Here is a 72,089-nt window from a genome sequence, read left to right as displayed (position 1 = left end):
TCCAAAGATATTTTTGTTTCTGATCATATGAAGCTATCAGGAAGTTTTCAAGACCGACTTGGGGAGCAAAACAAGGCACCAGAACCATGTACACCTTTTTTTTTTAGACTTTGGCCTGTCAGTATTCAAATACATCCTCTATCAGTGAACACTTACTCCACTTTCAGCCTAGGAATGTTTTCATACTCAGAAATAAGGATGGGAGACAAATCCAACATCTTCGAAGAAATATATGTATACATCAAAAAACTGATACAAAGCAAGCCATGTAAACACTTAAAAATTAATGTTGCCACCTTTTCATATTCACACTACAGTGTGCTTTGCACTGTCTTGAGATCTCTCTCAGGAATTTTATAATTTCTTTTTCAAACTAGACTGATGCTCCTTCCTTTCTCCACTCCTCTGAGAAGCTGATTAGTATTTTAAATTTCACAGGAATTTCTGAAAGAAAAAATTCCAAAGTTCACTTCTCGTGTAATTTAATTTGGAACACTGAATTGAAATGTGCACAAAAGTAGGGAAGATATCTTATCTAAGGAGTTCAACAACCATCAGTTCTTGCCCTCTCAGCTAACTAATTTCAACACTCAAGTAGTTAAGCAAAGTGTTACAGTGTTATGATGACTATTTTGTAACCAATAGGATAAATCAGAAGTCTTAGAATAGGAAGTGCATACTCACTAATTTTATTCGAGAGATATTAGAATACACACCAGTTGAATCCTTAATTAGTGCTTCGACTGTAACAAAAATTTCAATTTATTCCTCAAGTTAAAAAGTCACAGCTACCAAGGACAGGGGAAAGAAGTCATTTACAAAGATGCAAGTAAAAGATAAGGAAATTTAAAGGAAATCTGTGAAAGGGAGGTTGAGGTGGGAAAAAACATGTTTTAGAACATCTAGAGACAACCCCCAAAGCTGGCACTGTGACTTTGCAATGGATGTTTATCAGACAGACTTTCATAATACAAACATCACACACTGAGTTTAATGTGTGCTGGAAAACTAATACGTCTCACAGAATCATAATATAATAAAGGACTAGCCTATTGAATCATGTGTTATTTATTGTTCTCTGAGAAAGGAGCAGGGATTTTTTTGTATTACTTCCATAATGTGTTTTTCCAATAACTCTATAATGTTCTGTACTGAGAATTCTTTACTTTGAAGTTGTTCTAACTCCACATTTTTACCAAAACTTTAGCAGAAGCCTGTCTTGCTTCTAGAGTCTACTCTAACTCTAGATGAAGGCAATGAAACCTCATAGCAGCTACAACAGGAATGTGACAAATGTCACACGCAAGCCCTGATCCTGTGTTTCAGAACTTATATTCTACAGTCCAGATTTAGGGCCAGTGATATTTATCAAAGCACAGCAGATTTGCTAAAAGTCTACAGATTTACCAGCATGTTGTAAGTTTGTAGTTCAAATCTGAATCATTATTAAAAAAAAAAAAAAAAAAGGTTGCTTATCTCTAATATTCTTCTTATTTAGTTTCCTGTCATATTATTTTTGCTTCAGTATTAACAACAGAAATACCATGTTACATAGAACATGAGCCTGAATCCTCTTAATTCCCTTGCCAAAACTGGGCTAAGTAATCAATTTATTTCTAACATTTAAAAGCCCTCTTAAATTCTAGTTCAAGCACAGCTGCTTTTTTTGTACTGAAAAATACAGACTCAAACATTCACAAAAGAACATAATTTATCTTAATGATGCCATACTTGATGCATTACTCTACAGCACACAGGGGGCAGCAGTCCTGCTGCTGGCTGATATATAACTTCAGAGTTACACAGAATGCAGACCTGGGAAGCTGGAGAACAACAGACAGATAACAGGACAGGAAATACTTCTCAGGTCAGTGTCAATAAACTGACACTGGCTTGTCGTCTGAATCACATCTCTCCAGGTAGATCTGTAGTAAAGACCACATAAAGCTTTCTTTTTTTTTTTTTTTTTTACTGAGCACACAAAAGGGAAAACTAAAGAAATGTCAGCTAGATGGATTACGAGAATATCTGTCTTTTAATTTTTTTTTTTTTTTTTTTTTTTTTTTTTTTGCTAAAGGTAGAAATGCTATTTAAGAAAAAAAAGTGAAACTACAGCACATGGAAGAGGGAAGAGAAGAATAAGAGACACCCAGCTGGCATAAATGAACATAAATGAAATTAAGTTGCCTGAACAGCAGGAAACACAATTTGCGCCAGAAACTGTCAGATTGATCTCATCTGTCTCTCAAACAAGGCTATCAATCACTGTCTCATCCCTGTCCTCAGCATGGTTTTTCTTACCTCCAGCTGGCTGTACTTCAGCAGTGGAGTCATGTTAGTTGAAATTCACTGTCTCTCTCTGCTCATCTTTTGTTCTTCAGAATTTCAGCTATTTCTGCCAACCCTGGAAAGGTTATTATTCTGCCTATATAACTGAGCAATATGCAGGTCCTGGGCAGGAATGGAGGCTGCATTGCCTGACGAACACACTCTTTGACTGATCCTCCTCAAATCTGAATTTTATTTCTACCTCTGCAGTGGACATTGAGAATCTATCCTTTATGTTTAGCTTTCCTCCAACTGCAAGATCTCTACTTCTATGCTGAAGCCTTCTTTATTGATAATGAATTTCTCTCTCACGATTTATATATTTTACATATATTCATACATGTAATACTTAGGGTAGTCAAAGGAGCAATATTCCATGCCATGTATTTTAGGTTTCTGTAATCTGGGAAGAGGCAAAGGATACTCCTTCAGAAAAAGAATGAAGAGTTTCATTACTGTGCGTATGCATACAATATGCACTTGTATGGCTGTTCTCTGTTCAGAATCTTAAATTATTAGGGTATAATACAGGAGGCAGCATCAGGTATCACTGACATCCTTCTGGTCTGTAAAGGAAGGCAAACTAGGAGCCCAGGGTTACGGCAAGGCAGGCAGGGCAGTGATCTCACTGACAAGGGCACAGCAGCAAAGCACCCAGACAAGAAAGGAGCAGAGCAGTATCCATGGTCAGCTATCTGGCTTGACATTGCCAGGCAAATTCACAGTGATGATGCAAGTCTGAAGTCCATCCAGGGTGCTGCAGGTCAGTGCTCTGGCACAGATCAACACGATACATAGATAGGAAGCAAAGGCATGGATGCAATGTAGCTCAGGCAAGAACCACACCTGAGTGGCTCAGGGTAAATGCAGCTCTCCTGAATGAAAGGGGGCCAGCACCCTCCGCAGGGCTTCTCTTACAGCCTGTATGGAAGAGCATCAGGGCCAGAGAGCTGCTCTGTTACAGCTGACCTTGGGCTGTTGCAGTGGCAAAGTCCACAGTACACCCCCCAAGTTGCCTTAAAAGTCGTCTCTCCTCACAACACTAGAAAGTTGTAAGGAGAAAGTTGTGCTAAAAAGTTCTCCCTTTGTCTAGATTCTGCTGGTCACTGGCCCTCTCCCCCCTCCCATCCCTTTTCCCATTGGTCCCTGTTACATCATTCAACCTCTGCCCCCTAGCCCTCAGACTATTGGTTTTGGATTCTCCACCTGCCTTTGGGAGTTTTCGGGATAAAATGGGCACGGGCTTTCGTTTTGGTTGTTCTTTCTTGCCTCTGTTCCCTTGGGGGTGTTGCCACTAAACGCCTCGGAATCGCATGCAGAGAACCCCTCTCGCCTCTCTGTCTCCGGTTCGTGCACAGACCAGGTGTGTGAGCGGCTGTTCGTGACCATCTGCGAAGGTGAGATCGCGTGCACACGTGGGTGCTGGCAGAGCGCTGCCTAAGCGTGTCCATGAGGGACTCTCTAGGGACAAATGCGGCATCGATCCACCAAAGCCCTCTCCCATGTTGAGCCCTCACTGCCAGGTCTACAGGTTGGATATCATAATTCACTCAGGGCTTGGACATTCAGCGGGTAAGAAATGTAGTTAAAGCCCACTTAAATTTGTTTCTGGAATATATTTCATTGCATAAGTATGTGATAAACTGTATTGAACAGTGTACACTAAAATATCTGCAACAACTTGCATAGAAAGATTTAGATAAGCATTACTCAGATTACTACTAAAAAGAATGGCAGACTGACTTCTCTTTTTCTGTTTGAAATACTCTTAAACCTGCTAAATGTTCACAGAGTTCTTTGTGACAAAAGTGGCAAACACCAAGACCTTCAAGATATTTCTTCATCAGATACGCTTTACAGAAAAAAGATTTATTGATTTATACCCAGTTATGACTCAAGCCCAGAAGTCATTAGTAAATCAACTCAGGAAGATTACCTTTGACTTTAATAGTAATTCCATGCATGAATAGTCTAAATGATCAGTCTGGCAAGATACTATGTTTGCTTACCATTTAGAAATTACTATATGACTAACAGCTATAATCTAAGAACTAGCTCCAAAAGCTTTCTGCCAGTGTGCCTAATACTTTAGTCGCTCTGATTAGACCATATGAATTTCTGGATTCTAAATTGTGATGCTTTTTGCTGTGACTTAGACCTTTCAAAGATAATCCCCTTAAATTCAGAGCATGGATGATATTAGCACATCATTATTCAACCTGGTAGATTTTCTTAGAAATGCACTTCATCAGTGATCCAGGACAGCAGGACAATGACAACAGCAATGCTGCAAAAAAGACATATTTCTTACAGAAAGCACCTTCACCGCGCTTTGTTCGGTAAAAACATATGAGCTGAGGTAGGAATATTGTGAAATTCTCTGCTTTTTATGCATAGTAACTACTTCCAAATAAATCTTATCATTACTACATGGTGTCAGTAACCCCTTTTGGAAAGTTGGAACTACCCACTAGAGCTTTCTTTCAGGTCTCAGATATCAGAACAATGACACCACAGCAATGTACATCAAGGAAAATAATACAACTAAGCATAACTTTCAGACTGATAGAAATTAATGAATAAAGAAACACTCAATATTATTGATATGATGTCTCAAACCAAGAGCCTGGAAGCTGTTCTTCTCTGATGTCAGTGGCTTATGATGATTATTGACTTATCTTTTTGATTTAAGTAAGACTATACCACTAATGCATTTTTCAGAACCTTTTTAATATTTGATCAAGGATAAGGTAGATAATACATCAAACCACTTGGAATAGCACAGTAAGATGCAAATGCTGGACAGAAACTCAGTGAAAATTTTGACTGCTGTTAAAAAAGAGATTACAATAGTAATGATCCATAGATTTCCACTACTATATAGGAAAAGTAGACTACATGTATATCTGTTTTATGAGACTCTAATTAAGGTGTCATCAATTATGAATAGAGAGAAGATGTCAGAAATACACCCTATTTTCTCCCCATCGACTCTGTGCATTGCTAGGGTTGCAAAGAAAGTGGACAGGATCTAACACAAAATCCTCCTTGTGGGGGAAGAAAGTAGCTTTCACCGGTTTGAACAACTGTGAAACAATGTACCAACAATAATTTAACCTACACTGTTTTTTAGATTAATTGTATCACATAGGTGTAAACGGTCCTTTTTAGGGTCATGTGAAATAGCAGAATTAAATTCATTCTTGGTATATGCATTTCTCGTGCCAAGTGATTTCACAAATGCTGCCATTTCAAGTCTGAGTTTTCCAGACTTTGCCTATTAAAATTGCTTTCTCATATACTGAAGACATGCAAGAAATCTTCATCCATGATTGAAAAGAAGCCTTAAGAACTTTTATTCAGGCACAGTAGCCTAACTTAACCACTGAATGCGTATTTGTTCAGATGCAAATCACTGAGTTTTACAGTGCAAGTAAACCACATAATTTTTAAAAGTATCAACCAATCTTCTTATACAGCAAAGTATCTTGAAATATGTTCATGACTCCTGCAAAATACAACTAATATTTTTCTATACTTCATGTTTTATCCACGATCACGGTAAGACAGTAAAATGTTAATGTTACAATTCCTCTTCTGATATTTTCTCACCTAAAAATGGATGCAGTTTCTCACTTCCCCATTAAAGACCACTTTTTTTTTCTGTTGTTATTGTTTGCGTGATAAAAAGATGCAGGGCTATTACAGGACCGCACCAGGAATCTCACTGACAACTCCATTTGCAGCATTATAAAAACCAAATACAAAGAATAAAACATTTGAATGAAAAAATGTCTGAGAACATCACCTATGGTCAAAATCTTCATGTTTATGCAATGTAAAACTTCCCTGAGTTGTCCATATTACAGTGATTGAAATTATTTCATTATTGTATTTCTTAAGAGGAATGTAATGTTAAAGCAAGCATATAAAATATTAATCCCTGACAAAACAGCAATATTGTGACTCACTCTTAAAGAGTATTTAAGTCTCTCAAATTTCCTCTATCATTAATATATCAGAACATGTGGCTTGTATTTAAGCCAAGATAACAGATGGTATGTCTGAACTTAATTAGTCAAGAAAAAGGCTTTACAACAATGTGTTTTCACACTATGATCCCTCTTGTCCATAAAGTTGATGAAGCCTAATCTCAAAAATAACAAAGTCAGTGTGAGTCCTTCCACTGTATTATTCACAGATCATTCTCAGTTAAAAGTGCATTATTTGTCCTTTGTGCTTCTTACTCGGCCATGTCCTTAGACGTGCATCTAAAGGTAAGCACAAGCAGTTTCACAGAACATACCTAAATACCAGCATGCACAGTCCCACAAAATCATTAGCATGTCCTTTTTGAACTGGAGTCTGGGGGGATCCATGGGTCTCAAGCTTATAATCTGCATTTTGGCAAAACAGTTTAATGAGATAGCTCTCTGATGATGGTATACTGCAAATACAATTTACATGCAAAGTAGCATGCATATTTAAAATATGCTCTCATAAGCTTTGGAAGTTCTCAGAAAATGCAGCTGTATACCATACATTACTTTTACATGAACCTCAGTTTGATCCACATCATCCAGTTCTTTATCAAAATAAAACACCTTCAAAATCAACTTTCTAGAATGTCATACATGTTAAACAGACAAGATCACCACAATTTTATACAGAATTATGCCAAAAGTCAACAGACTATCCAATAGAAATTTACCGTATCCAAAAAAAAAGTTATTGAAGACAGTAAAAAATAAATTAATTTGGTGTATCACTCTCTTTTTTTTGTTTGGTTTTTGAATAGGATTTTTTGATTTTAGCATTTACTAGTTGCTTACCCATACTGGTACTTATTGTAGTGCATAGAATTTAACAGCACTGATAGAAGGGAGTATATCATGGGCATTTATTTATCTGAGTAAATACAGCAAAATTACGTCAAAAAAGTGTTGTAAATTGAAAATGTCACCATAGCTTAACTCAGTCCTTACAATTGATGTTAATGAACTGACTTTTCCTTTCACACATTTATCTCTATGGGTTAATATTCAGCTGATTAACTTCTTTAAAATCTTAGTTTTGCCAAGGCACGATTTTAAAGAACTGCTAGTATGATTGTCCTAGTTCATTTTATCACAAATTCAAATCCAGCATAATTATTAGGATCTTGAATTTTGACCCTGGTGGCAAATTCCAGTGAAATCCAGCAGAAAGTTGTGCTACATTTTTAAACTCTCCAATGTTGTGTAGTTCAGTTTCCCTCTGCTGTAATTAAACAAGGCTGAACAATTTAAAAAAAAAAAAAAAAATAGACATAACACATTTTCCAAGCTGCTAATGAGCCAAAACTTGTACACTATTCATGAAGTACTAAAGCAATAATTCTCAGCAAAGTTTTGCAGGTCTGGGCTAAATGCAGAACTGTGGGTTATTCTCTTGTACTTCTCAATGAGCAAGAATTTACTTATTCAATATAAAAAAGGTCAGCTGTTTGAAAAGCTATTCATAAAGTAACAGATAATACTAATCTATTTTTCTAGGAAAATTTTTAGCACTCTCTCTACTCATTCCTGGGTTTTTGTCCGACTTTGCCTAGATTGACATGGTTTCTTTTTAGAACCTTAACATGTGTCTAAATCATGTGATGGCTTGGTTTTTTGGGGGTTTTTTTCTCTCTCATTTGTTTTTAAAGAAATAATAATGGAGATGAGGGATTGCTTACGGTAAGATTTTTCCAGGAGTGTGTGCCTTGGTATGCATTAAAGTAGGTAAAAGGCCCAGCTTATACTAGGAATAGGAGTCAAATTAGGTTACGTTTTTCAGGAGAGTTTCTAATTGTTACCTTAATTTCCAGGAATGATGCAGCTATTATTTTCTTCTAAAGATAGGAGGCTTTACATGTTCTACATTGATACAGAGTATTTTACATTGACTCTGGTACAGGACTGTGGGACTTCACGAAACTGATGGAGCCCTCCTTAACTAAAAACCCAAACTATGCTAAACCATTACACACTTATTACTAATCGGATATTTTATAATACCTATCCAAGTGGAATGAAAACATACAGGCTTGAGCTGTCCCTGGAGGTATTGTCCTTATTTTGAAACACTATAAAAAAATTCAGAATTCACCTTTTGAAATGGAAGTTCTCCAAAATCCTTGCATTTATTATTCATCTTTTAAGGTAGAATTCTAGAAGCTGTTCAATCTTTCTAGGGCATGTTTCTGAGTACTTTACTTCATCTCAACAGCCTTTATTTATAACCTGAACTCTCACCTGTTAACAGAGGTTCTTTTCATTAAATTTTCTGTTCCCAGAGAGTTACAACCCTGCCCTAGATTAAAGAAAATAAAAAGAGGAGACAAGAAATGCCGCAATATATTTTTTTATGTTCTGGACATTCACATTTGCTGCTTCTTTTTCATGTCTTTATAATCTTCTCATCTATCTTTCAGGTTTTCTTGCTCAAGCCTGAAAGTGGATTTACCACATGAACCTGGGAGTCTTGTAGGACTTTTATTCATCAGCATTGACTACCGTGGTGCATCTAGTCAGACAAACATTGCATTCTGCATATCATTTCCTTTAGAGAGACATGCCATTGCTGCTCTCATTGCTTTTTCTGCTCTTTCCAAGTACCACCAATTTTGCTGTGCAGTCCAGTCAGCCTGATTTTTTATTATTTTTTAAATCCCCAGACATTAGGTGCCTAACATGACATTTCCTAAAGTGATGACACTTTTTGTCTTACTAGTGTGCGAAGCGATTATAAAGGCATTCATTCATTTTCCCTAAAGACAACTGGTCTTGTTATAAATATCTTTACTATTAATAAGAAAAAATAAAGTTAACAGCCCATCATGCTTCTTTCTGCATATAGATAAACCAAGTCTCTATGGTTTCATGTTTATATTCAGTAATTTATTTGCAACAGAGTAGTCCTCCAACAGTGGACTATTAAACAGCTCCCCACAGATGCCTAGTAGCCTTGTTAGGTACTCCATCCAAACAGTTGTGCAACCTTTGACAGAATTCAAAGCTACGGAATTTCTTGGAATTATGCTTCATAATCACCAGGTTACTAAAACCAGGTGTTTCACTTGGTTCTCATCAGAACATCTTGTGGAATATGGCTGATACGTCTTTGGTGTTCATCACCTTCAGTCATAGGGATAGTTGCTTAAGGGGATTGTTTTTTTTCAAGTTTAGAGGAGTTTTGCTACTTGTGACTTTCAATAGTTCCTACCTGCAGTACTAAATAACTTTTACAAAGCATTTTAGAAAGTTTAATCTGCGTAAAAGTAAAAAGAAATAAGTACTCCTCATGAAGTTTTTTAATCTTCAAGTAGAAAGTTTCCAAGTCAATGGCAAGTTACTTTGAAGCCTCAGAAAGGACTTTTCTCCCTTCTTCATTCGCATCTGCATATAACTGAATACCCATGGTTCTCTTCTTATTTTAAAAACTTGCTTAGAACTATCACTTAGTACCTACTAAGCCTCCTTGTTACAGATAGAAAGGCTTGAAAGGAGCGAAAGGGGGTACTCTCTTCAAGCCACCCTCTGAAGTGCCAGTGTGACAGATAAGTGCTACCAAAGCCCTAGACACCATGGCAGTGCTGCTCCTTGCTACCAGCCTGGCTGCAGAGCTGTTTCCTAGAACTGGTCTCTCTTGTCTTAAGCCAAAGCCTGGTGCAGTCTGTCACTGTCACCAGGTAAGCAAAGGTAAAGGTTTCATTATAAAGGTGACAGCTTGCTTAGCTGAGTTATTGTCAAAGTTGTAATATTTTACTGAAGACATGAGGGTTTTATTGCTCTCTTCTCAAACAACAGTCTACAAAAACCCCATGATATAAGAGAAAAAAACCTCCAGTATCTACAGCACCATGTCAGAACTTTACAAAAAATCAACATCTTTGCATCTTTAGAAAACAGAGATGTTCCCCTCTTCCTAGAGATTCGGTAGCTGCAGAAGATCACAACTGAGGCATTTTAACATAAATTAATTTCCTACTGTACAAATATTAACTGGAGCTCTATAAATTAAAGCATTCACAGCCTTGTGAGAATAGGTAGGGAAATACCTTCATAAAACCCTTCTCCATTTCATTAATCCCCTTGTAAGCCATCAGTTAAGCCTGCACTAAACAATCCCAGTAAACCACTTAATCCTGGGAAACCTGCCCACTTTTGAATAAAAAACACAGCTTAAGAAAGACTAGCATCATTATAATTCTTAAAGTATAATATAAATATTTAAAAGATAATTCTCCTTAATTAATTTCAAAGATTTCTCTCACTTCTAAACCAATCCTTTTTCCTCTCCATCACACTAGCATTTTCTTTTTATGATGTCTTGGTTTTAAGGACTGAGCTCTTGCATTTTTTAAAGTATCTTTTATATTAGTGGGGTTTTTTTTAGTTTTTAATTGAATTGAGAGTTCACAAAAATTGTTAGAATCTCAAAATTTGAACTTTCTGGTCAATTGTGACAGCCACCCACACCAGGTATTATTTACCCTGTTTATTGTTCTTCTTTCATTCAGAATAAGGCATGAAGAAACCTTTGCAGTTTGAAAATACATGGAAGAAACAATACTGAAAGAACTATGAGTTTCACAACTATCACTATATATGTTTTAAGAAATCTAAACTCCTCATATTTAATAAGGGCACTGGTTTAACATCACATGATGTCATTTAAACCTCAAAAAATAATTGAAACCCCTCACTTTCTATAAATAATTAATAATTAATAAAAAAAATGTAAATGATAGAGCCAGATATTTTCCTTATCTTTTTTTTTTTCAGTATTAGCATAGAATTACTTTTAATTCTCATTGCTTCAATCATGAGGAAGGAAAACATTCCCTTAATCAGGGTAATGTGACAGAAAAATGTGAATTCAGAAAGATTATGTATAATTGAAAATTGGTTTATGTTTCAAAAAATTCAGTTTGCAACTTCCTCCATATTGTCTTTGTCTATGCAATATTTTAAAGAAAACAAGGATGCGCTAGATTTTATAATTGAGTAATTTAGTTGTCTTTTAATGACAACAAAATAGTTTCATGTTTTGTATAACATTACTATTGTTATCATTCCAGTTGGTGGCTGGTCACAAATGGTATTCCCCAGGGCTCAGTGTTGAGTCCAGTCCTGTTTAATGTCTTTATCAAAGGTCTAGATGAAGGGATTGAGTTTACCCTCACTAAATTCACGGACAACGCCAAGCTGGGTGAGAGTGTTGAACTGTTGGAGGATGGAAAGGCTCTGCAGAGGGATCTGGAGAGGCTGAGACCAGTGGTATGAGGTTCAACAAGGCCAAGTGCTGGGTCCTGCACTTGGGTCAAAACAACCCCGTGAGGAGTTACAGACTGGGAAGCTGCCCAGCAGGAAAGGACCTGGGGGTGCTCATCAAAAGCTGGCTGAAGATGAGCCAGCGTGTGCCCCGGTGGCCAAGAAGGCCAATGGCATCCTGTCCTGTATCAGCAATAGTGTGGCCAGCAAGGGCAGTGATTGTCTCTCTGTACTTGGCACTGGTGAGGCCACACTTCAAACCCTGTGTCCAGTTTTTGACCCCTGACTCCCAGAAAGACATTAAGGTTCTGGAGTGTGTCCAGAATAGAGGGTAACAGAGCTGGTAAAAGGTTTAGAGAGTAAGTCCTATGAGGAGCTGGGGTTGTTTAGCCTGGAGAAAAAGAAGCTCAGAGGTGACATTATCACTTTCTACAACCATCCAAAAGGAGATTGTAGCAAGGTGGGGTTTGGCCTTTTCTCACAGGCAACTATAGACAAGAAAAGAGGAAACGTCCTCAAGCTGTGCTATGGGAAGTTCAGGTTTGACATCAGTAGGGGTTTTTCACAGAAAGAGTTATTCCAGAGAAGTGTTGGAGTCACCATCCCTGGAAATGTTCAAGAAACAGCTGGACACAGCACTTAGTGCTACGGTCTAGTTGGCAAGGTGTTGATCAGTCAAAGGTTGAACTCAGTGAACTCCAAACTAAATGATTCTGTGATTCTGTTATTTGTTCCTTTATAAAGAGTTCAGTAAGGTGTCTTCATTCCTGTGTTTCCTCACTCTGTCAGGATGACGTTGTCCTACACACAGGATTATCTTAATGTGTACTATTTTTCCCATGTTCACATTTTCTTGTGCATGGAGTTGGTTGTGCACATCATTGCATAGCTACTTTCTGAAGAGATAAAGACCAGTATGACTAACTTTCTTCATTTTTCAAGACTTAACCAAAAATGCAATGAAGAAGGTTGTCCTTTCAGGTGGATATTGTGTAAATTTTTTTTGTTGTACTCTTTTGCTTCTAGTGAAAAGATTTCTGAGCCAAAGCCTACTGATACATATAAAAGTACAAATTTAAATTTAGCTAGAAATCTTTCTTTGAACTTGTATTTTTTTATCCACTAAAATTCAAGAGAGTAAACTATAGTAAACAAACGTGGAAAGGAAATTCTGCAAGGTTAAAAATGAAGCATGGAATTGTTTGATGATGTCAAAATTAACATTTTTCATCATTATTTGTGCATCTTTGTCCTTTTTTCTGAGTCTCAGTTCAGTATCATCTATGAAGTATTTGTTTTTATAACAAATCCAGATTTGGCTCATCCACACCAGCTTTATTAGCATCCATCTCCTATGTCCAGCCATCACAGAGTGCCTGTGTACCTCCTTTTCACTACCAATCTGAGGTATCTCCTCTTCAGTCACTTCATTCATCATTTATGATCCTCTTCTCTCTTAGTCAAGTACCACGGAAGCAAAGACCAAGAAAAATTAAAATCCTCATGTTTCTGATTTCAGCACCATTGTGGCTACTTCCGAAAGAATTTATTGAGGCAAGCATCTATGCAAATTTTCATTGAGGCATTTTCTATACAAATTTTTAGGGACAAGTCATAACCAGGCTTATCTCTGTACAGAGTATCTACAGGACCTACATGGAGTACACAAGCCATGACTGTGCATATATAAAGTGATGTTTCTGGAGGTAGAAACTTTAGTACAAGTTTTGTAGAATAGCAGAATTCACCCCTCGCTCCTAAATAAGACAGCTTTCTGATTTTCATGATCATGCCACAAAGTTTTATGCATTTCTTTAAAACTAAACAGAATATTCTTGATCTTCTTTCAGATGAAAAACAATGTGATTTCCTTAAACTAATTAGAAGAAACCTTTTGATCATTTTGCTAAAACTTTCCAAAAAACAAGCCTGAGGAAGAAAATTAGCCTTCAAATTCCACCCAAACAATTACATTTTGTCAGTCTTGTAAAAAGCTTATAAACAACTGAAATACTTTTCTAATAAATCAGCCTTGTTTTGTCTTGGTTATAGGCAATCATTATAATTTTAATTAGATATATGTATGATTTATATATCGTATGTGCTGTATGTGTATGGTTTTTAAAATCCAGCTAAGTGACCCTCTCATATATAAAGAACACCAGTGTTTTCCTTTGATCTTTCATTGTAGTTGATTTCCTTCAAATGCTGTATCATCTTAATAATTTTAGTCTTACCATTTATATAAAGCTTTAAATATTCAAAACAACTACAGAAAATTGGTGGGGCTTTTTTTAGGATATACTAAGAGCCAAGTCTGCCATCATCTATTCTTTGATAAGGACATTAGGAAGGAAAGAATGTAAAAAGTTACCTATAGTATAACCACTGAAGCTGTGAAGCAGATTTTACAGTTTCTGGGTACGTTAACCAGCTCTGAAAACAAAACAGCTGTTTCTAGGTTTCTAGACCCTTTAGAAGGATACACTGCTTGAAAATTATCAAGGTATATGTTATTAACTGTAAGGAGTAGGGGGAAGAAACTTCTGCTATTTAATTATTTGCAAATCTTATTGCTACATGAATAAATGTGCATTAATGCACTTTAATATTCTAATGTGTGAAAATATCTGGATAAAATAAAGATTCTATGATCATATCAAAGAGAAGGCAATTTCTTGAGAAATTAGAAATCTAAATTTAAATGCAAAGACCACATATTAAAATGGCACAGGCAAAAAATATGAAATAGCTTTTTATACTATAACAGATTTACACTTCTGGTGGGTTGACCCTGGCTGGATGCCAGGTGCCCAGTAAAGCTGCTCCATCACACATCTCCTCAATGGGATGGGGAAGGGAAAATGTAAGAGGAGGCTCCTGGGTTGAGATAAGGACATGGGATATCACTTACTGATTACCATCACAGGCAAAACAGACTCATTTTGAGGAAATTAGGTTAATTTATCACCAATCAAAGCAGAGTAGGGTAATGAGACATAAAGTCAAATCCTTAAAAATCTTCCTCCATCTCTCTCTTCTTCCCTAACTCGACATTACTCCCAAAGTATTTTCTCTGACGCAGTGGTGCAGTGGGATGGGAAATGGGCATTGTCAGTTCATCACACGTAGTCTCTGCCGTGCCTTCCTTCTCATGGAGAGGACTTCTCACATTCCTCCCCTGCACCAGCATGGACTCCCTTTCACGTTAGACAGTCTTCCATGAACTTCTCCAATGGAGTCCTTCCCATGGGTTCTTCAGGAACTGTTCTAGTGTGGGTCCCTTCCACAAGGTGCAGTCCTTCAGGAACAGACTGCTCCAGTGTGGGTTCCCCATGAGGTTACAAGTGCTGCCTGAAAATCTGCTCCAGTGTGGACTTCCTTCTCTGTGGAGATAGAGGTCTTTCCAAGACGCTGCTACAGAGCAGGTTTCTCATTGTGACAAAGCCTCATTTAGGGAAATCTACCTGCTCCAGTGTGGGATCCTCCATGAGCTGCAGTCAGACAGCCTGCCTCACCTGTCTTCACCAGAGGATGCAGGGGAATATCAGCTCTTGCTCCTGGAGCACCTCCTCCTTCTGCACTGACCTGGGTGTGTGCAGAGTTGTTCATCCCACAAGTTCTCACTCCTGTCTCCCAGCTGCTGTTGTATAGGACTTTTCCCCACTTCTTAAATTTTATCCCCACTTCTTAATATTTTATCCCAGAGGTGCTACCACTGCCACTGATGGGCTCGGCCTTGGCCAATGCTGGATCTGTCTTGGATCCATCCAGCATTTTCTCTGTCAGGCACGGGGGAAGTTTCTGACAGCTTCTCACAGAAGTCACCCCTGTAGCCCCCTCCTCCACTACCAAAACCTTGCCATGCAAACCTAATCCAAGTATATAATCTTTACTGTCTATGGAAAAGTATATAAAAACACACTTTAGCAAAATACACTCGTTTAATGTGAATCTGCCATCATTTATCTATTTCACATTTTTGAAAAGGATCTAGGTAATTGGACAGGAAAATGTTCCTGCTCTCTCATCAGAGCTTTTAGTGCCTTCAATAAATAGTCACTCTCTTGGAAAAAATATTGATTTGTGTTGTAAAGCTCGTTGTAGATCTTTTGCAAGAGTTCATGTCAAGTCATTTTCTATGTTTATTATTTACTTCTAATAGCATTGACAAACCCATTAGGTGCTGACAGTTCTACAGTTTTTCAGATGAGAAATCTTGGCCCTTTCTCATCATGGAAAAAGGTTACAACACCCCTTTAATGAGATTCATTTGATTTCTAATTAGCAACAAATGCAAAACTCAAGTACATTTGACAAAAAAGAAATAAAGTCATTAACTCGGTCATCAGTATGTTAAAATGAAAGCTAGACAACGACTTGAAAGATCAAAAAAAGACAGAATGCAAGATAGACTGAAGTTTTTGGAAGAAGTCCACTAAAAAGAAACAATTTCAGTACAACATTCAGGAAGGAAATAAGAAAAAATAATAGTTCTTTCTAGTTATTGATCTTTAGGAACTGATATTATTTTGCAACAAAATGCATACCAATTTTACAAGGCATCCCAACTTACCCAGTTAAAATTTTAATACTGCTTTTGGCAACAATTTGTGAATTAAAGTGATGAATTATAGAGAAAAAAACAGAGGATATGACCTCAGATAAAAAACATGAGTTATTTTTTCTTGTTTTTTCCACTCATGCTTGAGGCTTAGTTCTGAGGCTTTGGTTTTATGTCCTCTCTTTTGCTTTTTTTTTAAGCAGCAAATATTTTTGTTATTTTGAATATTGATAGATTTTGAAACTTTCCATGAGGAAAATAGTGAATCCCATAAAAATGTCTGAACAGCTTTACTTATGGAATTAGTCCCACTGAAGGCGACAGCAAAATCCACCCAAGTACAATGGTTTGATGCACAGCTACAGTCGCAATGCTAAATATGAACTACAAGCAAGGTAAACAGAGATTTTTAGATATGCAATTACCCTTTGAAAATAAACCTTGGGAAAAAAAAAGAGGCAGAATTATATTTACAAGGCATATTGATGATCATGTTTCTTTTTGGGGAAGAGGAAGAAAAATAAAAGATCAAATATGTGATGGTTTTTGATTTAACCATCCCTCTGGGTCAAGGCTTGCTCATTTTATCAGGAAGACAGATTTTCAAGATTCTCTTTGGTAAATCCCCATGCTGATACCTGTTAGGTATGATTTAAAGTCCTGCATCACAGACAGCAACAGTATGAACAGCTTACTAATAGAAAAGTAATTCTTAATCCACAATAAAAATATAGTGAACACATGCACTACAGGCAAAGATTGTTTGTTTTTCTAGTAATATCAACAACCAATAGGAATAGATAGTTTTTAATATTTTCAATAGGTTTAAATTAGATATTGAAAACACAACCTGCTAATAGAGTTTTGTATATAAAACTACACTGAAAGGCATGTTTTGTTGTCCTGCTACCTGTATACCTTACTGGTAGTTAGCATACATTGACTATTTGAGTTAATTTAAATTTTTATCTCAGTCACTTATTTTAAGATATGAGCATAAAAGTTCTTTTACCTGCTGTACTGTACTAAAATTCTCTCATAAATACACAGAATTTATGGATTTATGTTCTCTTATTATCCTTGCATGTTCATACACTAAAGAGTACCAAAGCAATAATGTAGCTCAATAAGGTCCAAAGCTCACACACAGAACTTCATCAACCCTTAGTGAACCATAAAGGCCCAAGAATGACAATGCAAATCAGTCTTCCACATATACAAAACACAGTGAGACAGGAATATTACAGGAATAGTTTTGCCTGGATACAGAAATAGTTTCAGATAATGAAAGTGTCACTAATGCAATATTGCAGGGGACTCTTCTATACGCTTCATCAGGTGGAATTGAGAAGAACTTAATGATCCATTGTTGTTCTCAGTACATTTCAAAATGCAGATTGACTTACTATATTTCTTTTAAGGCAGCCAGGAAAAAAAAAATCACAATACGTTTGCTGTCTCATGAGATGCTTATTTTTATATTCAACTGGAGGCAAAGCACACAGTCATTCACACAAGCAAATGTCTCTTAATCCTACAAAAGGCATAATATCTTTATGCATTATGCTTCATAATTCTTATTTTATTATCATCTTGATATTCACAAAAAAAAACAGGAATACTTCAAGAAAATTGCATGGAATTTAGAAAATAAATGTTTGGTTATCTTTATCAGGAAAAATTTATTCCAGAAAAACTGTACAGTTGTTTTATTGCAGACAATATATGGGACATAAGTGTTTCTCAGGGATTTACCTCTTATTTTTAACAACAAACCAAAAGTTCCATTAAAGGCATAGGATATATTTGCTAAGAAAGCTGCCCAGGTCACTCAAAAAAACCAGTGATATAGTAACTGCTTTCTGTGGGGAAAAAAAAAAGATCAAAGTTGATATCCTGAAGAACTGGTACAATTGTTATTTAATAGGAGGTGAGAAGCAATACTTTAAATGGATAGTCCAAAATGTACTGAAACCTCTGTCAGATCTTTTTTTTTTTTTCCCTCATTGATATCTAATCTTGTTTATTTCTGATTATTCTGGTTTTAAAGTAAAGTATAATCAATTGCTTGCCTAAAATTCTTCTGTAGGATGCACCTTGGTATTCTTTGTCCCATTATCAATTATTTAGGGTCATTGCTGCTTATGGAGGAAAGGGAAAGACAGGAATGTGAAGCTGGAAGTTAAAAAGTGATTTGAAGAAATCAGTATTGGGGCTTCATTTGCTCTGTTTTCACACTTAGTCCATGCTCCAAAACACCTTCATAAAATTTTCTGTGACTATTAAAATAAAAAATACCATTCTCAATCAGCTTTTCTGCCAATCTTGGCTTAAATCTCCTAAATATTACTTAACTTTAGCTGTGAGTGAGGTCTCAAATCCTATGTTTAGAAAATTATGTATATCCAGCAGAACAGTCATGTGCCTTGGCTGACAGAGAAGCAGAAGAGTTTGTATAAAAATACACTATTGTGCAAATGCCAAACATCACTACTTATACTTCTAGTACAACCCTAAAACAATTTTAGAGGTTGCAGCCCTCTGTTTCTCACTAAATACTGCTACTTTCATTCCTCTGGCTCTTCATAAATTTTCCATTTGGACTGGCAGAGTGCAAAAATATTTTTTTGAGGTAGAAAGACAATGACATCTATGGCAGATATAGGTCACATTATATTGTCTTTAACAGAAATGAAGAATAATGGATACAGAGGAAATTATCTCTTCCCACTTCACCTGACTTTGTTTCTCTCAGGGACTTCAAATGAGGTGGGAGTTTTTTGTTTGTTGTTTTTGTTTGGTTTTCTTTTCCATTCCTAACTCCCAATATTCCAAAGATATCCAATATCTATGTCAGAGGGTGACTTTAACTGGTAACAAAATAACATAGTGCATCTTTTGGAAACTTCTACTAATGCTCAAGTAACACCCTGGTATGTATTTTGTCTAATATTACCTACTGTGGCATCATCTAGTAGCTGACATTAAAGGAATAATGCAGCCTCTAAACATCTCAATTTATAATGTTTTCTTGAAGCAGGAATGTTACCTAGTAACTGTCTAATTACAGTGCGCATATCTGTCTTTATATTTTCTTTTAAAACATTACATATATTTATATGTTCTATGGGAGCTAACACTGAAGACTGGAGTACCTGAATCTGTTACCCATTTTTTTGATTTGTTTTTCTTTTTCCACATAACTCACAAATATAAGCAACTCAGAGAATACAATCAGCTATAATATGAGCATTGCTTTGAGAATGCAGTACCGAAACCTTTGTTTAGTTCAGCCCTTTAGAAGACTTGAAGAACAGAAACAGTTGCAACAGTGGAAATAGAAGAACCAGAATTGAAACAACTTTCATCTTTTTGGCTCATTAACTCTGAAATGAGGAGGTATTATGATTGGTCATAAAGGTGCCTCAGAGAATCGAAAAACTGCAAGGAAGCAACTATAATTAGTTTCCTTTTTGTTTCTTTCTTTTAGCTTCTTTTTTGCTTCAGGGAAACATGCTAGGAAAATTATATTCAAAACTGTAAAGGCATCTAAATTACAAGTACATCTTAAAAATATTTGTAATTTCTTTCAATTTTTTGTAACATAGATGTAATTTTAATGATGTGCTCAACTATCCTGTTGCTTTCAATATATACACTATGTTTTAAAGCACCTACTATCACATATAGGCAGGTCTGATAATTTTATAAAAAATCAATATTTAACTGACAGCATCACTAACATTTACCAGTCAAGATTGACTCAAAAAAAGAATTAGTCAAAATAGACAACAACCTTGTCTTCACAACACAGACATAAAAAAATACCTTGGCCTTGAAATTTTAAAAGGGTTAGAAGGCCTGGAAAGAACTAATTTCATGATCAGGGCCACCCCTGAATTAAAATTGAGGACTCCAGACTTAACATTTTCACTAACTGTTGTTGTAGTTACAATGACTTAGAATATGCGAAAAAAAGTAGATTTTTGAAAGAAATAGTTCCAAATCAGCTAGAGATTTGAAGATCACGAACACTTCTGAATTTAGAAAATGCAGATTCTAAAATCTTAAATCCTGTTTTTTTTGATTTTGAAAAATGTGTGAAAAATTAAACTTTGGACAGAATCATTATTTTGATTTTGTTTTACAAAGTGCATGGGTAAAAAGTTGATTCAGGTGAAACACGTCTACTTCATATTAATTTTTTAAAAGTTGGTTTGCCTTGAAAATGTTTGACAAGAACATTTTGACTACCCTTTACATGTTAATCAAAACCCTACATTGAAAACCTGAGTAATAAAATGTGCTCAGGAATCCTTGGTCACCTCAGTCATCTAGCTGACGTGAATGCTTTAATCTTGTCCAGCCACCAGTTAAGGATATCAATGCTAAACACAGGAATGAGCCACAAAACAGTCATCAGCACATTCGTGTTACCAGATTCCCACCAGCTCATGTATGCATTCCAAAGCAGGAAAGACCAAAAAAGCACTGTAAAATACCAAAATATTTAATTTTACTTGGAGAATTCATGAAGAAAGCCTTCAGAAGTGATCTGATTCAAGGGATGTGTAAGAATGTTTACAAGGGTGAATGTCAAAAGTGAGACACTGTTGCTGAACCTGAGATAGCCGGGGAGAAAAAGTACCTACCACTTCAGAACTAGGCAAGCAGTGATTATAAAGTTTGCCCTTGATTTTTCCAAGAAAACAGTTAAAAGATTGACTTTCTAGTTTTCTAATATATTTAATCAAACTAGAGTTGGTAAGGCACTGTTTCATCGTTTGGCTCAACCTGGGAGATTTTCTTATGAGGGGATAATAGACTGATGTAAATTCTTGTGGATTTATATGCTGTCTTGGAATATTCATTCTTATGAAATCTGAAGCACCTGAAATGAAAAGAATGTGCAAGATTTAATTTTAAAAAAGAACTAGTGTTTCGAGGTGTGTCTGGATTTCTGGGCCAAGGGGAAAGAAATTAGTTAATAAAGTATAATCAGAAACAGACTTAGCACACAATTCCCTACTCCGATGGACAGGAACTTGTAGTCCCTAACCCTGACTCAAGATTTAACATAGATTTCATACTGGACTAATAAACATCAAAAGTAAGTAGTTTTATCATTATTACTCATTTTATAGGATTTCTCATCTTATTTTGGGTTGGTCTTTTTGTTCTGTGTTACTCAGCAGCAAACTATGTGCCATGGTCTCTGACAGCTACTTACACATGCTAGCACAAAAACAGAGGGTTGAAGATAACCCTGTTAGAAGGCTTGTGAGGACATAAAGAAGCATATTGCACATTAAATCATCACCTAGTAAACTGCTTATCTACATAGGGGTCTTAAGGATAGTTACTTTTAAAAGACTTTTGTTCCTAATAAGGAAAAGTTAAGAAAATACTAGAGAAAGATGCAATCAATATTGAAGCTGTTGGGCTTAAATTCCAAATACAGACTAAACAGTATAATTCAAAGCAGCTGAGAAACCTAATCAGAATCTTATGCTTTGCCAAAGGAACCTTCATCTCGTGTCCAGCTTACTGGGGGTAAAAATCCTTTCTTTTTCCTAAGTGCTATGGGTTGTTTTTTTTTTTCCCAGACATAAAAACCAATTAGAGCTGGCAGTGAGTAATTAAACCAACTAATGAGATGTTATTTTAAATTACAATCCTACTTTCTTTGAACTGTTCTCACACTAAACCTTAGCTACCATAACTACATTATTCTGATCCCTTTATAGATTCACAAGCTTGTTTTCCTCTGGGTTGTTTTCAGTTAAATATCACCCTCAGCCATACTAAGAAATAATTACATCTTTTTAATTGCAGCTTTCCAAAAGGCAAACCAACCCAAACCAAATAAAATGTAGGTCCACTCCATAAAATGAAAATTACCCAAATTGCTACATAACTACAATACAGCGTGCAGATCCTTGTCATGTAAGAAATGGTCTTGATAGTTAACTTTGGCAGTCAGGTGAGTAGAATTTCTTTTGCCTAAGTACACCACTGACTATGCCATAAAGTCATTCAAATGGGTTGCTGACCCATTTCTACATTTTTTTTTTTTTAGATGTTGGTAATAAAATGATATTGTCTGAAGAACATGCACCATAGGGGTGGAATTTTTTTATTGCTTTGTGCTTTGAGATACTGTTTTCAAAGCACCTAGGACATTTTACATATTCTGTGTTGAACAAAGTAACAAAGCACATTTCTGCAAAATGAGAATGTGAACAATAAATCTCATATGCTTTTTAAGCAATTATGTTTCTGCTGTTTTATGAATGCATATTGTGAATAAACAGTTCCTTTAACATGCAGATTTTCCTCCCTATCTATCCACTGCATCTTGCAGTGATTTTTACAAACAGGACATTTATTAACATCATCTGCTTTGCATAGTTTCCCTCCATCAATGTTCGCTAAAAAAAATGTTGAAAGCATCCTACCCCATTCAGCAAAACGGCACAAAGAGCCACTCTCCTGCCATTACCACCATTGAGAATGTAGTGTTGGATGGCCCTGAGCAAAGCATTTTCACAGACACTTTTATGCCTATGGCTATGCAGTTTGCCCTCTGGTCTCACCTTAACCCTCATCATGTTATGCTACAGTCCCCCACTCTGAACTGGTAGGAGACAGCTGAACTCCATACCACACAAAATAGTGTTTCTGAGAAGCATTCCTTCCTTTTCATTTTCCTTTTCATTCAGCAGAGCCCCAGGAGCTCATTCTCCCACTCTGGAGTAAAACCAGCCCCTGTTCTTTCACATAGAGCTGTTATTTCACTGATTTGAAAGCAGAGGCCTGAGGGACCCCTGAAAGCCTGTACAGTATTTCCAGTTCCAACTGACAAGTCCAGCTCTCTTTTCTTTCTAGCTTGCATCTTTCTCTACAGACTTCAAAGGTAGTCTGTCGGTTTCTGCCAACACTGTTATAAAGGGCCACGAAGGAACAGGAATTAGAGATGAGAGGTCTCATGTCTGCTTGGCATGAGCATCCATACCCCTGTTGCTGACCTCAAGAGACTCCAAAACTCCCTGACTTTCTTTGCTGAACTTAATCCCTGCATTGTCCACTGTGCCCTACTACCCACACATCCAACAGAACAAGGGAGAGTCTTCACAGCATCTTTCCCTGGCTTCTGCTGGCAGGGAGCTCAGCAAGCACAGCCTCCCTCTGTGTTTGCCTGGCCTTGCACAAAGGACAGAAACCCATAGGAGTTCTTCCCAAGGCACCAGTCTGCCCCATGGGAATCTACAGAAACAGATTTTCCACCTATGCAGAAACAGTTGTCTATGGAGAAAGCAGAGAACAAAAAGAAGAAAAAATACAGAGAGAAGAGTTACCATTTTCTCTAGAGAAAGGGAGAATACCTTTTGGGAAGGAATGGAAGCAATTCCTGTATCTTTTCATGGGATTTAACAATTCAAAAAAGGAACATTAAAGGCAGTAAGAATCAGATGTGAATTAATGCAAAGAAAAGCATGTTCATGAAATGGAGTCCAAAAGAAAATCTGAATTTTTAAAGCATTTTAAAATCTTTACCTGTTTTGTGCTCCTGTGTGAAAACACAGTGTGTTTGCAAGGAACATGTTCGTAAGAAACTTGGGGGAGTGGGACACAGTCAGAGATAATTTGTCATTATTTACTGAAATCACCTGGCTTAAAATCCAGAAACAGGTTAGGACATATCCACACTGATATATCAGTCTGAAAAGTCTGAAAAGTCCACACAGTCAGTCTGAAAGTCACTTTGCTAATCTGAACTGCACTGTTTCACAAGATTCAAAGGCACCCTATATCCAAGCTAATAGACACTGCCTCTCTCCAGTTCTCCAGTGCAAATCTGGGTTATTAATAATGGTCTCAAGATCTCTCCTGCGACTTCTATCTTTCTGAATAAAACAGAATGAAACCTTGGCTGATATATGCAGAAATCCTAAGGTACTCAAGATTTATGTCAATCAGACCTTGATTTATATATGCTATTCCAAAAGTACCAGATTTCACAGATATTTGTGCAATATTAATGCAAAATCACTCACAGCAGCAACATAAACCCTAATAATTTGTACTGTTGTTTTTATCAGCCACCACCAAATTCAAATACCCACTAATATCTAGGTCTGACTGCTGCAGACACTTGACACTAAGGTCTTCAGCCTTTTGTCTACCTCAGGTGGAATTCTGTTAACACAGGCTGAGTTTTAGGTATCTTTTCAAGCATCAGAAGCTGAATCCAAACTGCTGCAGAGGAAATGATTGAATATGCCCCTAGAATAAAAATATGAAGGTGCAGTAACTGCCTTCCCTTGGTTTGCAAAGCCTATCTTTCCAAAAACATTTATTTATCTTTGAAGCCAGCTTTCTGCCACTTTTCAAGCTTTCTGGACAAACATGCTATATATAACAGGGTAAATGTTATCCTCCATCAAAACTAAAAGCTAGTTCAAATATCATTCTACAATAGAAATATGGACATATTAATCTATTCTCAAGTTATCTCAAGTTTTCCTCAATAATATTTCATTTAAAAATTAATTGTGTCTAATTATATTAGTCTCTAATAACTCCTCACCAGAAATCAGGGCTAATTAATTCCATGCAGAGTCTCTGAAAACATTTCTCTGACTTATAGTCAACTCAGTATTCGTTAGGTCTTTCTGAAATCTCAAAAATATTACTTGGTGCTCTCTGGCACTAAAATCTACAGAAATTAATAAGAATCTCTTCTTAACCCTTGAATGGACAAATCTAGGCATTACACATGAAAAAATATAAAACCCAAAAAACTTCATAACCAAACAAAAAACAGACAGGAAACTATAATAATATCTATTTGACCAGTATTTCCTAATCAAATACTCTTTTATTGCATCATTAAATGTGCCACTAAGGGAAAGACAGCAGGAAAAAAAGCTTGTAAAAGCAGGTTAAGGTTTTTGATCATGTCCCAGTCTTATCTGGCTTTGATACAATCTTTGCTGTAATTTTTATATTTAGTTTTTGACTGCATCTCAACAGCCACCTTAAAGCCAAATTTACTCTGATAAAATGAAACATGTTAGAGGTAAGAAGCTCCATCTACTGGATATTCAGGTGTATATTCTAACCTTTATTTTTATAATCTTATATTAATGCTCTGCCTCTAATGGAAATCTCTTTATTTTAAATTATTGAAAGTAAATAATTTGCCAATAAAATTAATTACCCAACACAATGCAGCAAAATATATTTAAAGTATTTCTTGATGGAAGAATGTAGTATGGAACACCTGAGTTACTGCCCCACTTACTTTATTTTCCACTTGAATTTTATTTGCAGGCAACTTTATTTCACACAAACAATTTAATAAAGGCTTGAAAGTCTTTTGGACCACAGGATTAATTAAGGCTTAAAAGTGTGATTGCAAGTCCTGATATACAACCCTAACTTCTATATCAGATCCAGCTGGAAAAAAAGAACATAAACATCATTCATATAGTTTTGCACAACATGGCCCATTTTTCAATATCATGAGCAGGGAACACACTGTAGAATTCTCCCCTTTCATGACTAAGTATGTTCCAACCATTTTTCAGAAAGAAAGTTATTTTATTTAAATGAAGGCTGCTATCAATCTTTTCAGTTAGAGCTGTGTTATGAACAGCAGCTGCCAGAGGTCCACCATAAAAGTGCAGTGCAAGCACCAGTGCCAAAAGATGACAGCTTTGACAGAGAATATAGGTAATACTGTTGCTTTCTGCTCTAACTCACTTTTCTATCACCTGTGCTGCAATATCTCATGTACAAATATTCAGACCACTGCAAAATCTAGTTTCAAGTCATGCCCAACATCATTTATCAAAAGATAATCATCATTAGAAACATTTTTTAAATTTAAAATTGAAGCTTAAAGGAAGGCAAATGTTTGCAAAGATTTACTCAACTATGACAAATGTAATTTATGTTTCTGAAAGTTTAGCTTGGCTCCACTTAGCATTTCAGGTAGTTGATAAATTAACTAATACTCTTTCCACATTTTTTCTTCCTTTGCTTTATGTTTTCAGGTTTTTGGGTTTCTTTTTTGTACGATAAGAAATGGAAATCATAGACTTTGAAAATGCTAATGTGCTATTGAGCTGTAGATTATCCTACTGTTCACTGCCAAGATCAAGCAGCAACATTGCCTTTCATCCTACACCTGGCACTGGTTTATGTGTTTCCAAAGAAATACTTGCAGGGTGTTTTAGAAACAGTCAGCATATTTAATTAATTGTGTTCACACTGCTTTTTAATGGAGTACAGGTGTATCATTTTCTGGACTGGCCTGTTGCAGTTGCTAGATTTAGTTTAGCAGGCTGCAGCTTTCCTGAGAGCTCAGCAGGGATGCTTAGGGCAGTGCGACCATTGTCGCCCTCCCGCAGTCCATTTCGGACGGCCCCGCAGTTTTTGCTCCAGCAGCTATCAGTGCTATAACACAGTGATGGCAAAGGAGGCGAGAAGGGTCTCCCCATGAGGATTTGAGATTACTTTAATCACATCTTGTCCTGCCGACCCTCAGAGGCAGAGAGCGAGACCTCCCGGTCCGGGCGCGGGGAGCTTTTCTCAGCGGCTCAGGGGCGGTACATGGGCGGAGTTGGGGCACAGGAACCAACAGGGAGAGCCCGAGGGAGCGGCCAGGGCTAGGGGTAAGGAACGGGGTGGGGGAAACAATGTGGGATAGGAAAAGCAATGGGTAAACAGATTGCCACAGTGGCCAACACAGAAACCTTAAATTTCAAAATCAGTAAAGCGTTTCACACTGGGTCCAGGTACAAAACTACCTTTTTTTCCACAGGGAAATTAAAATGTCTTGCACTAAAAAAAAAAAAAAAAAAGATAAAAGAAAAAAGAAAAGAAGGGAGGGGAGAGAGGGGATTTCTCTTTGCAGATTGCCACAGTCTCACGGCAAGGGATTTGCAGAAATGAAAGGGTGGAAGCAGTTCATTGTTATCTTTCTTGTTGACTGCACTTCATCAAACTCTCTCGATGAGCTCAGCAGAGAGATAAGGCATTGGCACACTCTTCTGGCTCTGTCAGGTGGCTGCATTGTACACACAGTGGTCTTAAAGTCTAGAAAGTGTTATTGACTGGGGGGATACACATTTGTTGCTTTATCCTCTACCTCTCTTTCCTTGCTCAAATAGACAAGAAAGTATGCCACCCCGCTCCACACACATGCACTATTACACAGCCCAAAAATCCCACTGAGATATAAGGCAATTTTCCCCAAAAAATGCTTAGAAGTGACTGCTACAATTTTTAGAGCTTTTGTTGGAAAGAAAGCATGATTCCAAGCCATTATCAGCTTTAAATAAGCCTTTTAAGAAAGATTTGGCATGCGTTCATAAATTTTATTGACTATGAATTGTCTCATATTTTTCTAAATCTCTATCCCTATAAGTACCAGAGAGAAGACATGCAGAACTTCCTTAGGTTCCAGTAAGTACTGCTATTAATATCATCCAACTCAGACTTCTCTGAAGCTCTTACTGTACTCTATGTGCATTTTGTCTGAACACACAATTGCACAGATCAGACATTCGAACAACACTTGCTTCTTTACAGTTGTTATAAAATAACAGACAATGCAGAACCTTCCCTTCGTAGAATACATTTTCTAAGTTCACCATAACACAGCCACTCAAACATTCAGACACAGATCATAGGTACATTTTATAATTAGAATTATTTCTGAAACAGAAGTTAAAGGGTTCCCTAAATACAGAGGCAATTCATGGAGACATAGAGCATGTAAGAGAAAAATCATGAAGGCTAGAATGTAAAGAACAGAAATATGAAGGGGAAGAAAAAGAAAGTACTGGAAAATGAGCAGACTGAGATAGAAGAAAAAGTAACAAGGAGATAATAAGGAGGTAAAAAGACTGATATCTGAATATAATTTACTTCTTGAAATTAATCCTAAAAATATTTTTTCCCTTTCTTCTTTTTTTTTAGATAGTTGGGAACAGCTATCCAAGGAAAAAAAAAAAAGAAAAAAAACCACACACACACACAAAAAGAGAAAAACTGGAAAGACCAGGAAAGACCTTTCAGCCAGCGGCAGAGATGAGCAAAGCAAAAGATGCCAGGCAATAGACTGAATTTGTAACTGCATGTAATGGAAACACCTTGAACCATTCTGGGGTTAGCTTACTAAAGCCTGAGCAGCTTCTGTTGTGGTGATTTAACAAAATCTCTTTGAACTCTGCTATGAACTTCTCTCATACTCAATCTCGTTATGAAACTGTAAATATCATGTTTTTATAGTATGGCAAGATCTATATTAGATAACTGTCTTGTATTTTTGTTTAAAAAAAAAAGAAGTTGTTATCTCTACATTTTTGTCAGTGGGTAGTTACTGATGACATGTAAACACTATAAGAAAATTCAAGATGCTCTTCCCACAACAGCAGTAACAGTAATTTGAAACTATTAGTGAAATCAAATTCTATTGAGGTCATGTTCAAAGTCTGAATTCCACAGGACTAGACCTAAAATTTGAAATCCGTCTAAGTGGGGGAATGAAAACTGTGTGTACTTTTAAAACTTTCAATTTTTTTATTGCCCATATCAACCTACAAATTATAATATTTGGTGCTTATCTAAAGGATCTTGAGAGTACCAGAAAATAATCTGAAGAGAGAGACACAGAAGAGACCCTTCTTCTTTTGAAGGCGTTTAAAAGCAGTAGTCATTTACAAAATCTTGGTCATGTATCACACAAAGTAACCCGCAAATCAAATGTCACAAATCTAATTAGTAGCTGATACAAGTTCAATGTTACACTATTGCCAAGAAAATTAATGTTCCTTCAGAAGCATTAGAACTCTGCTCTTAATATTTTTCTCTGCTAGCAAGCACAGATTATGTACAATTAAAATCTTTTGATGCAGATCTTGATTTTAATGATGTTTGTCAACTTCCAGTTGACAAAATTGGTCATTTTTGCCTTGGCTCAACATCAAATCCATTTTGCATTAATGAAATTTTAAAAGCTGCTTTTTTGGTTTTTATATTTGTGGCCCACTGCCTCTGGGACTGTAGTGTCTGAAGAGTTGCTGCAGTTCTTCTGGCAATGTGGGGTCTCTCACAGGACTAGTGGTTCATTATTTAAAGAGAGAAACAGCTACAAGTACACAACTTAATATGTCATAAAATCAAACAAATGCACACACTTTGCTGGATATTTTTAATCCTCCGGAAGCACGTTGTTGGCAATGGCTTCTTTTAAATTAGTTAGTTGGCTGGTTAGGTTTTGGGGTTTTTTTGTTTTCCTGCCTGGATTGAAGAAAAATCTTTATATTAAAATATTTACAATCCTCCCTAGAGAGAAGCTGTAAGTTGTGCTCAACCTCACACCAGATTCTGAGTACATCTTTACTTGTGCTGAAGTTGCATGAGCATTTACTGTGCCAGCAGATCCACTGAAATCCATCCTATTGAGTCCACCCCTAAAGTTAACAAAAAGCTGAAATATATTAACCGGTGGTTTATATGAGAGTCTGCAAAGACGTCACGTGGGATGATAATAGACAGACTAGTACACTGGGTACTTTGACACTTTGTTTCAGCTGATCAAGAGATTTGACGTTAAATTCAAAAAGTTATTTTGATTTTGAAGTGGGAATTTATACAGGAAACTAAGTGTTGCTGACCAACACAATAAGCCCAACAACAGTCCTTCCCAGGGCAAAGTCACAGCTGTGCCTCCAGATTATTTATGAGAGTACTTACAAGTTAAGGCATGCATTCATGGGAATTTTGTAATTAAACTGGATTTTAACTGAACGCAAAAGATCATGTGGACCTTAGGCTTTATGAATAAGAGTGGCTTATTTGGGTTTAGATAAATCTGTTCCCAAATATTTCTGCCAAGCTGAAAAAAGCAACTTATTTTATTGTGACTATTCACAAATATTTCCTACTGGTTATTGGTTAAGCTACCTCAGTTTAAATTTATACCTTAAATCATTTCTGCAAAACTTTCTCAGGAAAAAATATCCAAATAAACCGAACATGACGGACCTAAACCTCCGTGCTATAGTTTTCCATCTGTGAAATCTGGTCAATTAATCATTGATTTCTCCTAGCCTTTTACAGTCTTAGGTGTTGAGACTGCAGGCTGCTAACGGGTAGAACCATCTTTTGTCTCTGAGAACAGTAAGGCACTAATTTCAGAAAGGGCCTTCAGATGCTACTGTAAAACAGATTAGCGTTATCAATATGTAATTCTTGCAGTATAACCATCCACGTAAGCAGTGAAGTGCCTTCATTTTCTTACCTACTTTCAACACGTCTTTGAATGTGAAATGGTGTCACATAATTCTAAAGAACATGCTAATATTCATGATAATCAAAGAAGAAAATTCTAGGGGGATTAAATCATACTCCTTTTTACAGAATGAGCACGATAAAAGATGCTGTTTCGACAGGAACACAGGGGTAGTCTAATGTGAAAATCCTCAAATCCTTCTGAATCTCAAGTTAATTAAAATAAAACTTTCTTGATCATGCTAGCTAAACTAATAAGAAAATTTATCACTTACTCAGTTACAGTATGTGCTTTTACATTTCCACTGGAAAGCATAATCCTAATGCTGAGACTTACCTACATCAAATCAGAAGAGTATTTTGAGCTTTTCTGTGTAAGTCATGTATTTTAAAACAGAAGTATCTCTCTCACCAGTACTAATGCAGCTGATCTTATTCCAGACAATCCCTTTTAGATTTTCATATTTTCAGTATTTCACATTTTTACAACTAAGTTTAATTAAATATATTAAAAGAAACTTAGAGGTATTTTAAAATTTTGCTTATTAGTCATACCCTAAATACATTATTTAATAATTCTACTGTCTGAAATTATTTCAGTCATGACTGTTTCATTGATGTGTTAGCACTGAAAAATAAAAAAAAAAAATGTCTTTTGGATTTTTAGTGATTACATAGTGATGCTGTTCTAAGATCTAGGCACTGAAGTATGACTTCAGCTTCAGATGCAACTAGAAAATACCTTGGGTCTTCTTTTGTATAGATGTGTACAACAAGTATTTGTGGGACATGAAGCTTCTAATATCCTTCACATGACTTGTTTGTAGCTACACATGGCTTCTCCAATCCTGAAACTGCTTTCCAGGAAAGTTAACTGTTTTGTTTGTCTTTTTTAATTCCAATGAAGATTTAATTTTTTAAAATTTTCAGTAAACTTCTTTGATGAACCTCTGACCCACTCCAAGTATTTATGTTGGTGTCATGACATAACATGATTGACAAGCTTGAGCCAACGCTTCCTATAATTCTTTCAAAATCATATCTGAAACTCTGACTAAACTGGTATTTTAAAGATGGGGGGAAAAAAAAAAAGTATTTGAGAAAGGTTAAACATACTGCATTTAGATACAGTGTTATATCAGCTGCTAGCCAGAGGATATATGCTATTTATGGTCTGTATAATCGATAAAAGAAAGTCTTTCTGGCTATTCCTTGTCAGATTCACACATTACTCTAAGAATGACCTTCATTAATATTATTAATATCTACTATGTCAGAAGGGGAAAAATCTTTCAGTTTTTGTGCTGTTTATAGTATAATATGTCAATCAGTTTCACTGCCTGAAAGTGACAGAGTGGCTGTGTCCATTATGCTGGTTTGACAAAATGACAGAAGCCAAACAAATTTCTATTTTGTGACTTAACTATGATGAAATTTATTTTCTTCACAGAGTTCACTGGACAGCTGATTACATATATTGCTGCAACAGATTGTTCCATGTACACGTAAATGTGCTTTGACCACTAAATGAAGTGGGAGGTTTGACAGAGGACACTTCAACCAGGAAGAGTGATGGGCTCTCATTTGTCACTATTGAGACAGCTGATTTTTCAAACCCAGCACGTTACAATAGTTTTTTAAGCCATCATCTGGCCATGGTCTTGATGTCAGCTAGGAAAGACTCATTGACAATTCATCACATGTTGGAGAGCAAGGCTGGCAAGGACCCAGGGGAGATACAATCAATGAGCCCAAGACTACTGGGAAGGAGGAAGTAGATAAAATACTCAGAATAAGCCAATTAGCAGCTCCTCCTGCGGCCTGTGTGTATTACTGATACACATTTGACTTATTAACTAACCATTGCCTTCAAAGTTATAGACTCCCCCCTCTTTCATCACAGTTCTACAAACAAAAAGTTGCAGTGGCAGTAGAGTTGCAAATAATTGTATGTATAGAATAAGAACCTTTCAATGTTTAATCCCTATTATCACTCTCCTTGTAAAAGTAAGAACCTCAGCCACCTACTAACCACCCAGAAGGGCTAGAAGGGTTCAGTGTGATGTTCACTCTGAATTCTCTGTTATTGTATTTAAGTTGCTTACCAGTAGCCTGAAATAAGATTGCATATGCCTACCTGGGCTGTGATTAGTGATGATTTTCAAAAAAGAAAAAGAGACTAAAGTCAGCATCAAGGATGGAGATAGAAGGCTAATATGTTGTGTGGCAAACAGAGAAAGCAAATGTCATCAGGCACCTTGAAGGAAGACCTTATATCACAGAGCACTAGAGATATTTTCCAGTAATTCAAGACTTTTATTTTCTGAAATTTAGATTTTTATTTTTGAATAATCCTCACAGCAAATTTCATGTACTTAATAGTTCCCTGTATGCTTCTTTTCAGCTGAACCAGATTACAAAATATGTTGATTTCTGAATTTTCTTCAAGTATTGATAATCAAATAAGAACATTTATTAACTCCTGTATTAGAATCCAGCAAAGTATACAAGCATGCAACATATTTTCATGCAATGATACTGTTTGAGCAGAAGGCTGCAGTAGAAGATCAGGTTGAAATGCCCCAGGAGATACACAGGTTTTGTTTGTGCATTTTCTTTCTTATTTCATCTCTGCTAGTTAGATTAACAGCTACCAGAAATATTTACAAAGATCTTCGGTAGCACAGAAGCTCTTATTACAGAATCCCATCATTAACTGCAGTTAGGACGATGATCTGCGTCATAAAGAAATTTTACCAAGATGCAGTATAAAGAAAAACATTTAATTCATTAGGTATTCTGTCTGACTTGGTGCTTGAAAAAAAAAAATATTAGTCATGCACAATATCTATATTAAACAATATTTATACATAAAATATGTGTAGAATAAAAGTATAGCGTAACCTTAACAAGAAAGCTCAGTTAATGATTAGCTATCATTAAAACAATTAGTTCAAAATGATGAGCTGCAGAACACAGCTTTTGCTAAACAACTTTGAAAAAAAAAAAAAAAAAAACGATTTGGACAAATATTTATAGTAGGTGACATTTTTGGTAATCATCTGATGTTTGAGAAAATGAGCATTTTCCCAAAATAACACCCAGGTCCTATTTATTTTGTTTCCTCTGTTCATTTGATGTAATGCACACAGTTGCCACAGACCAGAATAGATGCACTTCATTTGTATCCCTGTGGAAGTGCAACTTCTACGACAAGAACAATTTAAAGCTCTTTCCTAAGAAGGATAATGAACTAATTGCAACATTACTGCTAATAAAACCAATCCTTTCTTCTTCAGTTTCACCTTTCATCAGATTATCTCAAAGACATTTTGAACCACTAACTGTGTGGGGCAGTCAATTTTATGCACTTTATATAGGAAATTATGCAGCTGAGAGGGATTAACCAAGTCTTTAATGGGCACACAGTGGGTAAGTAGCAGGAACAGTTGTATTAATTGCAGTATGTTTCTCTCTTCCCTGAAAATTTCCTCAGTGTCAGGTTCTATACAGAAATAAAGGCTGGCTTTGGGAGTTCAGAAAGATACCATATATCATGATGGAGTAGAGATCCTCAGCTGGCTTTTAGTGAGCTGGAAGATGTGCTGTTACCACCTTCAAGCAGGTAAAGGTCAGGGCAACATCTGGGTAACAGATTAGGCGAAACTCTACTTTCATAATGGAATCAGAGCTTCTTGCATTAGCTGAAATATTTCCTGTATTGCACTAGTTTTTAAAGACTAGAGTTTTTAAAGCTGACATATTTAGTGTGGATGCAGCCTTGTTCTAAGTACTGTGTGCAGCTCTGGGGCCTCGCAGTTTTAAAAGCACTTGTTAAAGCACTTGAATGCATCCAGAGGAGGAAAATGGACCTGGTGAAAGAGCTGGAATCAATGTCCTGTGAGGAGTGGCTGAGCACCTTTTGCTGGCTTGTTTGGAAAGAAGAAGGCTGAGTGGCAACTTCATTGTTCTCTACAGCTTCCTGAGAAGCGTAAGTTGAGAGGGAGGTGCTGACCTTTTCTCCTGGTATCCAGTCACAGAATATGTGGGAACGGTTCAAAATTGCATAAGGGAAAGTTCAGACTTGGCATTAAGAAGCATTTCTTTACCAAGAGGATGGTAAACCAGTAGAAAAGGCTTCCTAGATTTTAAGTCAGTCCTGAAGAGTTTAGGCAGTTGGATTAGAAGATCATTGTAGGTTCCTTCCAACTCAACAGTTCTTTCTATTCTAGTGTAGTCTAGTCTATTATAATGTTGCACGTTATTGAGAGGTTTCACTCAGCAAACATATAATATAGAAAATGTGCTTGAATACTTTTACAGTGCTTAGTAAAACAAATAATTAGTGCAGTACTTTTGCTGCAAATATTTTCTTTTAGAAAATAGAGAATGTTAAAAGTGAAGTTGCTTTACCAGAACAAGCCAATTTCAATGGAGGCTTCTAATGCATGTTAATCTGACTTTTCAACCATTTCATGCTCTGAAAATTTGCCTGATCTAAGCTACAGACTTCTGAGCAGCTCACCTCAGTCACAATGAAGGAGAATGGATGAGAGATCCTAGAAAGAAATGGATGTTTTTAAATTTCTCTTTCTTAGGAAGTTACTGTATATTATTTTTTGTTCTAACTTGGAATAACAAACATTGTACTTCAAGGGAAAAAAAACCAACCAAACCAAAGAGATATTCTAAGTATCAGGAACACTTTAAAATGACAAAACAGTCCAAAAACCTATGGTGGGGTTGCTTGCTTATTTGATTCCTTAGATCTCTTGTACTTGTATTATTTGGAAAAAAATAAACAAAACAAGGAGCAAAAAGACTAATAGGGATTGTTTGGAGTGCAGTGGAGCATAAACCAGCAGAAACTACAACTATAAACCCATCATGTGGCCACACCATGCATACTGAGTGCAGGTCTGGCCTTCCTATCACAGGAAGGATGTAGCTGGACTGGAGCAGGAACAGAGAAGAGAAACTGTGCTGGCTTATGTACGATTGCAAAGAGAAGCACTCTAACTGGACAAAGGGCAGCCAAGCAGGAATACTATTGTTATTAACAGAATTCTAACTGACTTGGAAAAAGTGAGTAAGAAATTATTGTTCACAGCTTTTTTTCTGGAGTAATAACTAGTAAGTATGAGATAAAATAAAGGTGCTTTGTCCACAAAAGAAATGTACATTTAAATTTTTAAGTCATCTTTACATGGTATTTCAAGTGTTTCAGGGTTGATTAGACAGACTATTGGAAGAAAACTCCACTGAGTAGAATCAAATACATAGGCAACTTTTGTGGCTACAGATTACAAAGTACCTTGAGCCACAAACAGTGCAAAACTGTGTGAATGTTTAGGAGACACTACTCTGTGCAGTGCCTAGTGCTGTGCACTGCAAGGGCAACAAGTTACGGATTTGGTCCAGTTCAGCCATTTTTAAGAATTACTTATGGACAAGTGGTTAGGGCAGTGGCTTTAAGACCCAAGGTCTCCTGAGCATATTCCTTATCTGCACATCCAGATTTCCTCTGAGACTGAGCAACCCAGTTGTCCACTGTCCATCCAGTGGTGTTCTTCATCCATAAAACAAGTACTCTGCATCATAAGCCTTTAAAAGGAAATACATTTATATTGTGAATTGCTATCATGATACAAAACAGTACAGGTCTTCAAAAATCCCAATTAAAAAGGAAAAAAACACCCTTTAAACTTTTCAAGTCTCCGTAATCCTGTAATTTATAAACATTGGACAGTAAAAACATTTAACAAAGCAATAACACATATTTTCTTGTGGTTCTACATTTAGATCCCACCTTTCTTTCTGTCACTGGAGGAAACAGTAAAGCATTTTGTGATTCTTTATTAACATGGACAAATGAACTGGGAAAAAAAGAAGTGTTTTCTCTGACATTCCTGCCTGTACCTCTTGTATTTCCAATGCAATACTGTTAGGACTAGCACACATGGGAAGAAGTAAAATTAACAGAACAGCTGCTTACACTCACTCCAGCACATAAGCTGTCATTTATCTCACAATTCCAGTAAGTCTAGCAGTAAAACAAATATGCTCTTGCTCTGGTTTCTTTCATCCTCCCTCTCTACCTGTTTCTGTTTGTTATCCTTCTGATTATGGCTTGCCTTTCTCTATTTAGGTTGTGAGTTCCCTGAAAAACCTTCCTACAATATCCAACCTAGACCCCTACCAGGGAACATTTCCTTCATAGAGTACTGCTTCCTGTGTCCGTAACTTCTGTTCTAAGTGGCTGACAGAGTCAAATCTAAACCAGCAGCATCTACTGAAGACAGTCAGCCCCTAAATGTTTGTTTCTTCACAATGAAGTGGGATTCCTGCCCAGAATAAAGAAGAGTGTGAGGAACTCTGTAGACTTTGATGGAACACTTGAGCCCAGGGTGTCACACAAAGATGCAAAGACAACTATGCCATTTAAAAATTGACTGCTAAGATTCATGGATTCTAATACAGGTCTCAGCAGCCTAGGTTCTTCTTAGAGTGCAGTGAAAGATATAAAACTAATTACAGCTTGAAATACAAAATATTTTAGTCTTCATTTTGACAATGTCTTTTGATTTATTTCCCTCACTATTTCTGAGAAATTGCCAAGGGAAAAACAGTTTGGTGGTATACTAGAGGTAAAGATTAAAACAACTGTCCTTTTTAAGGCAAAACAAGGTGAGATGAGCTGGATTTGTGGTGAAAAAACAAAGCTGTTGCTTTGAAGACAAACATACAAGAAAGTGCAGATAATAAAATAAAGAGACAAGCAAAATGCCATTTGTGTCTGTGATGCTCACTATTGTTTGTAACCTTGCTGCTTTTGAGATGCAGCCACCAACTTCTTCTCACTTCAGCAGCCATAAGCAAAATCATATCTGTGCTAGGTTGCTTGTGACAGAATGTGTATCTGTTTTACTGGTCACAGCTTGCAGTAGTTTTGAATGAATGTATTAGATTCAACTAAACAGAAAACAAATAAATAGGAAAGAAGAAAAATATGGGAAGGTTGAAAAAAGGTGGCATTAGAAGACCGGAATTAGACAGGAGAGGTTACATGTTCAACTCATGGACATGAGATTTAGCCAGCACTATTTCGGCATATCAGCCAGACCCTTCCTTGTGAGTTATCTCATTATTCTTCCAGGAATGGTATATAGAAGGTGGGATCCCTCATGGGATCCCCCAGAGTGGTGGATGTGACAGCTGGGATTTGAAAGCTTATTTACTGTTGTTTTAAGAAGCTTTTTTATTGAGACCAGTTTCAAATTAGGGGCATCCAAATTGACAGACGACTTTTTTTTCTTTATTAGTTAAGCCTATATCTGGGACATAAACCTTGGTCTGCTGATTTCCATCTTCACACTCATTTTGTTTATTATAATTGTGCTTTTAGGTTTTTTTGCTTGGATTCATCTATTTTCAATGTTTTAATTTTTGCTTTTTTCAGTGTAACATATTAGAAATGCAGTTGGAGTTTTGTTATTTGGAGACCTTGTAACATAGGCAGATGCCACACATCACAAGGAGTAAAAAAGGTGGAATACAAAAAGTAAGAAAAAACCACAAATTTGATAGAAGAAGAGTAGGGACTAATAAATGCCTATTTTATATTCTTTTGACACTTCTAGAAAAATCTGAGCTTGAAACAACGAGCTACTCCTTTGGTCCAAAACCCCTCCCTTAATTCTTTTCAAGCACCAGCAGTCTGGAAGACATCTGTTAAGCTTCTTTTTCCCTGGACTTCTGTGGAACTATTGACCATTATCTCTGACGCCTTTTACAGGAAAATTGTTAGAAACTATAATAAGAAACAGAATTTAGTGTATAGATATGATACACTGAGAAGCAGTCAACACATTTTTTGTAAGACACATCAAAGACACCAAAGACCTGATGGAGTTCCTTGAAAAAGACAGTACATGAATAGGGGAAATGCACTTGTTACAGTCTACTTGGACTTCCAAGGAGATTTCAACGTGATTCATCATCAATAATGCTTGAAGAAGCTAAATGGCCAAGGAATAACAAGACTTCACTGGAATTAAACAGGTTGAAAGATAAAAGTCACAGAACAAATTATAATTTTCCATGACACAAGAGACATGGGTGGAATCACATGAGGTGTGCTCAATATTAAGTTCAAACCTGATATGGAAATATCAGAAAAGTAGCAAAAGTTGTTAGCATATAACACCAATCACAATAGAGCAGGCAATTGCTGATTGCAAAGAACTGCAATAATGACATTCATGGTACTAAGTGAACAAAAATAAGAAGCCAAAATTCAGTATTGATACAGTGCAGCACACTGAGGACAAAAACCCCTGATCTCAGTCTGATATGTGCAATGATGTACTCAGAGCTTCTGGAATATCAGGCAAGAGAACGTTCTTTGAGCTGTACATTCAAATGAGAAGAAAACCTAAGTTCAGTACAGATGAAAATGTGCAATGTTACAAGCTATTAGAAAAAAAAATATAGGAAAATGAAGAAAAAATACCACTTTACCACTGTGCAGATCCATCATAGAGCAAATCTTGAAAAATATGTTTGTTGTTAGTCCTTTTCTCTCAGAGGACAATGGTCAGCAACGATGAGAAAAGCTATGAATAGTTCATATAAAGAAAAACTGAATATATGATGTTTCTTGAGCCTGCAAGATGCAGGAGTGAGTGAGAAATTGTATAGGAATACAAAAATATAGAGAGGTTGAATATGAATGTGGTGGCCACTATGTTTCCAAACACAGGTATTAGGAGTCATCACACACAACAGGCACACAGTCCAAAACACGGGGAAATCAGAATATAGTTAGGATGTTGAAGTCACTCCCAGATCATGTAGTAGAAGCTGACAGTATGGGTCCAAAACTGGGCTAGACAAACTAAAAGAAATAAAACTCATATAGGACTATTGACTACAGAGATTAAACATCTGGAAGCATCTGAGACCTCACTAGAATATGAAAGATTACTCAAAAGAAATATATATGAACCTTCTAATGTCCACTATTGAAAGCAGGATATGAAGAGATGGAGCTGTGCTCTGCCTCACTATGGCTTCCTGCTTTCCAAACCTTTGCCTACACTATCAACTAAAGACTGATAAGTGTCCAGCAAGACTCCAAGAACAGTATTACACTGAGCAAGATTGTTTCAGAGACTCACACTGCAGTTTGCTCTTGTTACTGTAAGGATAACTTCGTATAATTTGATGAGAACATGCCCTCTCTTATCTAGGTTGGTAAAGGCCACACAATGATGAATGAAAGGCAAGCAGAAGACATCAGAAGGTCCCATGAAGCAATTTCAAAAGCCTTTATCCAGCACATGTTGCATCAGTGGTTGTGCTGTCATTCACTTTTTGCTGGCTATAATATGATTATAAAATATATAAATATATAAATACAATATATGGATGTTATTATTATTCCAAGCAGTATATCTATCAAGAATATCCCCAAGAGTTTTCTCTAGATTCATGTATAGTTTGTTGTAACTTGGTTCAGTTCTCACAATGCTCTGGATCTGTTCAGAACAGCATTCCACCTGCTTACTGTCTTCCTTAACTGCCAAGTCAAGACTTTTAATGCAAAGAAATTTCCTAATTTTCCCACTCACACTTTCCACCTTTAAAATTTTGCCTTCAAATCCACTCAGGGCACCACCTGAGATATGTGACTATAGCTTCCCATCCCTGCTAATTAAACAAATAGAAAGGATTTTGAATCGTAAAACCCAGAAGATAGAGAAAATCCATTGTTATCTGTAGTTGTAGCACTCCAAAAAGGATGTTTTTTGATGTTTAGCTTGTATAAAGACATCTCATAGATGGCAAACATCTTATTAGCATTATTAGGTTTCTATAGAAAAAATTTCGTATGTTTACAAAAGGATTTATAATGTCTTCAACTTACATGAACAGTATTTCTCTTTATCACATTTTAAGTATTGGTTCAATGCACATGGTTGATTGTGTGGAGCTAACTATCTTTTATTGTCACTTGTGGTAGAGTAAGTGTCCTGAATGATCAACTTACTGAGCTGTAAGCATGTCACTGTAGCTATATTTATAAAGATTCATTCTATAAAAAAAATTTATACTTATTTTACAGTGCTCTGCTACATGCATTTCTGGTTTTTTTTTAAAGAAAGGTCATTTCTCCTAGATTGGGAGATTGAAAAAATAAATTATTTAGCATATAATTTTTTATTACCAATCTATTCACTGTGCAGAGCTGTAATTTTTTTTTGTAAGTAATCACAAATACAGCAATTACTTAGAAGACAAATAGTCAACATTTTTAAAACAAAGGCACACAGATTTACTAAGTGAATTTATCCTTACCCTAAAATGTCCACAAAAAGAAAATGCATTGACAAATGCACAAAGAAATTTGTAGAGCATATACATAGTTTTTAAAAAATCTCTGAGGCATCAACATAATGTAAGAATGAAATAAGTGCTGCTGTTCTACTGCTAATATAAATTATTCTGCCTTTTTATACTTGTAATTACATTACAGTACAACTAAAATTTGTATAGAAAACCTCAAGTACGCAGTGCACTTTATATGTAGAGAGCTACAAATCATTTTAATCTCTTAAGTGTCAGAAAATCCTTGAACATTGTAAATAAAACCCTAAAATGTTTGTTTCTAGTCCATACATATTCATTTTTAACTTGTATATCCAGAAGCAAGAAAACTAGACTAACTGACTTTTGAGAAACTCAAGAAACGTATGAGCATAATTTTATTACTTTGAAAATACTGCAAAACTCAAGAATGGCTTATCCTAAATCTTAGGCTGTCAAAGTCTAAATGACTCCATAAAGTAAAGCTTTCCTGCAGGTAGGTTCTACATATAGCATTAAATTCTAGCAATTCTTTAGTCATTTTTATAGCTACTTACCCTTAGAATATTAGGATGACTGTTTTTTAGTTAACTATATGCAACCAATAGGCAATATTGAATGCTGAAATATTCACTGGATAGGGCATGAGACACTTGTTTGCAGCACTTTTTCACCACTGATATCCCAGGTCTGGTTTTGAAACTGCATTTGTGTTTTCCTGACACAGCTTAAGAACTGTAATAGTGTTCAGAAATTCAAATAATCCAGTAGGACCTACTAGCATAGCAACTCTTGCTTTGTAGAAGTTTTCAAAATAAGGAAATCAATGAAATTCAAATCCTACTCTATTGAAAACAGTGACAAAACTGAGTAATCACTCTTTCACATGGAATTGGAAAAAATATCAAGATGTGCAGACTGAAATTTTCAAGTTTTAATAACTCATCCTGAGAAAGAAGAGAGGTATTTAAAATTCAGATTAAAAAACACTACTTGTGATTTTTACAAAGGAAACTGAACACCAATATCATGTTTACATACCCTCCAGATAAATTAAGGAAAGACCAAGGTATTACAATGTGCAGAAGCCAGGTTGGAGAGTGACAATTTTATCTCCTTGACAGATGCACACAAAACACACAAGGAAGGCAATTCTAAGTCTCAAAACTTTCCTCTTTTGCAGGAAAGAAAAAGTCAGTTCTTATAGCTATACTACTGAAGGGAACACTGACCAAATATGATATAGTAACAGCCCACATAAAAGCTCCAAGAAAAAGAAAAGCCCATAAATCTGCCTATATTCTTATCTGAGCTCAGAAAAAAACCAGTTCTACTGCTTCTTGGTCTTCTTAATACACAACCAATTGGACACCTGAAAGCATGTGTTACAAGGAAAAATTACTCGGTCCATAATCCTAATAATAGTAATCACCAGATTTTCCATGAAAACAAACACACTGAAAAATTAATACATTCTTCCTCTGATCACTGAGCAAATTACAGTAAATGGAAAATCATGTCAGATTAATAGTAATTTTACAGGAACAAAATGCTGTTCCAGATTCACACTTTTTCTCCCTATTTCTCTCCTCTGAGGAGAAAAACAAACAAACAGAAAACACAGTAATATATAAGAGTTTAGTTATAACGAGTTCCACATTCTTATAAATTAAGTATTGTTCAGTAGACGCTCAACTAGAACAAAGTATCCTGCTTTGCTGGAGGCTGTATATGTTCTCAATATAAATCTTTACACTTTGCAAGGTGAATATAAGAGGTACTTGTTCTACAAGGCCTATATGTGAGTAAAAATGTACAATTACAAACAACAAACTCATTTAAGAATTTCCAAGCTATCTTTTTTTTTTTTTTTTCTGTGTAAATCCAGCACAGTTTCATCCTTGTAGTGATCCTGACTGTAAGATCATTATGCACAGAGGAGTAAAGAGATCCACACAGCAGCTTACATGAGCAGCCCTCATGGCTTCTGCTGTGCTGCACAAATCCTGTGTCTCTGGGATAAGCCACTTAGAACTTGCTGCCTCGGTGTTCGGTGTAAAATGGACAGTTGTGATTACGTCCTGATGTTGACAACTGTGATTTTTTTTACCATTACAGACTAACATATAAGGAATTTGAAAGACTACTAGGGAGAAAGATCTGTCTCAGGGTGACTGCAGTCCACAGGGTCCTTTATTCTGCCTTCCCCAGGCAGCTAATTTCACTTGCCTTAACAAGAAAAACCCTTTTATTTCCTCTCTGTGGGAGAGAATTTCCCGATCAAGCACAGAAATGATTGGTAGGGCTTTGCTGTGGTTCCCTTAGCTGCAGAAACTAACCAAGGAAAGATCCAGGTCTATAGGGAAGTTATTTCATTATCTGGAATCCAGGAACTTTTGCCAGCAGGAAATGAAGGACGATGACTTTGTTTACCCTGAAGCTGAAGTGCTCTGCATCTGGAAGTAAAGAGTGTAGCCACACATAAAGTGCCAACTGTTAGTACATCAAAATTTCCAGTGCAGTCCAAACCTGGGCAGCATTGTGTGCAACTCACTGCTCCTGCAATGAAACATGCATAGATAAATGTTCAGAAACTTTGGAAACTGTAAGTTTTCCCAATATTCTTAGGCAAAACCCTATCTTCTGAGCACTCTCTTAAGATATTCTTGTTTCCAAGGTAAGTATACCATCTATCTCAAGCAATGGATATAGGCAGAAAATTACACAGACGGGAAAAAACCTTAACCCAAAACAAAACCAATCCCACAGACGTTTGTATGTCTGCCACTATAGTGACAAGCAGGTTGTCTTCGAAAAGCAGTATTTGACAACACAACAAATTCATCTGTGAGTCATTCACTATTACATCCTCCATTATGAAGCTGTTTCCTAACATTTAGGAACTGGTAAAAATCAAGAGAGCCTGAGAAACCTTCAGCTAATGCCAGTCACCTGCTGCAGTCATTATTTTACAAGGAAGCAAACATCTCAGTAAGGCGAATTCCTCCATCTCTGATCAAACCTGCAGTTGGTGTTCCTGGTATTGCTGAGCAGATCTGAACACATTATTCTTACACTGACATATCCTTCTGTGTTTGAAAGGACGGCACTTGGCAACACCTTTGTCCTACTTTGTTCTGCTTCATTTATTTTTCGATCTGAAATCCCTCTGGCCATGCTTATTAGTGCCAGTCAGTGTAGCCCCATTATTTCAAAGGATCTGCCAACTACACCACACACAAAGCCTTTCCTAAGACAGAAAGTTGCTTCTTCAAGTCAAGCTTGATTTTATTTCATTAATGTGTTTGTTCATGTTCTGCCTAGATATCTATCTGCAAACTTACCAGAAAGAGCTGTTTTTATTCCTGAAACCTGGGCTCTCAAATCATGCACTCACTCATCCAGACTTTGGCTTCTCAATGGGGAGGGCAGAGACATGAGCTCACATAACTCATTTTTTATTGAATTTGGTCGAAGGTATCTAGTGAGACAGCTGCATAGGTTGCTGCCTTTTACATTATACATCTCCAGAAGAGTTATTTTTTTTTTATTTGGCAGAGCAAAGAATGAAAAGAAACAATAATTTGTATCTGTCATAACATTTCAGAAGCTTGTTTTTTCTGCAGTCCTCATCCTGTAGCTAGTAACTTCCATTCTAAGTAAGAAACCAGGATACCAAGGAGAGAACTAGACTGCTTATCAGAAACTAGGTTTAAATGTAGTCTAAACACAAAAGAAAACATGTTTTTTTTCAAGTAAGTATTTAATCTAGGTCTCTAGACCTAGATTGTGGCCTTTGGCAAGGACAAAACAGTTAGGAGATATCTTCTGCCCTTTAGCCACTTGACATTAAGATGCAGACAAAAAAAACAAGGCCCAAGATGATGGGGGAAATTTTTGCTTTGGAGACTGGTGGGTAAGATTTAAGTTTAACTCAGTCCAAAAAATGTCAAGAAGCCTTATTTCTTATCATGGTGAAAAAAAAGTACAAGAAAAATACTTTGAGTCAAATAGAACAGTTTGTTTCATTTTGACCTATTGAGGAAAATAATGTAATTGTGTAACCTGAGCAGAAAACTGCTGATATTCCCCTCTTTGCTGGCTGATTCTTTCATCCATGCACAGAATCACAGCTTGAGTTGACAAAGTGCAGGGGGAATTTTAACTCCTACTGAAGCAGAATATTATCTGAAAAGGTGCAGTGCATGATGTTTGGTCTAGCAGAGATCCATTTTCATACTGAATGAAATAAGTGGAATAATGCTTATTTTAATAATGAACAATGGCCATGCTCTGTCCCAAATAAGAACAAGAAAATAAGGTTTCAGAGAAAAATATCTGGCCTCTAAGGAGAATTTCAGATATAAGATTGCATATAAATTTTGCTTCTTCTGTTAAAAATCAGTTCTATATAAGGTTCATCTTTACAGTAAGACAAAACGTACTGCAGTCTCAGGGATGCCTATATCCCACAGGTTCTTACCCCTGTCTTGCATTCATGCTCCTGTGACTAACAAGACTTAGTTCAGTTACCTATCTAGCTAAAAAGTCACCATGCAAAAGATAGAAAGACTGTGGAAGAAGACAAAACAAAACAAATCCGAAACCTCTTCCTCCAAGCCTGGCTGTTAGCTATTAATCCGGTAATCAGCATGTAAGGGTTAATAAAGGCAACAGAGATATTGACTCTGTATCTGTGGAGAAAAATTTTGTACCCCATTGTATCTTAATTCAATTTTTATTTAAAATCAATCAATTGGCCAGCTGATAAATACAGTCCCTATCTGACTCGAATGATTGCAAAGAATGATACCATCAATATAAAAACCCCTGATATATTCCAAGAATTACATCTCTCAGTGTAATGCAAGTCGGACTGGATTTTCCCTCCAAGCCTACTGGCAGCAGTGCATTGTTATTTGTTCGGAGGTTTTAGACATATTTTATTCTAATAGCATTTTTACCTAGCTGTAGTTAGAAAAACAGTTTATGAATAAAACTATTTCACAAAAGAATGAATCTCAGTAATGAAATACCATATTTATATATCATCCATTTTTCATTTAAAGAAACTGAATGAATTTTGTAACACTTAGAAGCTAGACAGATGCAGAGGAATAGATACTGTAATCACTCATTAATTTTGAATAAATATTTGAGTTACAATATTGAACTGGTTGGTATTTCAATTGCAATTGATTGATTTTATTTCTGCAGATCACAAGCTCATTGCATTTAATTCTACAAAGTCCCACATGGATGCATCAGTATGTTTTTACTTGCATTTTCTTTATTGTTTCCTTCCTACATAAGAGGAGGAGAAAGGAAAGAAAAGAGAAAAAGTAGGAAAAGGGTAAAAAGGCTGTTTGACAATGAAAAATGCTGCAAACTAAGAATAAAGCAGTGTAGCGGGTTCAGTTCGTAACTGGGCAGAAACACCAATTACCTGTAGTGGTTCAGTTCAAAATATCCATTACTTACTTATTTTTCTTCTGTGAGGTCAGAATTAGGAGAAAAGCAAAGCAGGCACAAAACTTAAAATAATATAAAGAAGTTTATTAACAGACCTAAAATAAAGGAAAAAAAGTCAGACTAAACCTTCAGAACACTTTTCTCCCCCCAGCTTTCTCCCTTCTCCCAGTGACAATGTAAAAAGACAACCCTTGAGATTTTCAGTCAGTTTACCACCTCTATAATAATCTTTTTCAGTTCACTTAGGGAGAGGAGTCTCTCTTGCTCATGCTATGGAGACATCTCCACAAGAACAGTTCTCTTACGGCTTCAATGTCACAGCAAGACAGCCGCTCGGGTTGGTTCTCTGCTCACATGTGAAAGTCCCTTCCCTCATCTTACAGCTTTCCCCACAACTGTTTTCAAGGGTCCAATCCTGAGCTACTGGGGTACCATTTTAAGGATGAGCTGTTCAGAAGCAAAGGTTCTCTTCACCTATCTCTGGGAGCATCTTCAGTAACAGAGGCCCTCCTCCTCCCCTGGGAGCAAGGGTCTTCATCACTTTCATCTATCTCTCCCTGTTCAACTTTCTCATCAAATCACAGATACTTCAACATTTGCTTGTTTCAGCACAGATACTTTTGCTCACAATTGCAATTTGAACGCTCCAACCCCCCATGCTTTCATGAAATTACAACGGGTACTCTGATATATCATAGCCCATCACCACCATAGCTTTACAACAGATTTTCAGCTTCTAGTCTTGAAGCATCTCCTCTTTCTCCTCCCTCAGGGTTTCAGCTCTTCCTTCTTTACTGACTTTGGTGTCTCTATGGTGTTTTCTTCACTTGCCTCCATCTTCCCTCTTCCTCTGACTCGGGATTGATATATCCAGGCTTCATCTGTTCTGGAGGAAGCTTACAGCACTAAAAGGGTTAATCTCACCCAGCCCCGCAGCTGGAATTCGCTTATCACTGTTGGTCACAGCATCTTTGCTGGGCGGCAGCCTCAGCTGAATCTTTGGCCGCACTGGGTGGGGGGGAGCCGGGCCGTGCCTCCTGCATGGAGCAGGGCTGCGGGGCTGGCCCGCACTGAGGGGCCGCGGGTGGAACAGGGCCCCACGGCTCCAGGATGGCTCTCCCGGCCCAGCCTGGGCCGAGCAGGGCCCAGCCCGGCCCCGCTAGGCCACATGGGCCCCCCAGTTACCTGTCCAAAAGCTGGAAGCAAGAGAGAGCTTTCCCAGGCTCTGTTCGTTCTTAAATATGGATCATAGAGTCATGTCAAGCTTCTTAAGTGGCTTTAAAAAGTTGCCAATATTCAAACTAGCCAGTTGATTGGTTCTGTCTAGTCATAGAGGAAGCTGTATGCACCTCTTTGCAAGAGAATCACTTCTGTGGCTGAAGCCCTCTTTACTAAAAACACAAACTATATTAAACCATGACAAGCAGGAATAGGAGAAAAGGCTAGAAAGAATGTGGAATGGTGAAACAATGTGTAAATAATAAAAATAGTGATGAGAATAATGCCATACATTGAAAGAAGACAAAGAACAAAATTACAGGAGAAAAAAAAGATAGATGAGCCTAAGGAAAAAACATTCCTATTTCATGACAGATTTCTTACATTCAAACAGTCAGTTTTGTTCTGTAGTGGTACCAGTGTGCAAAAGATTTCCCTCTGTCCTTTCCCTCCTCCCTCCAAAGCACAAGTGCACTCTAAGTGAGAAAAGAGCAACTGATTTGCACGTTATGGCACTGGCCTGGCAAAAAGATTTTGATGTTCAAGTCCTTTCTCTATCCAGTGAGAACGGGACAATATATGCAAATACTGTGTTAGGTTGTAGGACAAACCTCTGTGCAAGTGCTTTTCTTTTTTTCCCTTTGGAGCAGTAATTAATAAATAGCTTTACCTGACGCTCAAATTCAAAAAAATCTGGTAGTATAATAAAACTCTTACAGAACTCCTGTGAGAATTGTAGATGCTTCTTTGCAGTGATAATTCTCCTTCATGCCACATTGCAGCCTTTCTTCCCACCTGGTACTCCCCTTTCCTTTCTCAGAATCATTCCCTATTCATACTTCATTAAAACTGGCAAGTTCCTAATAGCAATGCATTTCAGTGAAATTACAAATTTTGGATGGAAAAGCAAAATGACTTGGAAGTATTTTGAGTAACCTCTTCTGAGGCCAGGGCCATTATGACAATTCTAGTATGTGAAGGTCCCCTGCATGCCACAGATGCTGGAGTCCTGGCTGCTGCTTGGAGACTTGTGAGTTTCACAAAGATGGTTAGCAGTGACCATAAATATCAGGGGTTTTTTTTACCCAACTACAAGGAGTAATGGGAATTCCTTGTTGTGGAAGCAACTTTATTTTCAAAAGGCACTTTCATCGTGTATTGACTATGAATATTGCTGCCTTGTGAAATCTGAAAGCTTTTGATTGTGATACTGATAGGATTCAAACATTGGGGAAAAGGCTCAGCCCCCACTAACTGAAATGACTGCCATTTTCTTCCACTTCTATCACTGTTTTCAGAGACTGTAACAACTCTTACACAGAGAAGAATCCCTTGAGATTATCCAGAGTCTGAAAATAAGTTCTCTTATGAAATGTGCAAACATTTAATTCTCTATTTGCAAAACGTAAGGACAAAAGGGACTAACTATCCTTTTATCTTTCAGAAAGAATAGGATACAAATATTTATACACACACACAGTCTCTGAAAAGCTCACCTGAATGCCACTGAAACATTGAACATAGCCAATTTTCTGCTTTCCTTATATCTGGAACAAATTTGTTTATTCTGTGCATAATTCCAAACAGATCTTCACATGGTGATGCTCTCTGCATATCGTATGCCAGCCTAGTGCTCTACTCACCTTGGCAGGACTCCTTACTTTGCTGTGTCTGATGCTACCAATTATTAGAAGTATGCAAATAAGTGCACAGCTAATGCTGAACATGAGACACAGTACCTTTCTGAAGCCTCAGTTTAAGTGTGTTGCTGTCTCACTGTGATTCAACTTCACTGAAAGCTGACCAGGTCTGTGGAAAAGTGTCAGAAATTACTCAGACATCTTTCAACCTGAGATTTTTCTCACACTGAAAATTTGTACTTCCTCGGACAAAGAAAGGACTGGGAGGAGAGCTTGTCAGCGTAAGTTCTGATGGTTCCCCTAGTGACACCTGAATGTTCCTTAAAAAACAAACTAAATGAGACTAGGTCATGAAAATTTTAGGTCTACCAGAACAATTGTTCTGTTTCATAAAGTTATTAAATAATCTGAAAGCATATTCCCATTTAGAGTCCCTAAGCTTTTTTGCCAAGGATGAACTGAAAGAAACATTCATCAGGGAATTATATGGTGTAAATTTAAACTAATTCCAATACAAATCTGAAAAATAAGCTCTATTTCACTTTTGTTATATGACTCAGTTTTTTAATGTCACAGAAGAATTTTTTTCTCACAGAGATAATCAGTTAAAATATATTAATTTATATTATATTAATAGGTCTATTGTATTTTTAGTATAAATTTACGTATGTATACATACACACATCTATAAAATAATCCCTAGAAGCAAATATTGAAAGAAGGGAAGGATGGGGAGGGGGAAGTGAGGAATATCTATATCATGGATGATTAATTATTATTCTTTTTTAAAATAATTTGTCTGCATAAAAATCATGACCCAGTTTGGGCTGTTCTATGCATAAACTCTTCAGAGAAAAAGTGTCACATCTGTAGCAGAGTATTAAAGCCTGTTCTCTTTTTATTTCCAACTTAATTTTGTTTGATTTTATAACTGGACTAAGAAAACTATAATTCACAATTTCTCAATAAACTGAATATGAAATACCATTATTTAAGTCTGTTCAGCATACTAATAAGACTATCAGTGTAATAAAACAAACATGACACTGTTAAAGAGGATTATTTTCTGTTCATCATGTTGCAAAATAGGCAAGGATTCATTCCTGGTCACCTAATGATTTTCTTTTCCTGTATGGTCTATTAGTATTGCAAGATTTCTGAGACAGAGGAAAAATTATGCATGTTAGTTCCACAGCACATCTCAGAGGAACAGTTTTCTCATTACTTTGCTGAAATGATTTCTTGCCTATCAACCAATTCTTTGCTAAAGTAATAGTGTGCCACCATCTCACTTTAGCTTTAATTGTACTCATGGGAGAGTACACATTAGTGTCACCAAGTTTAATAAGGGACCTCTGATACCCTCTGGCTGCCTTTCCTACTACCAGTGCTTCCTCTACTTTTCACTCAGGCAGGATAAAATCAGTTTCACTGAGACCAGTATTTTAAACATAATGAAAAATCAAAGTAGCTAACAGGAAGGTCCAAACATGCAACTAAGTTGTTTTAGTGCATGGGTTAGTCACAGGCTAAGTAGAAGTGATAATGTTGTTTTCTGAATGATCCTTGTCTTATACAGGGCTCTCCCATGCAGAGCTAACTTCAGTTTGGGCAAGTTGGGGCAACCCAACAAACATGGGTTGAAGTAAACCATTTCTTAATAAGCTCCAGTCCTGTTTAAATAAACGTTTATGAAGAGGAATTTACAATTTACACTAATGAAGAGGAGCTATATGGAGGAAAGAGCATGACTATTCCAGCACTCAAAACTGCAGTACTTTTGCATACCTTGGCACTATAATGAAAGCAGTAAACCTGAATTTAATACCATTACTTCCTTGACAAGAAAAAAACCAAAACAAAACAACAACCAAAAAAAAAAAAACCCAAAAAACAAACAACCAACTGACCCCCTCCAAAAAAAACCCCAACCCAACAAAAAAAACCAAAACCACAAAAAACCCACCAGAAACCAGCAAAAAAAAAATCCCCAGTGCCCACACCTCTACCTATGAGTTACAATATTAGAGATTTATTCACTAATCTATTTTTAGGTCACTGACAGCAAAAAGTAGGATACAAATACAAGGATTTTCTTTATTTTCTCCAGGAGCAGAAAAGAATAAACTTTTTCCCTAACGGCGAGAGGTATTTCTGCCTTAGTGATATATCCCCTTCCATCTTGCTTCTGAAGCAAGGCCTTAAACACCTGCAAAAGGCTAATGATTGATCAGGCTTCTTTTTAAAATAACAGTTCCAATTTCAGACTCCTGGAAGATCTGGGGTCAACATTTTTGTGTCAGAGATCTGAACCCATCTCCCCATTCCTGGAGATTGGGGTTAGGGCCAATTTATAAAAAGCACAGGCAGTGACCATGAATAAAGCTGCTCTTAATGAACCTGGAGCACTTACTGAGAGCCACTCTGCCTTCTTTCAGAAGTTGTTTCTAAGCTGAGGCTCCCACCCTTGCTCCCTGCTTGCACCACAGTCAGCCTGACTATTTACCTTGCTGATCCAGACCCTGTCCTGCAGACTGAGGACCTCATTACTCTGGATTTGCCAGCTGATCACTGCACAGTGGTTATCATTGGTTACTGTTTGCAGATCTAATCTCAACTTGCTGACTCCGTTTTCTGTCTTGACCTGGATCATATCCTTATGGGCCTTTCTGTCTCACTCAGCCAGGGCAGGATGGGACCCTTGCTGATGACACCACTGCCAGTGTTGCTGATGTCACTATGCTTGAATTCTGGCTCCCCTTCTCTTAGGGAGCTACTTGCCCTTGCTGTTGCCAACACGGAATACACTCTATTTGAGATTATACACATTTCACACAAACACCACCACTCTCCAAAGCAATTTATGCATCAAGATATAAAACACTTTGGACCAAGTTTGTTTCAGTTTGTTCCAGAAAACCTCAAGCAACGGAGACAATATTCTGATCTTCTTTTTAGCCTTATTTTAGCTCTGTGCTGTGTTAGTATTCTCTTTAAAATGCTACCACCATTTCCCCTTCACCCAAAGCTGATAAAAGTACTACAGTTCCAAATGTTTGTCTTAAAAATCTTTGGAGACATTAGGTCTAGTATTACACACATTGAGTGAGTACCCTTCCAGATGAAACATGAAAAACCATGATATTAGCAGGAGAAAGCTTGAAGTCTTTAAAGGAAACAGCATCTTTCTTTCATATATATATATATATATATATATATGTTCTCTGTGTGTTTGAACTGCCCATGCAATTACATAAATTTAAATTTGTGGGGATGAAATATCTTCTGAAGTTCCTCTCTTACACAGAAAAACAATTGAGAACTATTATTAAGCAATATTCTATACAAAAACTCACTCCTTTGTTGTGTACATTTGAGAATTTGGAACTAGGAATTAAATTGATCATAACACTGAAACAAAATATTCAAGATTTCACTAATTTCTAGACAGAATGGTATTTCCCAACATCAATATTAGCATTAGCTGTTGCAATTATTAAACAGTTATCTATGTTTAAAACAGCTCTTTCATTAATGCCTTGCAAATAGTTAGGAAACAATATAGTATTTCACTTTCAGCTGTGTAATAACGAAATTCTCTCAGAAACATTGCTACTGTGTGGCTCAAAGCACCACTGACCTTTGAGATGAAAGATGGACATTTCAACTAAATTTTAATTGCTTTCTCAACAGGAAATATTGAGATGTGGAGAGCTATGAGTTACTCTGTAAGAAAGAAGACACCTACAGCCTTGCTGAGACAAACAAATATTCCACACAAGTTATTTTAAGTGATAGTATCACATTTTTCTGATACCTCTGAAGCAGTCATCTTGCTGTTTCGTGTAACTTCATAGTCTTTACTGACAAGAAAGTCTCCAACTTTCTGCCTATAAATTATGCTCAAATTATTTTCTGATCTTTTCCAAATAACATGCTTGCTTACTTCAGGCAGTCATGAGAAAGTGAAAACCTGTGAAAACTACAGTAAACTTCAATGCTTACTGTTACTTCACTAGCCCAATAAATCTCTTTTTCTGCTCACACAAATCAAAAGGCTTTTGAGGGTGTGTACTCTGGCCTCATAATGGAATGTTTTCGGCAATGACACTGTCACAGTCTCAATCTGCCTTGAATGTGTAACTTGACAAAACTGAAAATTGCAGAGGCAATACTTGGGTTTGATATAACAGTATGTTAGGCTGTGAGCTATGAATCTTGGCAAATTTAGACAACAGTTCCCAGGTGATGGGTTATATTTATCCATCAATCAGTCTCTTGCAAAATTTATTGATTAAAATGACCTTTACATAAATGTATAAACTTTAGCATGAGGCTCTTCAGGCAGGAAGAATAATAGAGCTATTTTACAATTATATATTAAAAAGGAATTATAACAGTTTGGTGTCAGCTTAAATAATTTCCAGATGGAAATTTAGTGATTTTTATTTTAAAGTTAATGCATAAATGTAAACTATATTTATCTGAACTGAAGTATGCAGGACTTGATCTGAAAAAACAGAATGCCTGAGCTCTTTCCAGAAGGCGATGAACTTTACTCATGTAGTTAATTTTAGCTACCTAGGAGTGTCTTGGGGGAATACAGAGCTAAAGTACATCCATGTCGGGGTTTGACACTGGCTAGAAGCCAGGCACTCACACAAACTATTCACTCATTCTCCTCTGCTATAGCTAAGCAGAGGAGGGGGAAACAAAATGAAGGTTTTATGAGCTGAGGTAAGGATTAGGGGAAAAACACTTTAAGGCAAAAGAGGTTCAAAACTTAAACAGTATAAAGAAAATTTATTATTAACAGATTTAAAAGTAAAAAGGATAATGAGAACTAAAATAAAATTTTAGAACACTTACTTTCTTCCCAGTCCCTCCCTCTTTCTTACCGACTGTGCAAGGAGACAAAAAATGGGCTTTTTGGTTAGTCTTTCACTTCCTAGAAATCCTTTCTCAGTACACTTAGGGTAAAAAGTTTCTTTCTTCTGCTGTGCTGTGGGAAGGATCCCATGGCAGACAGTTGTCTGCGAATTTTCTAGAATGGTCTTAATTTTCACAAAATAGCAGCCTCACCTGACCTGCTGTAATGTGAGTCCCTCCCACGAATGGTGCAGCCTTCCCAAAACTGCAAATTGTGGGTCATTTTAGTTCATGGGGCTTAGTCTTTTTAAGGATAAGGTGTTCTAGCTTGGAAGCAAGGGCTCTCTTTCTCTAGCTCTTGAAGCAAGCGTCTTCTCTTTATGATTGAGTTCCTCACTAGATAACAGTTTTTCAGTATCTACTTTCTCCAGTGTGGGCACTTTTCTTCACGGGCTGCGAGTGGATCTCTGTATCCCCCCCCATGCACTTAATGAATTACAGGGAAACAATTTGATGTATCATAGTCCTCACCATGGCTTGCAGAAGAATCTCAGCTCTGACGCCTGAAGCACTCCTTCCCCCTCCCTCCTTTCACTGACCTCGGTGCTGCCATGTTGGTTCTCTTCATGTGTCTTCACCTTTTCCTTTTCTCTGACTCAGGAGAGAGTTGGTGTCCATAGGCTCATTTGTTCTGAAGTTCTATCAATTGAAATGTTTTTATAGAGTTCTACAAAGCCAAGAGGTTGATCCCATCCGGGCTCTGCATGGGAGAACTACTCACTTTGTGTCTCACCACTGGCCACATGGTCCCCGCCGGCACCGCACGGGCCGAGCCAGCCGCCAGCTCCACTCAGCACCTCTCCTTGTATGGAGCACCAAAAAGTTGCTGCCGCCCCTACCCTTCTGTCCACAGCATGGGTGGTTAAAAGCAGCTAAGCAAGTAAAGTTCATTGCAAGCCATGCTAAGATGGCAGCAGCGGTGTGATTTTGGCCGCACCACCTTGGCTGCATGAGCACTCCTGGCACTGGTCTCGGCCACATGGTTTCAGCCATGTGGCTGCTGGCAGTGCTGGGATGGCCCTCCTTGCAGCATAGCCTTGGCTGCCAAGTCAGGAAGGGGCCCAGCAGTGTCTCCTCCACCCCTGGGAGGGGAAGAGGAAAAAGAGCTTCCAGTGGATTTTTCTTTCTTAAGTATGTCATCACAGAGGCGTTACCAACTTCTCTAATTGGGCTAGTAACCTGCCCATCATCAGAGCCTTCAGCAATTGGCTCTGTGCCGGACATAACGGAAGCTTTGAGCAGCTTTCTCTCACCCACCAAAAAACTAGACTTGACTTTTGCAGATGTGTTGTGCATTGTAATGTTGGTTTTGTGGGAGTGGTTTTGTTGTTATGAGGAGAGGGGACTGAGTGTTGACTTTCACTGGAGCTTAGAGCTATTTTTAACATGAATGTTGTGTTGAGATTGGAAGTTACTGTAATTGGAAAACATCTGGCCAATGAGGGAATCGAAACCCTTTGAAAGTATCAAAGAGTGACAGCTGCCCTCGGTGAAGAGAACTGCACATGCTCTAAAAAGGCGGGATGGGGGAGGAGTTATGTTAGGTAGTTTTTTAATATTAAAAATGGTTTATATACTCAGAAGTACCAGTCTAGCAACTAAGCAGTCATCACTCCTAACTTCTTAAAAAAAGGGTTTAATTCAAGTTCTCTCTTGACAACTTCACATTATTTTTGTCTGTGAAATCCAAAGAAACCCTTTTGTCTTTCCAAAACTACACCACAAGTTGTGGATCTCTTTCAGTATTTTTTCAACAACTCATGAGATATACTAGCAGTGTAAAAAGAACTTTTCAGGAACTTTACACTTCAAAATCTAACTGGTAAGTACATTCACAGACAGTTTCAAGGCTTGCAAGAAAGACCTGGCTTAATACCAAGTCCCAAGGCCTAAGAGCATACATTTAATTCTTTCAATAAACTTTACTAGTGTCCAGGACGCTCTACTATGTCCACGACAAATACATACAATTTATACAAAGACTGTTATGTACTTCAAAATATTTTTGTTCCTCACAGAACATTTTGTTAGTAGCATAGCAAGTGCAGAAGCAAGAACTGAAATCATATAATGCTTTAAGAGGCAAAATTTCAATGCACTACCTGCCATGTGTTTTCAGTCACAGCATTGTAGAAAGCAATTTTTCATGTTCCTTCTTTTTATTAAAGAACTTTCTTTAGGTAAATTCTTTAGGTAAAGCCTGCACTTGAAGTTTAATCAAACCTTTTATTAGTAAGGATTACTCTGAATAGATTTGATCCAGTCAATGTCTTCCCTTTATTTGTAAAACACATGAACTAAATAAGAAGCACTGTCTTTCACAAAGAATCAGAAAATCACCCTAACCCTGAGAAATCTGAAGTATTACCAATTGTCTCTCAGAGCAGTGAAAATTAAAATACTTGACTTCTTTAAAAGGGAGCAGTATTTTTAGAATGTTCTCTGTGCAGGTGTTACAGTTCAACTGAAAGACACATGCCACATCTCTTATGATTATAAGGGAAAAAAGAACACAAAAGGGAAAAATTGAGAAGTAATTTTGTTTTTGTTCAGATTTTGTTCTTCAACGAAGAAAAGATGTAAATATATTTTAGTTAACCAAAATATTTTGTTTGTCTTGTAATGGAATACTTTTTTTGCTTTGATAAACCTTTTTCATCTTACATAAGTTTTTAAAGTACTTTTCTTGAAGGATATCAACTCTAAACACACCTATACTCCTGTATTTTAAAGTGAAACTTACAAAAAGCCTTTTTATTTCCTGAGACCGCTTGTTTAAAGTGTGTATTTTTCTAGTTCTTCATAACTTTCTTTTTTCAGATAATTTACTGTTTACTGGGGGAAAAAAGTTATCCTACTTGTCATCAGGGAGAACAAGTTAAAAAAAGGAAGATCATTTTCTCAGCTTGATCAGTTCCTTTCTTCTTTTCCTGTAGCTATGCAAAACACAGAGGACAGAATGGGGACAAGAACTTGTGGCTGAGGATCACTGGGTTTACATAGCTAAAGAAGCGTTCTAGAAGTTCTGTCTGAATCAGTCAAACTGCTCCCACCCTGTCTAAAGGTATTTAATTGCCTCATTATATACCAAGGTTGTATTTTGGGACTTTTCACCTCTTTTCTGTCATGACACGTCTCTACTCCTCAATGGATGCAGCTTCCTGTCTTTACTGACCATCCATAAAAACTTTTTCTCATTGATGTTCAAGCACATGATGTATGTTCAAGCACACAGCCTGTTTTGTGAGCACACTCACAGTGAAGTATTCTCTCATTCTGTCCATGTTCATTACAATTTTCCATGTTCTTCCATGAAATGCAATGGACTTGGTTGTTTAGATGAATCCTGCACAACACTAAATAGCCTATGGCTTCAGAATGTTGTTACAGGTCCATTGATAACACCTACATTTTATTTCTAGAGCTATAATTGTTTTCCAGAGCAAAATAATTACTAGTCTTGAAGAAACTGTGAACTGAGGAAATTGTCTCTGTTTCAGTAGTTGCATTACTTTAGCTGTATTAATAGCATGAAGAAATGCAATTTGTACAATTCTAGTGTACAAATAGGTAATTAGGGACCTAAGATAATAAGGGTTTAAGTATCAAACTCAACGGTTTTTGTTTTAGCCATGTAATCCCATTTTCTTCCCCAGTAACCTTCAAGGTGAATAGTATTAAAATACTTCATACAAATATCCCAAACAACACAGTGAACTGCCCCTTTAGTGATAGAAAAATGTATGCTTATTGACCCTCTGAAAATGTCTGAAGTTTTTAAAAGCCCACAGAAATGGCAGTTATGATCATCTCCATCACTGAATTATGGTGATCAGGATCTGACTAGCAGAAGCTTCTGTTTTAAAATAAATTATGATTTTTTTTCTTAAGGATGTTCTGTGCTTTTCATTTACCACTTCTCTTTCATACATCATACTAACTCAATTTTTAAGTGAAGAAAATGGTACAATCACTTATGGAAACAGATGCAAATCATAAAAATCAGGGATTCAAGGAAAAATATTATGTTCTGTGGTTCTAATGCAGGTGTGGTTTTTTTTCAATGACACATTTTAGTTTTTTGGGGGGCAAATGAATCCACCAGTTCTCTTAAGAAAATATGTTGCTGTCAAACTTTTTTCAGACTCAGAAAAATGTGTCTCTCATTGAGCCTGTGATTTGCTTTCTATTGCCATTCTCTTGTTTTTCCCATTTTATAAAATGCTGCTCTGTTATAATTTTTTTTTTCATTTTTCCCACACTTCTATTCCTGCCCTTAGGCATTACTCAGCCAAGCAGCACATAATTCCACCCCCTTCCTTACTATATAATCTGCTGCAATTCCATTTAAATTCTTATCTGTCAACACCTCTCTTGCAAAGGAAAAAATCAACAACCAAGCAGTATATTCCATGTACGTTCATATCAAAGTCACATAAATAGACTTATTACCATGTTTTCATGCACATGAAGACAAAAAAAAACCTTCCAATTTTCCAATTCCTTTTTGCATAGGTGAAATGTTCTTTACAAAGTGTCTACTGCTACCTTGAACTTCATTATTTCTAGTCATACTTGTAACCCTTACTTATGTGGAAAATTTTCCCAGTTGCCTCTCGTTGTTTTCTTGCTCATTCACAACATACATTCACAATATTCCTCTACTCTTATCAGAATCTACATCATTTGACAAAGTAGTAGCTAAAAATGTTGCTTACTTGCTCTTCCAGGTCATTACTGAAAATGTCAAATAACAAAAAATCAACAGTTGTCACTATAGTGTCCTCAAGAAGTCTGCATCTTGCTTGTTACACTGTAATGATTTGGATTTTGCTTGCTACGCTTTATAAAAATTGTCACATTTCACTTACACATATTTCTTTTCAATCTTCCTTCTGTAATATAGGTCAGCACCTGTTCTGTTCAATACCTTTATTTAAATGTGGGGCTTTTTTCCACAATATACTAAATACTGCTGATCACCTTCATTTCAAAAGTTAGCATTTCTCAGGCTGAGATCTGAATGCGTCATTTCAGACTTGAGATCGAAATGTAAGAGAGCACTGGTTGGTTTTCAAATTGCTATGAAGGTTCTCATATTCCTGTTTCACATTAAATTAATTTCAAGATGGCTGTTTAGATGAAAACCGAACAATTGTAGATGGACTTCAACTTTCAGAGCAAATCTACAGAAATAAGCAAGAAGATAAAAAACAAATCTAAACTACATTACATTGCCTGATTGATACGAAAATGAAAAGTTAACACTTTCTTTTTCTCCTAGTATCTTAAAAACAATTCTAACTGGCTATTTCACGTGCATATTTGCTTCAACTGCCGCAAAACAATCATCAGTGATTGCTGCGGAGCAAAGAATGTTTTCAGAATGAAGTCTACAAAATACTCATTACTTATAAGCAAAATGTTTCAACTAGAGACATTGACAATCAAAAAACCCTTCATTATATGCAAATAGGATGGAGTGTCTATGGGCTGGTTTTACAGACCCTGTCTGTAGCAAGGTTTCTTACTTTGTGTAACCTCTGGGGTACTCACTGTAGGAAGAGTCGCCAATTTTTGCTTTCCAGTCATGGCATTCATTACACAGCAATACTGTTACAGGGCCATAAAGATAAAACAAATGAAAATTGCCTCTAGCACTGTGAAGATGAATTTTATAACAAAACACTTTCAAGATTTATAAAAGTATTCATTTTCTTGAAAATTTTGCATGTTTTATTTTTATTTCCTTGATGATATTTAGAAATACACTATAAGATTTGAAAGTGACTGTCCCGTAAGTTTCATGTGTTTGTTTCATATGGATTGCAGCACAACAGAGAATATTTAGAGGACTTTTTTTTAATGATCTTTATCATCCGTGAGATAACCAAAACTGCCTGAAGTCACAGCTATAAAACAAAATGAAGTTGAGCTGTCTTTCATGAACAAATAACAGGTATGACAAAACTAGAGATATCTATGGGGAAGTCACAGAGTTTTCATATAGAAATGCAAAGGGAGAAAAGTAGGTCTGTCTTGTTACTCAGGTTTCCCCTTCTCATTGTGCAAAAGAAAACATCATGTGTACTGTGATAGCTCAATTACAGAAAGATTAGAAAAAGATGGGAAAGAACAAAGATGTAGGTGACAACAAAAGTTTAGGCATTAATAATATCCTTGCTCCCTGTGCACAGTATTGTGACTGTTCAGTACTCTGTGAAATCATAAGTCTTCACAACATAGAAGATGATTTACTTTAAAAGATCACATTCTTCTGCACTTCTGTTTCTTCTGAAATGCTTGGGCATAGCTGGCTTTACTACTAAAGCAAGCTACATTTTGGGGGGGTTGGTTGGTTGAGGTGGGCTTTTTTTGGTTTTTTGGGGGTTTTTTGATTGGTTGGTTGGTTCGGTTAGTTTGGTTTTGCTGGTTTGGTGGTTGTTTTTGGTTTTGGGTTTTTTTGGTGTTAGCTTTTTTTAAGGTTTTTTTGCAGAGGCATTATATTTTTTTGAAAAGTATTTTCTTGTTATTCTAACAGGAAACTGAAAATACTCTTTAGAACTTTAGAACACCATTAAAATTTGAGCTAAACTGATTTTTCATTCTAGAAACAGAAGTGCTGCAGTCATTGCCTTTGCTTTCTGCCTGATTACAGATCACATTGCTCTTCCCTCTCTTGCATTGACCTGTTTCATCTTCCGAAATGACAAAAAAGCCACCTGGCAGCACAGAGCAGTTCTCCATCAAACAAGTCAACTGAACTTGAGTTCAGTTAAGATTGTGGTAGATGTCAGACCAAAAGGAAAGGCAGACTCATGTGGTTCCAAGCTAAGGCTGATGGAGATGGCAGAAGTGGCACTGTCACCTTCTGCAGGGAAGAACCTGAGCCACAGCCCATAAATTTCAGCCTTGCTATAGAATGAACAGCAAGCAGGCTGCCTTTCCATAAACAACTTCAGCAGCTACTTTTGCAATGTTGTGCTACCCCTGTACATTCTTTAATCACATAGAAGCTGACCAAAAGCATGTTTGTTAGGAATTTTTTTTACTCTTTGTCATTCCTGTGTGATTTGTATTGGTCTGTACTTCAGCCACCTATATCTAGATGGCAAAATGTCTACATGAATTGTCTTTGCTGATGTAATACCCGAGATTCTGCAATCCAGAGCTACAGATATTGTATGTTCTGATTACAGAAGCAAACTTATAAAGTAGAAATAAAAATTAATGATCTATAATGTATAGGTCTAACTGTTGACAGAGATGGTCAGAAATTTTTCAGTGGAGCAGTTATCCAAAGTATAAATTTGCCAAAGTCATTACCAAAGTAAAGGGTTACATTCTGTTAAGTTTTACCACCTCAGAAAGAAATGCTATCTGGATGTGAATAAACCTTTATTTTGTAGTACATATGTCTCAGTCTCTGAGGCAAACAGCTTTGGTGCCAGCACAATCCACAGCAGAACACTCCAGCACAATGCACAGGGGGGTTTCCTGAACCAGGAAGACCTCAGGGGAGTGGACAGATGCCAGGAACCTGCAGCTCACATCATGGCAGCCGACAAGACATGGGCAGGACCAGGAGAAGTGATGGCCATGCCCCCCCAAATATAAAAGAAGCCCCTTGGAGAGCCATGGGGTGGCCAAGGCAGGATGTGGCTTCCAGGGCAGAGGGGTGTTCAGAATGGGTACTGAAGGTGTCAGATTGACCAGGGAGCAATGGCAACCACCTGACAGAAGCCACAGCCTCTCTAAGCTTGGCACCCACCATAACTGATGCAGTTTTTCAGACATCTCGATGCCAGCTGCAGGGTGTGCCCTGCTCTTGCACCAGGACCGGCCAGCAGCTGTGAGCACCTCTGTGGGAGGTGTGCCCAGGTACCGGAACTCCTCTGGTTAGTGACAGAGCTCCACAAGGAGGTGAGTAGGTTCAGAAGTATCAGGGAGTCTGAAAGAATGCCACACTACTGGAATCACACCCTACCTTCCCTGGGACAAGCCTGTCAGGTAGATTTGATGTGGAGGATTCCCTATCCTCTCTCTACCTGGCAGAACATGGTGCCTTGATGGAGGGGGGGGAATGGTGACATGTTCCTGCTTGGCTCAGCGGTTACATCTCCTCCATGACTCTCCTGCCCTTCCAGGTGCCCTTGCATAACAGGTGCAATTACAAGAATGGTGGTTCATGTGGCTTGGAGGTGTCACTGAGGTTAATTCAGCTTTATAGTCCACATCAAAATCACTTCCATACATTAAAGAAGATGGGTCATTGTCATAGGAGGCTCTTCTGAGGGGCATAGAAGGCCCAATGTGCCAGCAAGGCCCACTTCTAAGGGAAGTCTGCTGCCTCTCTGGGGCCTGGGCTATACATGTGATGAGAAAATTTCCTATCCTGGTATGACCTTCAGCTGATCTATTACTGGTTTTTCAGGGAGTTGCAATAAGAAGTCCAAGGACAATCAAGAGAGATGTCAGGGCCTTGGGATAACTCAGTAAGAGGTCAGGAATACTCTGTCATTGCGGCTGCAGGAAATGATAAAGCAAGAAACAGACAGACCCAGCTAATCCATACTTGGCTCTATCACTGGTGTCATTGGCAAAATTTAGGGGTTTTTGATCATGGGTCGGCATGCACAAAACTAGTTCTATGAGCACCAGATGGGGTGCACCTTTCTCAGAGGGGAAAAAGTATCTTCACACACAAGTTAGCAGGGATCATGAAAGGAGCTTTAAAGTAGTTTTGAATGGGGAAAGGGATAAAACCAGGGTCATTGGAGTTAAGTCACAGAGTGGCATGACAGTGTTTGAGGGATGATGTGTTAGCAAGGTCTGTGATTCTGCTGCACAGTGTTCTGCTGAGTGCACTGGAGCACATTTGAAATATGTCTACATTAATGCACACAGCATGCGGAAAACACAAGAGGAGCTTGAAGCTTTGGCCCTGTCACAAAGCGGTGACATTATAGGAATAAGCACAACCTTTTGGGATGAGTGCTGTGATTTGGGTACCATGATGGATGGTTTTAGGGTCTTCAAGAGGGATAGACAGGGTGGGCAATGCTGGGGGGGAGGGGTACTGTATGTGATACAGGGAATAGATTGTAGGGTGCTTGCAGCTGGTGATGATATGGTTGAGAGCCTCAGGGTAAGGAGGAGGGAAAAAGCAAATAAAGCACATGTTGTGTAGGAGTCTACTAATGACCACCCAGCCAGGACTACAACAGTGATGAATCTACAAGCAACTAGGAGATATCTCTATATCAGCTGCCCTTATCCTTAGGGGTGATTTTTTAACTTCCAGGACAATATTCAATATTCCCTGAGACTATAATACAGGCAACACAAACAGGTGCAGGAAATTTCTAAAGCATGTTGAAGATAACCTCTTGGTGCAGGTACTAAAGGAGCCAACTAGGAAAGATGCCCTCCTAGATTTGTTATTTGTAAGCAGAGAGAGACTCGTAGGCAAAGTGGTGATTACTGGCTGTCTTGATCACAGTGATCATGTAATGGTTGAGTTTCAAATCATTAGCAATAGAGGAAAAACAGTCCCTATGGGTTTCTTCCTTTCAATTCCGGAAGGCAAATTCACAGCTGCTGTATATCTAAAAGATGTACTGGAAGCCAAGCACCATATGCAGCCAAATCACTTAATATCCTTTCCAGTCACAAACTATAGTTAGTAATGACCTGCATGTATTCCATCCATACAGTGATTGTATAAATAAAGAGTGAAAAAATTAAGGATTGGGAAAAAAAAAAGAAAAAAATCTATTTGTATAGAAAAGCTTCATCCAGAGGTTTATATGCCATCTCACTTGGAAGGAGCAGGTGTGAAAACCTCTCAATAGTCAGCAGTAACTTTTAGTTTTGTCCAAAACAGCCGATAAGGAGAGAGCACTTGGTCTGACAAGGTAATACTAATATTTAAAGAGTTGAGGATAGATCATAATGTGGGAGTGAGAGCATTGGTGCCACCTCAGGAATCAATAATCTTCATAGAAAGCTGGAATTTAAATGTATATAATCCAAAAAAAAAAGATAGATAAAAAAGCTATCATCTCTCTATTGCAGGAATCTTCTGCAGAGGCTGAGAACATTACCGAGTCTCTGACCATGTTGGAAAATAAGCTTGTTATCTGGACAGAAAAGGAAAGAGGGATGACTTGAAACTGATCACAATATAAGTACATTAAGCATGCTTTCAGTTCCACTACTTCAATCTTTATAAGCCCTTTGTAAGTTTTTTGAATACTTTGGAGTGGGTGATTTTCTTCAGAGCATCCTAATGGTAAGTGGATACCTTTCCGTATATCCAGAAAGGTAAATCTGAGAACTGATAATGCAGAAGAGGGAGACAACTTTTTTTCCTGTGGGCATCATTGCCTGTGAAAACTCTGTGCTTTTTTGGAATACAGCTGGGATAGCACATAGATAGGAGAATTTAGAATAGCATGGAGAAAATTTCTTAAAATTTTCACCAGCTCAAATCTCTGGCACTTTGTCATTTCCGATTGTATATGTTGTATTTCCTTCACACAATAGAAAGTTGCATGCAAGTCTTTCCTCATATTCATCCCATAGATTCATTTTGCATGCCCAAGTCATCCCTCTAAAATATCATGAACATTTTTTTCCTCTCTCTGGCCTAATTAATTTTTTCATTCTCTTCTGCCTTGTTACATAGCCTCAGAAGGGCTGAACATTCTGTAAGGTAAGTGTCTTTCCTGGGAAATAACAGAATGTGTTTGAAATTCCTTAGGCAAGCAGGAAATTAAACCTCAATCACCTACTGCCTAGCAAAGTCTCTGACCAATACACTGTTAAAAAAATACAGGAAGGAAAAATTTCCCTTGTTGTATTTGAAGAATGATGAGCAAAGGTGTGTTCTTTGGAATAAATTAAAATAGTAGACAACTCCTAAGCCATATATCCCACATGGAAAATACATCTCTGTGGTGTCTAGAGAGGCATGAGAGATGAGATCCTGATAAATCCTCAGAACTTCTGTATTAACTAACTAAAGACAGCTGAAAAATGATTACCTAGGGAATGTGCAGATACCAGCTGGCTCTCGCTTCTTGCGAAATCCATGCTGAGACACCTATCTCTGTGTTAACACATGATTCAGGTTTCCATCCTGGATAGTGGTACCTAAGACTCAGATGTTCTGCAGCCCAGGGATTGTTCACTTCTACAAGCATTCTTTCCTGCCAAGAAAAGAAAAAAGAGAAAAGAGAAAGGAGAGAAAAGAGAAAGGAGAGAAAAGAGAAAGGAGAGAAAAGAGAAAAGAGAAAAGAGAAAAGAGAAAAGAGAAAAGAGAAAAGAGAAAAGAGAAAAGAGAAAAGAGAAAAGAGAAAAGAGAAAAGAGAAAAGAGAAGAGAAGAGAAGAGAAGAGAAGAGAAGAGAAGAGAAGAGAAGAGAAGAGAAGAGAAGAGAAGAGAAGAGAAGAGAAGAGAAGAGAAGAGAAGAGAAGAGAAGAGAAGAGAAGAGAAGAGAAGAGAAGAGAAGAGAAGAGAAGAGAAGAGAAGAGAAGAGAAGAGAAGAGAGGAGAGGAGAGGAGAGGAGAGGAGAGGAGAGGAGAGGAGAGGAGAGGAGAGGAGAGGAGAGGAGAGGAGAGGAGAGGAGAGAAGAGAAGAGAAGAGAAGAGAAGAGAAGAGAAGAGAAGAGAAGAGAAGAGAAGAGAAGAGAAGAGAAGAGAAGAGAAGAGAAGAGAAGAGAAGAGAAGAGAAGAGAAGAGAAGAGAAGAGAAGAGAAGAGAAGAGAAGAGAAGAGAAGAGAGAAGAGAGAAGAGAGAAGAGAGAAGAGAAAAGAGAAGAGAAGAGAAGAGAAGAGAAGAGAAGAGAAGAGAAGAGAAGAGAAGAGAAGAGAAGAGAAGAGAAGGAGAGAAAAAAGAGATAAGAACCCACACCACACCAGTACTTCACTACACTGATGTGCCATAATTTTAAATGCATTCAAAAATTATATAAATACTTGAATATGTAGGGGGAAGAGACACATAACTGCACATGAGACATAGGTATTATTTATTTAGTGAAAGAACGGGACTTTCATCAAAGGATTTATTTATGTTACAGGTAACAGATTTGCAGGCAAACTCCCACAAAAATACTCACATTTTCCTACTACTGCTTTCAGAGGAACAGTTTGGTGTATGATCTTCATAAGAGTTAAGAACATCATGAAGAATATAAGACCAATTTCATTACATACTTGAGCTCAGATACACCCTGAATTTCTAACTTATTCACATCTAGTTTAATAAAAATAAGTATAATTAGGATGCTTCTGTAACTAAGAGTTTGCTATTATGGACTCGCATTTTTCTATGTTTCTCTGAACAGATTTGTATAAGAATTATTAATCTTAGTAGTAGAGATACATTATTAGTAAGATACTGAGTTATTGCACAATAAATCTGACAAAATGAGCTCTCGACACATAAGATATCATTAGCCACAAACATAACACTTAATGGAAGACAGTGTAATGATAAAAATATAGTCAAATGCTGCGTAATTAAGTAATACAATCCCTAATTTTAGCAGATGGCTGCTTTAAATGGAAGACAAAGTATATTGAGGAGAAGAAGAGAAACCGAACAGAGGAAGAAGATTGCTAGGCATAGAAATTAAGACAAGTTAGCTTTGAAATGTTTCCCATTACCATAATACTGAAATTCCAGGCAAATGATGCTCTATAACTGAATAAAAAAATCTCTAAATTAAATGTTTGCTCTTGTTTCTGTATTAGCACTTTTCATATGTATTAGCTCCTTTTAGATGAGAATCTTTAAATGCTATGTCAATGTCTTAATTAACTAATGCTTGGGAAAATATCACTGATGTCTAACACCTAGAATAAGAATTGTGCTGTTACATGCTAGTAACTGCACATTGCTAACTAGTAAATTTTCTTCAAATTAATATATATTGCCTTTGCTTGTCCTGCAGAAAGCTATAAATTCTCTTAATTTTGTAAGTTTCATTTATTTTCTAATGATACCATTGTATAATTAAATTGAAATATGAAATATTTCTCCACAAATATTTTTGTCGATGACCATATCCTCCTTATAGCCCTGATTCCCACTAGATAGCTAAAGTCATAGTTTCTCATTTGGTTTATTAAAAACCTAAATACTTATACTGCATTTATCTGTTCAGCATTTTACAGTATCTTGCTTCTAATTCCAAAAAGACAGCATCAGGTAAATCTCTGGGCTTCTTGCAGCAATGTCCATTCCAGCCTAAAAGTGCTGTTAAGTCTGAATAAAAAAAAAAACACTTTATGAAATTCTCCACAGGTATTAATGGAAAGCATATTACTGTTAAGCCACCTATTTGGGCTATTTCAAAACAGAAGCATTTGTGAGGGAGCTCTAAATCCTCAGACAGTGTTCTGATAACCCATTTTATACCAAAAACTTCAATTGTGTGTCAGGATGCAGGAAAGAAACATTTCCTTTGGTAAAATTATGTTTGTACTGTGGGCACATTTCTTGCTTTCAAGGGAAAAAGCACTGTCACTGACTTTCTCATGAGCTATTTACCCCATATCCATGGTCTAGGGAAGATCAGTAAAGCACCAGTTAAATATACTTTACCCAATAGTAGTGTCATTTTTAATATATGCTTGTTGGAGACACAGTAACTATAGAAGTGTGTAAACTACAGAGGAATTTCTTTCCTATGATTGATAAATAAAATTTAGGAGAAGAAAATTTTGATAGGAATTGGTTTTTATCTGAATATTCTTTGGTTCAGCAGAAGTTCCAAAAAAGGAGGGCCTACATTTTTGATAGAGCATGGCAAAACATAGATAAACACAAAATATATATGAGTTGGCAGAATCATTCACATTGCTTTCTTAAAACTTCTGAGGAATATAAGAGCTTGTGTATCCTTGAAACTTTTGAATTTCTTTCATTCTGTCAAAGCCTCGCCTATCAGTGGAAGTCCATTGGAAGTATATTGGACTCCACTGACTTGCTTTTACTCCAGCAGTCTGGTTGGTACACAGCACTTTCAGTCTCTCGGTAAATAGATGACAGGACATTGAGAAGGCTTTTTACGCCCAGTTTACATTTCATCAGTTTTGTTCTTTCATTGGTTTTTTTCCCAAAGTTTCTCACTGTTCCCTCAAAGTAAATATTGACTTTAAAAGCTTATGTCAAATGAATTTGGGGAGCTCTAAAAGACAAAAAACTGATATGGCAAAGATGTTGTAAAAAAGCACAGACTAAATAATAAGTAGCTGAAATTTATTTGGAAGAACTCCCTCCCTGACTTCTTGAGGTGGTTTGACCTTGGCTGCACAACAGTGCCCACCAAAGGCACTCTGGCACTCCCCTCCTCATCTGGACGGGGAGAGAAAATATAAGGAAAGGCCCATGGATCAAGACAAGGACAGGGAAAGATCACTCACTGATTACTGCCACAGGACAAACAGACTCAATTTGAGGAGAATAGGCTAATTAATTACCAATCAAAACAGAGTAGGAAAATGAGAAATAAACTAAATCTTAGAACACGCCTTTCTTTTTAGGCTTAACTTTAATCCTCATTCAGTATTACCTCTCCCCTAGTGGCAAGGGGGCTGACGAGTGGAGATTACAGTCAGTTCATCATGTTTTTTCTGCCACTCCATCCTCCTCAGAGAGAGAAGTCTCTCCCCTGCCCCAGTGTGGGGTCCCTCCCACGCGCTGCAGTTCTTCACAAACTGCTCCATCCTGAGTCCCTTCCACAGGGTCCCTCTGCAGTGTGAGAACCCCATGGAGTCCTTCAGGAACAGCCTGCTTCAGCATGGGTCCCCACAGGGGCGCTAGTCCTGCCAATAAAACCTGTTCCTGCATGGGCTTCTCTTTCTCCACGGGGCCACTGGTCCTGCCAGGAGCCTGCTCCAACATGGACTTCCCACAGGTTCCCAGCGTCCTTCAGGCATCCACCTGCTCTGCCGTGGGGTCCCCTATGGGCTGCAGGTGGATCTCTGATCCACCATAGACCTCCGTGGGCTGGAGGGGCACAGATGCTTCACCATAGTCTACACAGGTTGCAGAGGAATCTCAGCTCCAGTGTATAGATCACCTCCTTCCTTTCCTTCTCCACTGACCTTGGTGTTTGCAAGGTCGTTTCCCTTGCATATTCTCAGTTCTTTTTTCTCTGGCTACAATTTGCTTCTGAGATGTAACATTTTTTTCCTTTCCTTCTTAAATACATTATCCCAGAGACACTACCACCATCACTGACAGGCTCAGCCCTGCCCAGCAGTGAGTCTGTCTTGGAGCCTGTTGGTATTGTGTCCATTGGACATAGAAGAAGCTTCCAAAAACTTCTCACAGAAGCCACCTCTGTATCTCCCCTCCTACTGAAACGATGCCAAGGAAACTCAGTATACTTCTTTACTGTGCTTTTTTGTTATGGCCTCAGGGCAGCCCCACATCTGTTATGCCACTACCAGAACAGGCCTTTTGGAAGGCATTTAGTTCAGAACAGACTTATTATTACTAATATTTTACTAAACTTTACTAATTTTTTAATAGCCTCATTGACCTCATGTAGGAAAAAAAGGAAAAGCAGACCTTGCCAATCAAAAAAAAAAAAAAAAATTAATGCATATGTGCCCTATACTTGTATGGAAAAAAAGTCAAGTAGAAAAATAGTTTCTACAGAACACCACTATTGTCAGACCATACATTTATAAATAAATAAACTTTATAAATATTTAAATTTATTAAACAGTTTATAAATTTATAAACTGACTCTTAGTAAAACATTATTACATAGTATAGGTAAAACTTGCAAAGGTATTTCCAAGTTTCTAACAGAGAGAACCTTGCCTGTACCTCCTGCTATACCATTTGGAGGATGGCATGATCAGCAGAAATGTAAGGCAAACCTAGGCAAACATCATTTGAAGCTGAGTAAATTTAAGGGAAAGAATCCCATCAATAACAGTCATATTTCAATATGGCCCGGCAATTCTCAGAAGAAGGTTAAAAAGGAGTTTTCTTGAGTTTTCTCTTTGCACACTCCAAAGGAAAATACCTTTTTTTGTTTTAAAATTGCATCTTAGAATCTGGCCTTTGCATTGCCACTAATATTTACATATGCTCCTGAACACTTCACATTCATTACCCATGGCTGCTATATTGCCACTTCCACATAGAACATTTCCATTTGAGCACTGAGAAGTGTGCTTACTGTGTCAGTGTCCAGTGAAGCACAAAAATTAGAGAACAAACTTATCCTTTCCTTTTCCCAGTCTGAATGTCCCTTATTTTCACAGCAGGGAATGCTTTCGAAATTGTTCTCAGGAGGTGACTGTCACTGTGGGTGGGCAGAGTGGCTCATGCTATTGCTGTCCCCAGCACTACAGTTCCCTCTGTCCCCCTTCTCCAACAAACCCTGCACTGGCACATGCCTGCTCTGACCTGCAACTTCCAGAGGAGCTTCAGCTCCTCCCTGAAAATGTATACCCCCTTCTCTGACTGGGTAAGAGTCTGTGGCACCTAGCAGGGCATCTCCTAGTGCCAAGGTTTGCTGGAATCGGTTTCCACTGGATTAGGGAGGTTTGATGCGCACGTGTGTCCCCCACTGCCCAGCACAATTTTAGTCCTCACCTATGACATCCATCCCTTACAAATTCAAGTTCTCACTGATGCAAAATCAGTGCCTGAAGCACAGAAATATAAATATATGTTTCAGCTTGGACATCAAAGGCAAATAAATGCATCTGTTAAAGACAAGTAAATGCAGCTTCAGTGAGGGGATCAAGTTAAAAATTAGATGAAGATGTCTTGTGATTTCAACCTATGCATGGCTGAAAGAAAAATGCTATTAGATCTCTGTAACTAAGATGCGAGGGAAGTGTTACATGGTGAATGTAAAATGTCTTTATGTATTTTAAAAATGAATATAAGAATTTCTGTCATGGGCAGTAAAATAAACATAAGATAATGAGATGATGACAGTCCATGAACTGACTATCCATAAAGAAAAAATTAGTGATGGCTGAGAAGAAAGCAATAATGACTTGTTACATTCACATAAATCTACACTTAGCTCTCATTTGGTAGTGGAAGCAGCCAAGTAGAACAGGATATTAAACTTATGTCAGACAGTTGAGGAAAATCTGTGTGAGTTATTCAGTTGCAATCTGCTATAAGTGAATGCTGTGCTAATATAAATCACATTGAAACTAATTCTGGTTTTGTAGAAGATATTAGGGGAAGGAAAAATAATCACGTTTTCTTACTGTCTTGATCGTTTGGAATAGGAAATATTCCCCAGCTCTTGCTGGTGGAGAAGTTCTCTGCAGAAGACAAGATTACCCAATATATACCAGATTTTCCAGTAAGGTGCTTCTTTATGGCTCTAGTGTCAAGGGAAGTGTTCTTCTCTGAGGCCTACAGCTTTACTTTCAGAAGAAAATCCATACTTTCTGTGGATGCCAGTAAGCATGTTTATAACCACATCCCCCAATTGTACTTTAGCAATATTGTAGCCAGGTAAGGGAAAAGAGTGAAGAGAAGCAATTCTACCAGGTAAACCTCTTCTCTGACTAGGTAAACTCAAGTTCTACTACAATGTCCCACACCTAATATTTCCATATCAACCCCCAAACCTCATGTGCCTAGTGCAAATTTTATTGTTCATTCTGCTCCTCATTAAAAAGAACTAGCAGCTCAGAAAAGTAGACAGAAAACATTCTGAAGCATCCAGCCAAATTAAGTTCAAGGAAAAATTAAACTACCGAAGGCACGCATCAGAAATGAAAGATGCGCCGCATTGCTGTATTCTAGGCAATGAATTTGTATTGACTGAGTTCAAGATGAGGACATTCTGGTGTCTGTGCTTATAAAATAAAATGCCCATGAAAGTAACTTTCTGTCTTTCCTGCCAAAGTCTGTAACTCTAATCACAGTGAATTTTCCAACAAAGAAAAAGGAGGCAATGCATT

The sequence above is a fragment of the Corvus moneduloides genome, chromosome 1 (assembly GCF_009650955.1).
Source record: "Corvus moneduloides isolate bCorMon1 chromosome 1, bCorMon1.pri, whole genome shotgun sequence".
Lineage (NCBI taxonomy): Eukaryota > Metazoa > Chordata > Aves > Passeriformes > Corvidae > Corvus > Corvus moneduloides.
Note: the sequence above shows the minus strand (reverse complement) of the source record.